This window comes from Callorhinus ursinus, unplaced genomic scaffold (assembly GCF_003265705.2).
Source record: "Callorhinus ursinus isolate GAN/ISIS: 27379988/994484 unplaced genomic scaffold, GSC_fseal_2.0 scaffold1, whole genome shotgun sequence".
Lineage (NCBI taxonomy): Eukaryota > Metazoa > Chordata > Mammalia > Carnivora > Otariidae > Callorhinus > Callorhinus ursinus.
Window position 1 is genome coordinate 61,751,307 of NW_027397063.1, and position 67,443 is coordinate 61,818,749.

The 67,443-nt window shown below is 51.6% G+C and overlaps 1 protein-coding gene and 1 long non-coding RNA gene across 19 annotated transcripts; both read right to left on the reverse strand.

Annotated features, from left to right (window-relative positions):
• Window positions 1-3,505: 3,505 nt before the first annotated feature.
• Window positions 3,506-7,515, reverse strand: LOC141373144 (uncharacterized). The gene is made up of 2 exons (XR_012378849.1): window positions 6,767-7,515; window positions 3,506-6,552 (listed from the first exon to the last, which is right to left on the reverse strand). It is a non-coding gene; the product is annotated as an uncharacterized lncRNA (long non-coding RNA).
• Window positions 7,516-9,424: 1,909 nt separating this feature from the next.
• TNK2 (tyrosine kinase non receptor 2) lies at window positions 9,425-55,638 on the reverse strand. 18 transcript variants are annotated; one of them, XM_073894833.1, is made up of 18 exons: window positions 54,989-55,638; window positions 54,844-54,864; window positions 27,911-28,091; window positions 26,768-26,838; window positions 24,597-24,818; window positions 23,447-23,599; window positions 22,672-22,949; window positions 21,086-21,212; window positions 20,526-20,672; window positions 20,347-20,441; window positions 15,358-15,552; window positions 13,852-13,943; window positions 13,447-13,569; window positions 13,262-13,306; window positions 11,197-12,551; window positions 10,999-11,094; window positions 10,698-10,825; window positions 9,425-10,256 (listed from the first exon to the last, which is right to left on the reverse strand). In XM_073894833.1, the coding sequence occupies exons 3-18, from the start codon at window positions 28,071-28,073 to the stop codon at window positions 10,250-10,252; spliced, it is 3,297 nt and encodes a 1,098-aa protein (XP_073750934.1). In that variant the 5' UTR covers window positions 28,074-28,091; window positions 54,844-54,864; window positions 54,989-55,638; the 3' UTR covers window positions 9,425-10,249. The 18 variants fall into 18 exon arrangements, with proteins under 18 accessions (XP_073750934.1, XP_073750933.1, XP_073750931.1 ...); XM_073894832.1 differs by having other exon boundaries at window positions 54,844-54,891; window positions 54,989-55,637; XM_073894830.1 differs by lacking the exons at window positions 54,844-54,864; window positions 54,989-55,638 and adding an exon at window positions 36,645-36,754.
• Window positions 55,639-67,443: the final 11,805 nt, after the last annotated feature.

Here is a 67,443-nt window from a genome sequence, read left to right on the forward strand (position 1 = left end):
GAGGCAGCAAGTGGAGAGCCCAAGTCTGTGGGTTCCAAAGCTCATGCCCTTTCCACGGCAGCATGCAGCCTGCTGAAAGCCCTCTGGGGATTGCCCGGGCCGGAGAAGAGGCTGAGGGAAGATTCAGGAAACATCTTCTGGTCCATGTGGAGGTTTACTTGGAGGGGCTAGTGCCTGTTCTGAGAACAAGGCTAAGCATATGGCCAGAGGCATGGCTAAGCATCCCCCATTGCAAAGGGAACTCTATTATAAACCACGGTCTGTACTGGGAGGCAGCTAGGTGGGTGCTAGAGTAACCCAGATCTGAATTTGGATTCTAAAACCATCTCTGTGATTTTGAAAAAAAAAAAAAAATCACCTAACCCTTCTGAGTCTCAGTTTCCTTGTCTGTAAAATGGGACCAATAACATCTAATTTGTGCGGTTATTGTATTAGATGAAATAAGGTCTGTGAAGGGCCTACTGCTTAGTAAATGCTCCATAAAGGTAGTGCTGGCCTCTGAGATGGAGTTTGTGGGTGGTAGGGCTGGGGTCCTCGGGGTGATGCTAATTAAGTAACAGGGCCAATGCAAGTTTTCTAGAGGGGGATAAATCCTTGATTGGCCCATGGCTTTCTCCTATTTGTACACCCTCAGGAGTGCGAATCTGAGAGGCAGATCCCCTGTTCTAGTCTGAGGCCTACTATTTGAGACCCTGAGAGGTAAAAGATGGCGGGTGGATCGGGGAAGGAACCCAGACCCCGAAGTAACAGCGAACCAGCAGCGACGCTTACTTTTTTTTTCTCCCTCTGGCATCTCCTGGCTTGGACTCAAAGACAGCTGAAAACTGGAATTGTGGTCTGGGGGAAGGCAGAAGGAGTTCCAAAGAAGCTCTCTATTTCTGGTCCAAGGAACAGAAAAAGGACTCATGGGTCTGAGCGAGGGGAGGAAATCTACACCCGGTCGTGTTCTGTCCCCGCTGCCCGGCAAACCCACACCAGCAGGGACGGCAGCGGCCGGAGAGACAGCCACAGCTCCAAGCGAGAGAACTCTGGTCCCTGACCAGACAGCCTGTGGTCCCAGAAGGACGGGGGAAACCTCATTGCTTTCCCCCCCTCTCTCCATTCCCTCTTTGCTTGGTCCCACGCAGGCGCAGTCGTGGGAAGTGATGATGGAGCAGACAAACTCAACTCAACTCCTGGCTGTCACACCAGAGAATCAGAAAGGGGGTTATGGGAAACAAAAAGGGCCAACAAGGGGCGCCTGGGTGGCTCAGTCAGTTAAGCGTCTGCCTTCAGCTCAGGTCGTGATCCCAGGGCCCTGGGATCGAGTCCCACATCGGGCTCCCCGCTCAGCGGGGAACCTGCTTCTGCCTCTCCCTCTGCAGCTCCCCCTGCTTGTGCTCTCTCTCTGTCAAATAAATAAATAAAACCTTAAAAAAAAAAAAAAAGAAAGAAAAGAATTACACCAGATTAAATGCTAAACGCTGAGAGAAGTTGATAAAATAGAAGAAAAATGGGATGTTAAATAGTGGTTGTATTCAAGTGTCAGACTACATCTGAGCTAAAAAGACTTTATTTTCTTATGTTCCAGAAATTCTAAAATGAGAGTGTTCTTTTGGCAAAGAAGGAAATGTTTTTGGGGGGAAGAACAAAAAGACCACTCTTTTCCTTTTGGTAGGGGGCATAGCTGGAACAATGGCTTGTCTGAGGTTAAGCAAACGTCATGCCTGCTAGCGCATTACCCGTTTTCTCCTGACCGTACCTCCAGCATCTAGATCAGTATTAGGTCTATAGTAGGAATGCAGTGTTGGCTGAATAAATGGATAGATGACATATTTGGAAATATTTGATACTTGACTTTTTAAAATACCTAGTAGAGACATAAAGGAGTTGAAAATAAGAATTATTCCAAATGGGAACTATGTAACTGAGACAAAGAAAAATAAATGCACGAGAGGAAGCTGTTAGCCTCCTCACCCGTGGGTTAGGCTGTAGGGAAACAGAGCGTAAGCATCAGACAAGACACAGCACTCATAACCCCAGGGCTTTGAGCAGCCAAACCACTTCTCCAAAATATAGGCCAGACATGGATTTTCTGCGGTTCTGCCATCCCTCTCTGATCAGCTCTCCCTTACCTCCACGGCCAGAACCTTCCTGAGGTTCTGAGGGGAAGCAGGTAAGTGAGAAATGTGGGCAGCTGACAGGCCAAGAAGAGGGAGGGTGGGGGGCTTCCCCTGAGGCTGAGTCCTTCTGGAGGTCTGCCCTTGACACAGGGGGCTCACTGCACCCAGGGACCTCCCTGGTGCTGGCAGGGGAGGAAGGGACTGGGGGGCCAGTGATTTCCCATGATAGACGGGATGTCTTACATTAATACAATTAATGCATTCTAAGTACCCGACAGTAGCCACTCACTCAGTTCCAACGGCAGGGTGGGGGGCGGAGAAAGGAGGGAAGGGCAGGGAGAAGAAGGGAGGGGGGAGGAAAGGAAGGGAGGAAGGGCTGGGAGGGAAGAAGGGAAGAGAAGGAGAGAGGGATGGAGGGAAGGGAGGGAGAAAGGGAAATGAAATCAAAATGCTAACCTGGACAACAACAAAAGCAAATAATTGACACACTTTCCTGGAGCACATGAAGAGGAATAAGATACAAGTCGGCTCTCTAGAACTTAAAACCTAATCATAGAGACAAAACCATCCCCCGAGGCCACCTTTCCAACTTTTTTCCTGGGCTCTCCCCTGCTTCCGGGCACCCCGGTCCAGCCACCATTTCCTACCACTCAAGTGCTTCTGTGATTTCAGATCTTTGCTCCTGCTAAGCTGCCCCTTCCTCTCATCACCTAGAGCCCAGAGAGCCTCGTCACTGCGCCAGAGGGCGGCTCGCGGCTACAGGGGACCGCTGGGGGACAAGCGCGGGGCCGCGGGCCGTGCGCACATGCACCGGGGCTGCCTGGCTCGGAGGGGCTGGGAGACCATCAGCAGGACTGCAAGCAGTCCCTGGACAGGTGTAGAGCCGGGCTAGATGGGGCTACCAAGAGACACGTGAACGGTGCTGCTCCTCCGAGAACAGGCTGATAATTCCCTCAAACAAGAAACAGCCGCGACAGAAGGCGCTAGTGTGTGTGGAGGAAGAGCCAAGCCCGCGTCCCATGCTTGGAGAGAAGAGAAAGGCCGAAAGCAGTATTCCCAGGGCCAGTGAAACCAGATGGTGAGAGATGAGGCCCAGGTCATGGTGTCTAGCAAAAGGGCAATTAGGACAACAAAACCTAAACAACCCAATTAAGAAATGGAAGACAGACAAGTGACCACAAGGACATGAAAGATGTTCCACATCACTAATCATAGGGAAATGCAAATCAAAACCACAAGATACCACCTCACGCTCATTAGGATGACTGCTATTAAAAAAAAAAAGCATAAGTTTGATGGTATGTGTATTTTACCACTATAAAAATTTGGGGGGAAAAAACCATAACAGGAAGCCATTTTACAGTAGAACAGGATACAGAAGTTAAAAAAAACACAATCTCATATCTCAGAAATAATCAATTTTAATGTTAATTGAATATTAGTCAAACACTCTTTTAAGGATTCTCTGATTTGCTGTGTTGATTCCCATTCTGTAGATGAAATAGTTATATTTAACCAATCCCTTATTATGGTACATTTTGATGGTTTCCGATTGTTTAATATTACAAACGCTTGGCAATTAAATTCCTTGCACATATTTTTAAGTGAATTATTTATTCAAAAAAGGGCAGTTAGGATGGGTAATGGGTCATGGGGGTGGGTGGGCGGGACAAGGCTGGGAGCACAGCCCTGGCCTAAGAGACCAGGGGCTCCTGGCAGCCAAGCAGGGCTACCCAAGGTCCACCAGCTCTTTGGGATTAGAGCAGAACTGCCTTTAGTTCAAGGCTTTACACACTTGATCATTTCCACGACCCCCCCTGGGAATCTTGGTAGAACGAAGATTCTAGTTCAGTAGGTCTGGGATGGGACTTGGGTTCTGCATGTCCAGCAGGTTTCCAGGTGATGCTGATATGGCTGGACCTCACGCTACCCTTTCAGTAGCAAGGCCTCAGGATAAAGGGTGAACACAGGGGATGGGGCCCATGACAAGGCTGGTGACAGGACTGAAGAGATCTCCCTCAGGATTTGGTTCTGTGGTTTGTAAAACTCCACCCTGACTCTACCTCACAGAGGCCAGCAAGAGAAGGGGGTTCTGAACACTCAGTGCCAGAGCCGCAAGGGCAGAAGTCATGCATCCTGGGGGCCATCCTGGTGGTGTCAGCAGGTACAGAGAAACCTGCAAGGGCAACGTCAGAGAAGACAGGGGGCGCAGTGGGAATGTCCCCAGCTGGAGAACGCATGCATTTTTGCTTCACTTTTTCTTGTGGAAAGGAACATCCACCATCTTGAGTACAATAACCCCTCATACCCCCTCATCACCTTCAACAATATCAACTCGTGGCCCATTTCTTCCAACCATCCGGACTATTCTCAACAGATCACTTCAAAAATATTTTAAAACATATCTCCAGAATATGAGTCCTCTCTTGACTAACATATATGCTTTGTTGTCATGTTGTTGTTTTTTTTAAGATTTTTATTTATTCATTTGAGACACAGAGATACAGAGAGAGAGAGAGAGCATGAGCAGGGGGAGATGCAGAGGGAGAGGGAGAAGCAGGCTCCCTGCTGAGCCAGGAGCCTGATGCGGGGCTCAATCCCAGGATGCTGGGATCATGACCTGAGCCGAAGGTAGACACTTAACCATCTGAGCCACGCAGGTGCCACTATGTTTGTTTTAATAAAGAAGAGAAAGCTTTCTGGAAAGCCATTTAGCAGTACTTGGTAAAATAATTTGTCACAAAATAGGGGCGCCTGGGTGGCTCAGTCGGTTGAGTGACTGACTCTTGATTTCGGCTCAGGTTGTGATCTCAGAGTCATGGGATCCAGCCCCACATCAGGATCCCTGCTCGGTGGGGAGTCTGCTTGAGATTTTTCTCCTTCTTCCCCTCTCCCAGCTCTCCTGAGCACGAGTGCACTCTCTCTCTCTTTCAAATAAGTAAATAAATCCTTAAAAAAATCATTTGCTACAAAACAAAAATGTTAACAAAACAATGTATTAAATAACAAAATTTCTGCATTTCATTTCAGCAGAATGAAAACCATGCAGTGTTTTAAAATTTGACATTTAATAACATTTGAGAAAATGTATTCAAGATATAAAAAACTGCCTGTGGTATGAAATATAAAGTAAAAAGGAGTTATAAAACAGTAGAAGCAGGATGACCTTAATTTCACAACACTATAACACACAACATGTACGTGCACAGGAAAGAAACCGGAAGAAAATAGATCAAAGTTCCAAGAGGCTTTCTGGGTAGTTTTAATTTTCTCATTGTGCTTTTCTGAATGTTCGACGAACAATGAGAATGTATGGCAATCATAAAAACATTAACAAAAGAATCAGTGGTGCCTGGCGCTTCCCAAAGGGCGCTGGTGTCATCCTAGGACTTGTCACTGGTGAGTGATTGCATGTTCTCCCTTCGCCCACAGCATCTGCCCAGGCAGGCCCTGGTTTCTTTCCTAGATTTAAGGGTGGTCTTCAGAGCCCCTACCCAGTCCCTTTTCCCCGGCATTAGATCCTAGCTGGCCCCCATCTGGCTCCAGATGGTGGGCGAACCGGTTCCGTCCCCTCCCAGCTCCCCTGGGATGAGTCCCCTTAAGCACCCATGGGTCTGGGCCAGCAGCTTTTGGATTTAATGGATTTACTGGGCAATGACTTTACACAATCTTCTCTCTCCGCGATCTGAAATTTAGCCTGACTGCAATGTCTCATTTGGCCAATAGGTGGTGCTGCGTAACCCAAAAGCACTAGTGCCCAGCGGTTCTGAAGATGGATTTCAGGGATCCTTATAATAATTGCTGGAGAGAGCGTGCTGACATAGCATAGCTACATAAGGGCATGCAAACCACCTGCCACTGTCACTACCATCATCACACAGGAATAGTCATTTCAATGTAAATGTAAGAAGACAGAAATCTCAGAATAAAGGCACTCCCTGAACTTGAATACATTTTAAGAAAAACTACATTGTATGTTCCTTATTCTTACCATTTCAACTCAGACTGATGAAAACTTGACCCTAGACCAGCACAAGCCTAGACCAGCACTGGCGCTGACCTGGCCTTTCGGAACCCTCTAGCCAAGGATTCCAGGGAGGTCCTTCCATTCCCCAAGGTCAAATTTCCATAAAAATCAATTTGCTTCAAATTAAGAATACCTTTGTGTTCCCAGTGTGCAGTGAAATACATCTGCTAGATCTTTCCTCCACTCATGGTTAAAGTGGAGCAGTGAGCCACTTTTAAGCAGAGCTATCTCTCTTAAAAAAACAGAGGTTGGGGGCACCTGGGTGGCTCAGCCAGTTCAGCGTCTGCCTTCAGGTCAGGTCATGATCCCAGGGTCCCGGGATCCAGCCCCACATCAGGCTCCTTGCTCAGCGGGGAGTCTGCTTCTCCCTCTGCCTGCAGCTCCCCCTGCTTGTGTGCTCTCTCTCTCTCTGACAAATAAAACCTTTAAAAACAAAAACAAAAAACACAGGTTGACGACATCATTCCTCTGCTTATTCTCCTCTGCTCTCTCCCTTTGCCTACAGTCAAAAGGACCCAAGATACCACACCAGCAGCTTCATGATCCAGGCCTGCCTCACTCATCAGGATCAGGATCGCATAAAAGCTACCTCCAACTCATCCCAAGAACACAACAAAAGGATGGCCTCCAGGCTTACCGAACTTCGGCACTTGAACGCAGTCTGTTCCCTCCGGCTGCAATGTTGGCATGCCCCTCACCTTCCTGACACATGCCTATTCTTCCCCAACAAGTCATCACAATGTCACCTACTCCAGGAAGCCACCTCCTCTGCTCCCAAGGCACCTGGCACATAATGATCTTCGAGTACTTATCACCCGGTTATAATGCCACCGTCCTCTGGGCAGACTGTTTGTTCAGCTTGGGTTCCCTCTTCAGGACTTGACTCAGTAAGGTACCCAGTGAATCCTTGCTGATTCATTGATTCTCCTTGTTGGCAAACAAGTCTGATCAGCTTTTTCAAAAGCCTCCCTTAAGATCTTTTCAATAAACCCAGGAGATGCTGGCTAAAGCTGGCAGGCTGGTTGGAGTAAGAAAAACAGCAGGAATCCCTGGGACTTAGGGAACTGGGGGTCTGGCAAAAGTACATTGCGTTTCCTGATACTCTGAGGAGCCCCTGATCCTTTGGTGTCACCCTTGCAAAGTGTCTTCCTGAAATGTACTAGCTCTGCCGTCGCTTACCAAGAAACAACATTTTAAGAAATGGAGTTGAAAATGTCCATGATCGGGGCGCCTGGGTGGTTCAGTTGTTAAGCGTCTGCCTTCGGCTCAGGTCATGATCCCGGGGTCCTGGGATCGAGCCCCGCATCAGGCTCCCTGCTCCGCGGGGGGCCTGCTTCTCCCTCTCCCACTCCCCCTGCTTGTGTTCCCTCTCTCGCTGTGTCTCTCTCTGTCAAATAAAAAAAAAAAAAATTAAAAAAAATCTTTAAAAAAAAGTCCATGATCTATAAAAAGGAATGAGTCTGTAGCCAAACTGAGCCACCCAGGCGCCCCAAAGAACAAGCTATTTAAAAAATAAAATGAAATTAAGGGAAATGGGAAGAGAAGACAAGTGTGCACAGAGTTGTGGTCAGTGAGTAATGTAAGCTACTGATAGAAACGGCAGGAACATGAAAAAATAAAATGTATAATGATTTCAGTTTATTGGGTACTTGTCATGGTCCACGCGCTAAGCAAAATACTCGATCTGTGCAACCTCATTTAATCCACACAACTGTTCTAAAAAGCAGGGATGACTGTCTCCCAGCTTATAGGCTCGGAAAATTTAACTTTTCCAAGATCAAGCGCAACTAGAATGGAATCCAGGTCTAACAGCAAAGCCCAAAATTAACTTAATATTACCTTCTCTTTGGTGATGTATTGTGACCAAATATTTTTTAGGGGCGCCTGGGTGGCTCATTCAGTTGAGCGTCTGCCTTTGGCTCAGCTCATGATCCCGGGGTCCTGGGATCGAGCCCCTGCCCCCCACCATCAGGCTCCCTGCTCAGCGGGGAGTCTGCTTCTCCCTCTCCCTCCGCCCACTCATGCTCACACATTTACACATTCTCTAATAAGATCTTTAAAAATAAATATTTTTTAATTGCACTTAAATATAATTGAATGAACTTTTGAATTAGTACACAGGGTACGCAGAACATTCTAGATCTGAAGACTCCAGACCTCCCAGGCCTCAGGGCTAGCTTGGAGCAGCAGACACACAGACAGCGCCGAAGCCCATCCGAAATGGTCTTTGTGTTATTTTTAACAAACCTAAACCATCAGCTTCCTCTCTCATGATTTAGCTCTCTTCCTGCTCAGAGGCATGGTGAAGCTCAAAGGGCTAATTCCCTTGATCCAGTCATTTTCTAAGAACCACTAACAGACTGGTCATTTTTTTAAACGGGCCAAGGGTATTAATAGGTGGCTCACAGAAGAGGAAATATAAATTACCCAAATCATTTTTTATGCGTATTCACTCATTGGAGAAATGCAAATTAAAGCTAGGGAGACCTGTCTCGCCGGTAAAAATCGGAAAGCCCCGCAACACATGGAAAGCTCTCCCGCACTGGTGTCTGTGGCTGCTGAACCCCCCGCCCCCCGCCCCCCAACCTGGTGGAGAGCCGTTCAGCAAGGCCCATCGTGAGAGCACATACTCTTTGACTGTGGAGCTCCACTCCTGGGAACACAGACTTCGGACTGACTTGCAAGTGAAAAATAGTCCACATGCACCATTTATTGCAAGAATGGTTGTAACTGTAAAGGACTGGAAACAACCCAAAGACCCTCCATCAAAAGGGGCCTGGTTAAATAGAACCAGGAACCCCAAATAAGAATGGCCAGGAACTTCAAAATACTGTAAGCGAAAAAAACAAACAAGACTCTGATGCTGAAGGCAGCCTCTGGGCAGGGGAGGGGGCAGCTGGGGTGGGAGACTTCACTATAGACGCCTCGATACCTTCTGAGTTTTGTACCACATGAAATATTCAGAAAAACAAAATTAAAGTACACACTGAAGCTTTCCTTGTTACGGATGCTTCTGGCTTAGCTCCAGCTCTCTCCTGCAGTACACCCTGCCTCCTGGGAACTCCGAGCGCAAGAATATGGGCACTGTAAATCCGTGACTGCATCGGGGAGACTCGGCTCCTCTACCAGCCCTGAAGGGGTTGGGGGGAGCCCTGAGGGTCACCCCGGCCGCACTTCCACCCTCTGCCCACAGGTGGCGCCCCAAGGCCTGCTGCCTGGACAGATGGTGGCCTGGGAAGCCCTGGGGCCTCAGGCTGCTGACCAAGAGGCAAAGAAACAGGCAGGCACAAGTAAGTAACATAAAATAGAAACGAGCTTTATTTCTCTGGAAGAAGCAGGGAGCCACAGCTGGGGCAGCAACTTTGGCGGCAGAGGCTGGCAGGAAAACACGGAACAGCACAGGGGAGGGGCTGGGTCAGAGAGGAAGCTCTGGTGTCCCTCCAGGGCAGCTGCCCCCCTTGGTCTCCTGCCAACCCTGGGGCCTTGGTTCCTGGTCCCTGCCACAGAACAATCTGGCACCCATGCTCTGCTTCCTGAGCCACTTAGGGCTATTTCCAGGCACAAGATCCTAAGACCAGCCAAGTCCCAGAACGAACGTATCCACAGTGAGGTCACAAGTCACATTCTCTCCGACACCCCAACGGCCCACCAGGGGATCCCTGGAGAAGGGCCCTCCCCTGGGCAGGGCCTGCCGGGTGCTGGTCCGCCTTTCTGTGCGGCCAACACAACCTCCCTGCACGGGTCAAGCCTGGCTTCCCTGCGGGCAGAGCCTGGGGACACGCTCCGGCCACAGGCCCCACACCAGGGGCTGGAGTCCGAGGCAGGCTGCGGTGCCTGCAGGGCCTGCTGGGGCCACCACCAGGCCTGCCTTCACAGGATTTCTTCCCGTCCCTTGGCTGAGGGCACCAAGGGCTGATCCAAAGCTGCAGGGACAGCACTGGGTGAGGGAGGGACGGCAAGGCAGGGCTCCCAGTCTCCTGCTGCCTTGGCCTTGCTCGGCCACTACGCACAGCGAGTGGCAGCAGGTCCTCCAGGCCCGGGTGGGGTGTCTCCCTGCCCTTGTCAGATGGACAGGCTCAAGTGATTCCTTCAAGGCAGACCCTCTGGCTCTCCAGACATCTCAGCACCTAAAGATGGGAAACAACCAGAGAGCCCCTCTATCAACAGAGTAGGGAGCGTCTAACGTGGGTGGGCACAAGAGGGCCTCTTGATGCTAGGCTAATCAGTTGAAAAGTCGGCAATAATTTTGGAATTTATCATCCTGGGATGCCTTTTATCTTTAATAATAATGAGAACAGTATTGCTTATCAGACTATCGGAGGGTGACAGGCATGGTAAACAACATCCCCACTCATTAGTTCGTTTGAACCAAGGGGCTAAAAAGTCTGAATGCACTTAGGAGAAAGCTTCCCCCAGAGCTGTCTGCATCCCGGCATCGGGGCTCTCTGCCCTCTTCCGGACTGGGGAGCCCCGCGTCCCCCGGCTGCGCATGGCCCGCGAGGTGCCGGGCTACCCCCTAGCGCAGTGTACTCCGGGACATAGCTCCTTGGGGCATGGGGCTCACTCACTTGTGGTGGGCAGGGCCGCAGGAGCCCAGGAGGTGGCAGCCAGCTTGCTCCAGGTTCCAGTCGCACATCTCCAGCACTTTGTGGCACTCACTTCTCGGCCGCAGACCCAACCCGAAGAGCTGCTCCACCTGAGGAGCAGAGGAGGGCGCCATGGGACACACTGGGGCCAAAGGGCACCAGCCGGGGGTGGGGGCAGAGGAGAGCCAGAGGCAGGCTGGCGGGGAGGGGCAAGGGAAGGTGAGCGCAGCAGAACCAGTCCTCAGGGTCCCTGAAAGCCAGAGCAGGCAGGAGGTGGCGGTACCTTCAGATACTGGGCAGCCCGCTGCACGCTCCAGCTGTGGCTCTGCAGGGCCGCCTGGCACTCCTCTGTGGTCACCCCATGCACCATGGCCTGCAGCTGGGCACACCCGCCCACCTACCCGTCAGCACCACTTGGGCCCGCTCCTCTGGGGCCCTGGGGGCCCTGCCCCTCCGCCCGGCAGCCAGGCCTGGTACTCACCATCTGGATCTTGTCTGCCGGCCGTCCAGCCTCTGGCCCGTCCCCAGGGCAGCCCCTCTGTGGCAGCCGCGCCGTGGCCCTCAGGGCTGGTGGCCGGGCCCCTGGGTTGCTGTTGTTGGCGGAGAAGTTGGCCTTGGGGTCTGGGGCGGCCTGGGGCATCGGTCGGACAGTGGCCGTGGGGGCGGCAGGGGCTGGGGTGCTGGGCGGGGGAAGCAGCAGGGGCACAGGTAGGGGGGCCGGCTCTTCAGGGCTCTGGGCCTCGCTCAGGAAGCGCTGATAGCGGTCCAGGTAGGGTGGGCGCTCGGGCAGCAGGTAGTAGTGGGTGTTGCTGACCTTCTTGCCGTCACGGACAATGGGTAGGATGCAGGGACCAGCCCGAGGGCCGGGCGCCTGGATCACTTGGGGCGTGGCATACTTGGGGTCGGAGGCGAAGCTCTGGGTGGTGGGCATGGTCTTCCCCGGTGAGCTGGAGAGCCGGGGTGGCAGTGGGGAGCTTCCGGGTGGTACCAGGGGGCTAGGGGTCCTTGAGCCTTGAGGGGACAGGGGCTCTCGGGGAGGCACCCGGGGAGGGGAGGCAGGTCCAGGCCACCGCCCTACCTCCTCCTCCCCTGAGGGGGCCGGAGACAGCTCGCCACGGGGGCGAGTGGGCCTCGGGGGGATGGGCACGCGGGGGGGCACCTGGGGCTTGTCCTCACCCGCCGGGGCCGGGCCAGGAGAAGGGCCCAGGGAGCCCGCCGGGACCTGCAGCTGCCGCATGCACTCCTGCTGCAGCGCCTGGAAGATCTCTGCGGTCTGGGCTGAGCTGGGCGGCTTGCCCCCACCCTGGGGTGGGAGGAACAGATTGTCCTCCAGGGGAGGGAGCAGCTGTGCCTGCTCAGGCACAAAGGCGTAATTGGTTTCACCCTGGCTGGGCCCAGCACAGACCCCTGCACCCACCAGGGTGCTGTTGATGGAGCAGACCTCAAAGTCCTCCTCATCCTGGGCCACATCGTCATAGGCAGGAGGCGGGGGCAGCGGGCGCGCATCCCAGTCCACCACAGGCGTGGGGTGCAGGGGCCGGGGCAGGGCCCGGGTGGGGCTCTGCGGCGGGGTCTTGTCCAGTAAGGAGCAGGCGTCCATGGCCAGCTGTGCCAGCGAGGGTGCGCAGGGCCGTGGGGCGGGCACGACGGGCTCCTCACCAAAGTCAATGAGCGTGACCTCGCCCCCGCCGCCACGACCCGCCTTGGTGCCTGGCACCCGAGCCGAGGGCTTTGCTAGCCACAGCCCACGGGTCAGGGCTGGTTTCCGGAGGCCCAGCCTCTTGAAGTCGCTGGACAAGGGGTCCTGGTCCTCACTCACGGGGTCATAGGTTGGCTCTAGGATAGAAAGGAAGACCCCGACAGGAAGGCAGTGTCAGGAACGGGGGACAGGGGAAGAAAGGCAAGGATCTTCCACCAACTCCCCACGCCCACTGCCCCCAGAGGTTAGCCCCCAGCTGCCAAAATTCTCAATGCACACCAACCCTATTCAAACAGGAGGACAGAACCTGCTCCCGACACTGTCAGCTCTCCACGGGGGCTGATAAGCCCCTGCCTCCATCTCAGCTAGAGCAAGCAACACCCCACAGCTGCTCGACACCCCGACACACAAGACCCCAAATAGCCCGGGCTCCTGGGCCCCGGTTAGTCATCGCTTATCCCCACCCCATTACAGCACACCATTAGTGCAGGCTGGGGGCCTTGGAGCAGCAGGCGCTGTCCTTGGAGAGCACAGAGCTCCCGACCAAGCACCACGAAGGCCCAGCCACAGCCTCCGCAGGACCCAAAGGGAGTGGGGCAGGGCCAGGTGATGGCGGAGAGGTGGGTGCCCGGACCACACCCTTGGTCCAGAAGCCCAGGCTTTTGGGGACCGGGGGAGAGGCAGGCATGCTGGGCCAGGTCAGCGGCAAAAGCTCACAGCACACACCCCGCGTCCCCTCCCACCCAGCCAGCCCACCGGGGCTCTGTACCTTCCAGAAGGAGAGGAGGAATGAGAGGAGAGAGGGGACGGGGGCAGGGGCCAAGGCACCGCGAGCAGCCCCACTTACTCTGAGCGAAGATGGCAGGCTGAGGCGGGCGAGGTGGAGGCTCCCCTGCAAGAAAGGCCATGCGGAGAGTAGAAGGGGCAGAGCGGGAGAGACAGACCAGGGGAGGGAAGACAGCCAGACGGGAGGGCAGAGTGTGGGGAGAGACAGAGAGAGGGCGGTGAATAGGGGTGCGTGAACGTACAAACCCAACAGCAAGGGGAAGCAGGAGGGCGGCAGGATGGGGGGAACCGTGTTCCGGAACGACAGGCACAGGATCCGGGAGATGGACGAGGCCCCTGGCCAGCGTGCAGCCCGTGGGGTGGTTTTGGCTCGGGAGAGAACAGCAGGATTAGGGGGAGTGAGGAAAGCCAGGATCTGAGCTCGGCGGGGAGGACGAGGGAAGCTGAGGCGGGCAGGCCGACAGAGGACCAGCCGAGGATGCCCACCTCAGCGGATACAGCTGCCTCTCATCTTCCACCCCACAGCCAGCCGGAGCTGGGGCACAGCTGTCCCCCTGCGGCCCTGAGCCAGAGCAGCCGGCTCGGCGCGCCCAGAGAGGACAGTGCCTCTTCCTGGGCAGCTGACGAACGCGGGGGGAGTGGGGCTCTTACTTTTCACCCTTCCTAGATGCTGGGTGGGTCGGGAGGTGCTCAGTTCCACGCTCAGCAGGTCAGGGGGGTCCATGGGGTTTCCCAGGTACAGTCTGTGGGGGAGACAACTGGGTCAGAGGGGCAGTCTGGGGGAAGGGTGTGCAGTGATGACAGCTGGGAAACCTCAGGAGGAGAGGCCCAGGACTAGGCAGAGAATAAAAACCCAAGTGCGTGCAGGGAATCATCTCATCCAAGCCCCACACAGAGCTGGGTCAGGAGCATAGGCCTTCCGACTCGCCGCAGCTCCCCAAAGTCCGTACCCAGGGGAGGTGTCACGGAGAGTGGACAGGGCAGACGTCCTGACTGCAGGCTGAAAGGCCCGGGCCGGAAGGGCTCCGAGAATACCCCCCAGGAGCAGAGCTGGCCGTCCGCAACTGCCAGGGCCCCCCACCCGCGCCTGCAGCCACCTGCCGGCACTCTCCTCGGCTGCACTCGGCCGCGCTACCCTGTCACGGTGGGCAGGAGGCACGCTCTTGCCCCACTGCCAGGTGGAAAGGGGCTGGGCCACCTGGCCTGCTCCCGATTTACCCTCTCCAGCCCTGTGCTGATTGTCAGGCCCTGGGACTTAGTCACTGGGCTGATTAAAGCCTGGAGGAATGGGGCTGGGCTGGCCACAGCACGCCAGGAGCAGGGCAGAGGGCGCCGGGCCTCCTCCTGGAGGGCGTCTACATACCTCGCCCCAATTCCCTCAGGCCCGTGCCTGGCTCTTGGGAGGTGAGAGACACCAGCTGCTCTCCCAAGGCTTTGCGTTCTGGTGTGTGAGGGCAAGGGGGAAGGCCTGCTTCACGGCGCCTCTCAGGGCAGAACCGAACGTCAGGAGAAGTCAGAGGAGAAAGGGCTGCCTGCAAGCCCCCTGGGGCCAGCAGAGAGGGGAGCTGCCAGGTGGCTCGCTGGGGCAGGGCACTCAGGAAGTGACTAATTCTTCGCCGTGTCCTCCCCCAGATGCCCCCCAGTGACCTCATCCTTTCGCTTAAAGGAGACTGAACCCCCCTGCCAGGTACAGAGTGAGCAGGCAGGTGGGGGTGCTGCCTAACCTCCCTTCTGGAGTCTCCCCGCAGGGAGCTCTCTCTCTGCGCCCCCGGCTCGGGGAACACCAGCTCCCATGGCCACTGGGCCAGGAGACTCAGTCTCCAGGATTCCAGCAGCCAAGCGGAGAAGCTACTACACGAACACCAGGGAGCATGACAGCTCTCCTGCTAAACTCCTTCCAGAAGCTGTTCCCAAGTCCGTTTTCCTAAGGCTGCTGTGCCGGGGGGGGGGGGGGGGCATTCCACCAAACAGAAGTGTGTCTCCATCCTCCGAAGCTCCTAACCCCAGTTCTGCCTGCAAGGAGCTTCTGGGCAGCAAAAGACCCTCTGCCCCACTGTTGTGACAAGGACGTTGGAAGCCAGCGAGAGCCTGTGTGCCCACAGAGGGGCTGCTGACTCTGGAGCCACAGGTGACCGTCCCACCCCCAATCGTACTCACTCGTCGATCTTGTCGGGGAAACCCCAGCAGTGGCGGGGGTCACTGTCGCCATGTCCCGTGTGGATGAAGCTATTCTGCAGGGGTTGACTGATGTCCTGGGCCGACAGGCCAGCCACAGAGGTCACCACGTTGCGCGGGAAAGGCCCCACACACAGCGTCCGCGTGTTCTGCCCACGCCACCAGTAATTCTCAGCCCTGCCCAACAGAGATGACATGGTGAACGCTAGGGCATGGTGGGGGAGCCCCAGGGAGCAGGACCCTTTCCATACCAAGCTCTCTAGCCACGATACGTGACCACCTTGGCAGAAGAGGGCCCAAGGGCTACGGCCCTGAGACCAAGGGGGTGTGCCATGAGCCCGCCTGCCCCGTGACTGGTCACTCCCCTGGTACAGGACCCAGCTGTTTGCACACACCTTACCCCAAGATACCTAGGTGGGTCAGACAGCTTTTCCTACAGTTTACAAATAAGGAAACAGGTTCAAACAAGTGACAGTACTTGCCTACAGTTCCCAGGCAAATCATAGCAGACCCAGGATTCAAATTCAGTTGTTACTCTGCAAGCCAGCACCCTTCCTATAAAGCTGCCTCACCTCCTTCCTCCTGGCAAGGCCTGGACCCCCACCCTCTGGCCACCGGACCTTGCTCTTCATCTTCAGCCCAGTTTCCTGGCATTCTGAGCTGCAGGGTCCAAAGGAGCATCACGGCCTCAGCACTGGACTTGGAGCCAAGCCCTCCAACCACACTATATCTCCTGCATGCAGCCCCTCATGCATTTGGAAGCACTCAAAGCAATCCACACCATCCCATCACCCCTTCTGTAACTCCAGTGCCTTCCACAACCTCTAGGCAGGGCTGTAGGACCACCAGCCCCTCACTCTGATCTCAGACAGGAAACCTCTGCTGGTGCAGCCTAAGCCCGGGCCTGGGTTGGGGGTCGGGGCAGGAGGGGGCCCTCCTGGACACCTCGAATGGCAAGCTGTGGCTTCCATCTGCCACTGGGATCACTCACACCTGACAACGTGGGCAGAATCTGAGCCAAGGCAGACGGAATGACAGCCTCATGCCGCTGTGGCAGACATGCGTGCATACCCAGTCAACCCCCATCTGTGCAGCCAGGAGCGTAAAGGTCTCCTCCAAACTGGAGTCAGATCGCAGGGGCCAAGGGGCTGAGCTCCTGGACCCTCCTCTGAAAGGTGACGTGGCCCACTGGGAGCAGCATCACCTCAAACCGCCTGCTCTGGAGATCACAAGTCGAACCCCACGAGTACAGCAGTGCTTGGGAAGCCGAGAGGTGGGGCAGGGAAGGGCTGGGAGCCCAGCCTCCCTATAAACAGGGCCGCTGACCAGCCCACCATCAGACACAGCAACCCTGTGATTACACCCTGCCCTGAGGTGGGAAGGGCAGGAGAGGAAGGAAGAAGAGAAGACAACACCCAAGAAGGGACAAAGCCCATCGGAAAACAGCAGGGCCATTCTGAGGAGAGAAACGCCCCCCAGCACCACAGCCCCTGGGGGCTGGTTGTGGTGGAAGTCCTCCCATGAAGCAGGGGACCTTGCTGCTGCTCTCCCCCTCCCCCCTGTACCCACTGGCTCCCCGGGGTCCACGTGCCTCTCCACGGACTTTCTCTGACACCCACCCCAGGCTGGACGTTGGACTCTGCTCTCCACCCATGTTCAGAGGCGCTCATTAACCTGGGTGAGAGAGGCAGCCGAGGTAGAGAGCTAGTTCAGCGGAGACTGGACTCATGTCCAAGGCCAGGTCCGCCCTGTGACCATGTCCTCCCTGTGGACCCTGAGCAAAGCCAGACTGCCAAGAGGTCACTCACTCCCTCCACCCCTTTCCTTTTGCCAGCACAGCCCAAGTCCTCACATAGTGGCTCCCTTGGACCGGCTTCAGAGAGCGAGAGACGCCAATCCCCCTCTCTTTATTACAGGGACGACCGAGGCAAGAGCCCCCATGCCTGCCGGGAGTCCTGATATCATTTCCCACAAACACTGTGCTCCCGGGGGAGGTGAGTTGGGAGTGCAGGGCACGTGTAAGAGAGAGAGACCTCCTCGGGAGTCACATCCCAAGCACACTCAGAAGCAGCGTCCTCCCAACGAGGCTCAAATGTAACTCCTGAGATGGCCGATGCCCTACTGCGCTGCCCCGCCTAACCCTCTTAGGTTTGGTGGGACCCAGGTGTCAGCGGCTCAGAAAGGGAGGCCACCCTTCCCCCCACCCCCGGCCTGCCCTGGCCGCACCCGCTCCCCCCACAAACAGACCAGAGTCTCCACGGCAAGGGAGGCCCCCCGTGGGCAGACACTGCGGCGCAGCAGAAGTCCCTGCGGGAAGAGAAAAGGGCCCAGCACCTCCAGCGTGAACTTCCTATTTCCTGCTGCCTGTCAGCGTCCTGGGACAGGCAAGGAGTGGAGTGGCACTTGGGAAACCAAGGCCTGAGCTGAGCATTGCCTAAGGCTGCCCCTGCTCTATTTGGGACCAGCTTCTGGAAATTGCAGCCCCCCTGTCCCAGTCCTGGCCCAAGGTAAGTCCAGTCCAGAAACGGCTGATAAATGTTGCTTAAACATTCCGCTCAAAACACGGCCCCACTCACTTCTCTCTGAGCAACCCAGGCAGCCCTGGTTTCGAGGGACAACCCGGGCCCCTGCTTCCCCCTCCCCTACCTGCCACTGGAAGTAGAGGCTCCGGGGACCAGGCCAGGCCAAGGCCCCAAGATGGATTTCAAAACCTGTCTCCCTTCTCTGGTTCTATAAAACTGGAACATGAAAGTGCTGCTGGCCATCCCAGCTTTCAAGCAAGGCCCCCCCGCAAAAGACCCATTCATCATTTGTCCCTCCATCTCGACAGCACCTCACAAGCTCGACAGAACATCTGGGTGTCCTCTCTCTGCCCACTGCCTGGCACCCCGAGAAGTACGGAGCCAGGGAAGGAGGGGATCCCAGACTCGACCTGGAAACGAACACCGGCACCGCTTCCACAAGGGGAATCCACGGTTGACGGAGGAGCAGACATAGAGCAGAGAGCCAGGCTGAGAGACAGGGAAGCAGAGACCCACACATACAAGCCCAGAACCCAAAAGACACAGGTGAACAGAGAGCCCCTCCACCCGAAGACATGCAGACAGTCAGCCAAACAAACACAAGAGACATTTGGGCACCAAGAAAACAAGGGGGCAGGGCAGAGCCCCCAGACAGGCCCGCCCCCAAAGCCTCCCCGGCTGTTGTGGCCTCCTGCCCCTCACCTCCCACCTCCTGAGCAGCTCCAGAAACCACGAGCAGGCACTGTGGTCCAAGTCGGCCTTGGCCCTGGAGGAGGAGCCCAGCGAGCCCACACTGGCAGGCAGAACGGGGGCCTGGGACGCAAGGGTGGGGCAGGGCACGGCCACGGTGCCTCCCAAGAGGAGTGGCTCCTCCAGGGCCCCACCTGCTGCCCGCCTAGCTCTGGTGGTAACCCAGGGCACCAGCTCCAGAGACACACACCCCAGAACACAAGCAGCAACTGAGTCACCCCCTGGGGAACACTGGGCCCCCACTGACAGCAAGGGATGGGGGGAAATAAAGACCTGAGGGCTATGGTGCACAAGAAGGGTCAGGTCCAAGGTCCTCGGGCTCCTGGGGGTGGGAATAGGTATAGGTCCAGACTTCTGACTTAAGGCCCTGCCATGCCCCGCCCCCCCAGATAGGCCCTCACCCTAATCTTTCTATTTCCAAGAATGTTCCCCAGAGAGCCATGCCTATAGTCCCGTCTGGCCCCCAGCCCCAAACTCACAGACTATCTTCCTTCCTGACGCCTGTGCCTCTCTCCTCCTAGAAGCTTTCTGCTTTTCTGCACTAACTCCCCAAACCTCCACCCCCACAACTCATTGCTATGTCCTTTGTATTCCCAGATACTGGGCCCAAAAGCTAGGGGAGTCCTTGTCTGGGGAAGAGGTGCTGGGGCCACAGTGAGGGAAGGTCATGTTCCTCCAGAACCACCCTGGGCTCCAAGGCCTACTCCATCACTCTGACTCAACCTAGAGCTCTCCTCTCTTACCAACCCCCATGAGGCACAGGATTTAACTAAAAGCCCCAGACCCCCAAACCTGAGGCCCGGATAGAAAGGGCTCTGTGGGAAGCGACCCCTGCCCCCATCCCTGCCCGGCTCTGAGTCACAGAAGCTGGGAGCACAGGGGATTTCCTCTGCCTTGCTCCTCTTCCTGGTCCTCCATGCTCACCCCCTAACCCAAAGGCACCTCAAGCCTGCCCTGCCCCAACCAGTTTCTCAGCCACCCTGGGGAATCAGATAACAGAGGGTGGGGTGAGTGGTGGGTAGGGCCTCCTGGGCAGAAGGGCTTCAACAGGGGCTGCAGGAAGGAGACATGACTCAGGGCCTGGAGGCAGAGACAAGCATCCCAGGTGTCTGGCAGGGGGAGGGGTCAGGAACAGATAGCCCTGGGAGGGGGACTGGGGGCGAAGGAGCCCAGGTGGGCAGCCCAGCAGAGAACGGAGGGGAGTCCCAAAGGGGCAGGGGGGCTCAGTGGGAGGACAGAGGCTGCTGGAAGATGGTGGGTTGCTTGGGGTACTTTCGCTGATAGGTACCAGGTGGGCAACCAAGAGTCCCTGTCCTGGGAGGAGGCGGGAAGGGAAGGGGGAGAAGAAGAGAGGACGGTTCAGGAGCTCCAGAGTCCCTAGTTGTGGCCCTGAGGCCAAGCTGAGCCACTTCCTACGCCTCACCATACGGCAGCTTGGCTCTGACCCACACAGCCAGGGCCGGAGCCGAGTGGGAAAAGGGTAAAGGAGGTGGTGCTGGGCAGGGAAATTCCCTTGGAGCAGCGGCATCTGGTACTTAACCCCAGGCGCTCAAGAGTGAAGCCAGGCCCGTCCTCCCCTTACTGCACGGCCTGCGACGTCATGGGAACCCTGGAGGCAGAAGAGTGCTCAGCCAGCAGGCCCCTCCATCCCCACCCTGCACCCTTCAAGGCAGTGCAGGCGTGGCCCCGCGCTCCCTACCTTCCCTCGATGACGGTGATGACGTCGTTCATCTGGATGTGCAGCTTGTCTGGTTCCTCAAAGTCCTGAAGGGCCCGCATGTCCGTGGGCTGGGCCTGGGGGCAGAGACAGGTCACTGCCCAGCCTGGGACTGACCCCTGCCTAGATACCCCAGCCCCAGGGCGCGGACGGGCCCTCACCTCCAGCAGGAAGTCCCGCAGGGCCACAAAGGTGGGCCTGTCCTCTGGCTTGTGGGCCCAGCACTGCACCATGACGTTGTAGACATCCTGGGGGCAGTCCTCCGGCCTCGGCAGACGCTCTCCCTCCTTGTCAATCTTATGCAGAATCTGGCGGTGGGGTGGTGCAGTGTGAGCACGAGCAGAGCACCCAGCTCTTCACTTCCCACCTTCCCTCCACCCCATGGAGCCACTGGAGCTGTGGGCCACCATGCCTGCACCCCAAAGAAAAGGTCTGTCTCCAGGACCCTATCCCCGGGCCTCTGACCCTTACCCCCTGGTTGGGGCCTCCGGGTAGGTGGCCATGGCAAGGAAAAGAATGAGAGCAAGCCCCAGTCTGTCCCTCTCCTCACCACTGGGGGCCCCTCTCTCTGGTCAGCTACCTGAGAGGTCACGTGCGGACGCAGGGCAAGGGGGACAGGGATCCTAGCAAGTAAGAGCCAGTTCTGACAGGGGCAGGATGGGAGCCAAGAATCCAATCAACCCCCACCCGTCCTGGAGGGAGCGCACCTCCAGCCCCTCACCTGACTGCCATTGAGGCCAATCCAGGGCTCCTGGCCATAGGTGAACATCTCCCACAGTGTGACCCCAAACATCCAGGTGTCACTGGCATGGGAGAAGGTGCGTGTCTTCAGGCTCTCAGGAGCACACCTGGCAGAGGCAGGGGTCAAACAGAAGGCCTCTCAGAGCATGCCCACCCACATCAGCCCAACGGACAGAAAACACTCATTCAACATGTTCTAAGCCTGTGGGCCAGGCTCAACAGTAGGTATTGGTGACACGTGTGAAGTGAACAGGAACAGGACTTACTGACTGTGGGATGCACAGACTTGGAGAAAATCATCTATGCTCATGTCTTTATTCCCATGGAGGCTGGGTGGGACGAGGGTGAAGTCTGGTAGGTCAGGGAAGCAGTGCGGGGAGAGGTCAGAGGCTCCAGGAGTTGGTTGGGTGAGGGAGAGGACAGGGGAGAAAATCTCGGGCTGTTTTCTAATCGTGGTGGGAGGATGACAATTTCCGGATTTGGGGCAGGATCCTGAGATTTGGGTCATTTCAGCAGGAAGGCGTGGGTGGGAAATTTGGATAGGGTCTGGGGAAGAACCGAAATGGCTGGAAACAGTTATACTGGCTTCACCCAAATATCCCACACTCCTTCTGGGACTCCCTTTTGGGTGAGACAGAGAAATGTCACTGCAGTGAAGCCAGCAGAGGGGTATTCCCGGGTGGGCTAAGGTGCAGAGTGATGGAGAAGCCGCCCTAACAGAGAACCAGAGACTCTCTCCTGGGACTGGAGAGCTGGCCCTGCCACTCAAAGGGGGTGGGACCCAGGGGCAGTCACTCAAGATCCCCAAGCCTCATGTTCCTCATCTGTGAAATGCAAGTAACAATAATCTGCTCATCACACAGTGCTGTTGTAAGGGGACGTTATCATTTACCACTCAAACCAGGATGCTTGGGTATGAAGCGGGTGCTATTAATTACTCCAGAACAACAGGCATAATCCAGAATATGTGGTCACCTGACATATAAAATCAGTTATTAACTGGGGGGGGGGGTGCATCCTGGGTTAGGATTTTCTGGCAAGGAGAACTAGACCTATTTATTCCTCACACCCCAAAGCAAGGGACCACACTCCTTCCGGTACATCCAGAACCAATGGACCACAATGGTCTCAGCACAGGAGAAACTCACACAGGGGCCAGGGTGGGGCCAGGTACCCCCTTAGCATTCAGGTGACTGTCCCTGGTCAGCCTGCCAGGCCCAGCATGGTCTGGCCCTGCCAGTGGCTAGGTCTACATGGAACATACTTGCCAGCCAGTCTGCCTGGCTAACTGCTGATATTTCAGGAGGTTCCTATGGAGTCCTCTAGGAAGCCTTTCCAAGCCCCCACAGCACACATCTCTGTGCATTGCAGTATCCGGCACACAGGCCCAGAGAATTCCTAGATGGATGAGTGGATGAACTGCACACAAGGACACCCCAGGCCCAGAAAAGACAAAGGCTATGTGGTTGTAGAAGCCCTGGAGACTCTGAAGCCTGGGGCGTGCAGGGACTGGGATGGGGCAGGATGGGGTCCAGGCCCTATGAGCCAGCAGCACCTGTCCCTCACCAGGCAAAGGGCACCTTGCGATGCTCTTGCATGACATAGTGGTCGTCATTCTGGGGTAGCGCACGCATCAACCCGAAGTCCCCAATCTTGACCAGGTCACGGGTGGCCAACAGCAGATTTCGGGCAGCCAGATCACGGTGAATAAAGCGCTTGGACTCCAGGTAGCCCATGCCCTCAGCCACCTGCACAGCATAGCGGCTCAGAGTACCCAGGAGGAAGTGGCCCTGGTGCTTTCGCAGCCGATCCAACAGCGATCCAAGCGGCGCCAGCTCTGTCACCTGAGGCCACGGGGGAGGCAGGAGGAGTAAATGTGGCTGAGCCCTGCCCCTCCCTCAGTGCCCCATGCTGGGCTCCCAGTCCCTCTCCTGAAGGCCTGAGCCATGCTCCATGCTCCTTCCTGGCCTGTACTCTGGGACCTCTAGGACTTCTCCAGCTCCCCCAAGCCTCTCCCTCCAGGTAATATGGGAACTGAGGCCTAGAAAGAAGCAACCCACAGAGGCTCAGATTAGAAATTCTAAAAAATGAAACTCTAAGGCCAGCCCCTCCTATGAGTACAACTCTGCCAATGAGCACAAACAAAATCCAAAGATGGACCTGAGCTCCAGCGGCCACAGTACCAGGCTAGGCCCCTAGGAGCCACTCTGCCACATCAGTGAGGGACCAAAGCGTCCTTCATCAGAATGGAGGGACGAAGCACAGCGCAGGCAGGGGGATGGGCAGATCTGGGGGCCCAGAAACCCTGCCTGAGCACCCGTCTGCCACCCGCAGCACTCACCATCTTCATGGGCGGCGTGAGCACCACACCATAGAGGCGAATGAGGTTGCGATGGTCAAGCGAGTGCATGGCGTTAACTTCCCGGATGAAGTCGTCCATGGCCTCGGGCTGGCTCAGCACGTCAGGCTTCAGGCACTTCACAGCCACACTCACCTGGCCAGAGTGGGGATGGAAAGGAGTCAGGATAGGCTCCAGGCCCCAACACTCGGAGCCCACCTGCTCCTCCCTCCAACTCAGTCCAAACAGCCCTGCCTTGGGTCTGCTCATCTGGGTGGGTGAGCACGTCACAGGGGCCTGTGGCCCAGCTGGAGCAGGGCAGCTGACTGACCTCCCCTGGGCCTCCCCTTCCTGGGACAACGCCCAGGTTAAATAGCAAACCTACAATAACAGATGATCAGTGTGACGGCAGAATATTAAAATGTTGTCATAAAATGCAATACTAAAAATGTTTTTGGTGTGGAAGGAAAATGTTGTAAACATAATGCCAAAAGGGGGCACCTGGATAGCTGGCTCAGATGGTTAAGCATCTGCCCTCAGCTCAGGTCATGATCTCCAGGTCCTGGGATCGAGCCCCACATCTGCTTTTCCCTCTCCCCTCCCACCCCCACTTGTGCTATCTCTCAAATGAATAAAGTCTTAAAAAATATATATATATATATTACATACATATATATATATAGGCAAAAAATGAACCTATGGTGAGAGAAATCAGAAGAGTGCTTCCCTTGGAGGAAGAGATACTCAGTGGAAGGGGCAAGAGGGAGCCTTCTGGGGTGCTGGGACTGTTCTCTATCATGATCGGGGCAGTGGTTACATAGGTCCACGCATACGTAAAAATTCACTAAGCTGAAATGCTAACTCTGCTTCCTCTGAGTGGGGGGGGATTACAAACAATTGGTTTTTTCTTATTTTTAAAAAATTTCCAGTTTTATGATAAGTAAATTTTTTATAATTGAAAAAAAAGAAACAGACATGTCAAGTTAAAGCTGAGCGTGGAATCCAGAGCAAGCCCCTTTTCGACCTGTGCCCAGCCCCATTCACATCTCAGTAGAGGGGAAAGATCTGCCTCAGAGTCAGAGTGAGAGGGACTCTGCCAGAGTCTCTTCGAGGCCTGTCCCTCCACCACACCCCACAGGACCCAGAAGCTCACCGTCTTCCCCGAGGGGGCATCCCACTCGCCCCTGCGCACCACGCCAAAGGAGCCATCTCCTAGCTTCTCGAATAGATGCAGGTCCTTCTCCCCAATGAGGCAGGTGAGGCTCTGCAGGGGCCCCTCCCCGGCTGGGCCCCCTGGGGTGGGTGAGGTCTTCCGGAAGGTGCTCTGAGAGTGATGAGGGGGGAACTCAGCCTCCAATCGCTTTCCACTGAACACCTGTTTGAAAGCAGCCAGGGGCCAGATGGAAGCCTCAGGCCCCGGAGCCGGTCACTCAGACCTGCCCCATAGGCTCCTCGGCTAGGCCTCCACAGAGGTCCTGGCTTTGCCAAAGTGCCAGGGGGCAGCCTGGCTGGAGGCCCTCCCCTCCTCCAGACCACACCCTCAAATGGGAACCCACAGTCTCAGTGTGGCCTCAGGTATGCGCCAGAAATGGACTGACAGGCACGTGGCTTGTGACTGCTGTGGCCCCATACCCAGCTGTGGGGTCAGGGAGAGCCCAAAGCCACTCCAGACCCATCTTCACCACCTGTCCCTCCCTGTCCCCCTACCCAACACAGACTCCGGCCCCTAACCCGAGCAGATGGGCAGAAGCCCGAGGGGCCCTCCACAAACACCTCCCTTTCCATTTTTAGCCCTGGCCCCTTCTCTGGGTTGCCCATTTGGCGCTGTTTGTCTCCACCCTCCCTGGGGAGCTGACTGCCCTTCATCCTGCCAGGCGGAGAGGATAATTTGAGCCTGAGGTTGGACCGTGAATGTGTGTGTGTGGCGGGGCGGGGGGGGCGGTTAGTGCAGATGAAGCAAGGCCTTGCTGGAGAAGGGCCTGGGAAGACAGCTGGGCTTCCGGAGGGGCGCCTAGAGCTGAGAGATGAGAAAGGAAGACTGGAGGGGACTCTGCAGCCTGGGCTGTGTGGAGGGAAGGGGCCAAAGGTCAGGGGCCAGGACGAAGGAGGCCCTGAGTAGCAGAGTCAGCCCCATCGATCTGACTTGGCCACCACCACTGGGGCATCCAAAGCCTTGGCCTCAGGCCACAGACTCTGTCCATTTGAGCCCCTGTCCCCCAAAGGTTGGGAGGGTCTTATCTGTACAGGGTAGGGGGTGTCTCCACTCTGAGGACCTCTTCTAGCCACTGCTCTGTCCTTCCTCCCAGTAACTAAACTCCCTTACGTTTGCAAGCAGTACTCAGCTAACAAGGCCCTTCACAGCCTTTATCTCAAGGGACCTTCTCCACCACCCGGTGAGGTGAGCTGGACAAGTGCCACCAGCACTCTTGCTGAAGACAGACCTCAGGCCTGGAGAGGTTCACCGACCGACCTGAAGACCTCCTGTGTGGTGGGTCCACGACCCCCAAATCCCAGCATGCTGCATAGCTCTTCCCTCCTGCCTTCATCCGCCCAACAAACCCATCCTTCCCTAAAACCTGGGCAAGGAACCAGGACAGTGTCCCCAGAAAAGGCCACAGGCTCCCAAGAGACAGCCCCTTGGCCAGACCACAGCCAGGAAATATCTGCTGCCCAATCCTGGTCCAGCTGTTCTGCCCTGCCCACCCCCCCTCACCCCCCACCCAGCCCTGAGGCCAGAAGCAGGGAGGGAAGGCCCTGGCTGGTTCACTTCCTCTCGCATTGTCTTCCAGACAATGGGCAAAGTTCCACTGAGTCAGAACAGGGACTCACCACTCACAGACCCAAATTAGGGCAAAGGGAGAAGGGGGGCAGGCTGTGGGGAAGGAAGCTGTGAGCAGGGCCAGATGACCAGAGAAACCCCCTGCAGACTAGGGAGGGTGGGGGAGGAGGGGAGCAAGGCAAAGATGTCCCAGGTCCAGACAGTCCCCACCATTCTGCCCTGGACACTGGCCCCAACAGTCAGAGCAAGGGCTCAGGTTACGGTGCACTTGTTAAGGAGCGCCTGTTCCACGCCCAGCAACGAATGCACAGCAGGAGGGGATGGGAAGCCACCGCGGCGCACAGGCTACTCACGTGCCATCTCTGGTGGGGATGAGACACTTAGCCGGGCAGTTCTACAAGCACCCTGCCCAGGAAGACCCTGGAGGAGGGAGGTCTGGACGAGGCACAGATTACACCTGCCTGGGAATGGGGGAGTTTCCCAGGACTGACATCACAGGAAGGCCTGCGAGGCTGCCCACGCCATCTTGCACCTCGTCCACGCACCTTGCTCATCCAAGACTTGCGTTTGCACATGGCCTTTCTCCTCTTCACCGCCTCCCACAACCGCCGCTGGCCTGTGGGGAAGGACGGGGTTCGAATGTTAAGGTAGCTTACGTCCCCCAGAGAAGCTGCCCGCCTGCATGCTTCCTTGGTCACCCTGGGGTGGGTCCACCACGAGGTACTGCCCAGCACAATGACACCAAGGAAACAGACCATTCCAACCCACCAGGGGCCACAGTTAACCAGACGGCACTCCATGTCTAGGCAGTGGTTCTCGAACTAGATGGAGGTGTTTAACCACCAAAATTGAACAGCAGTGGTCTTTTTCCAACTCTCAAGGAAAAAAAAAAAAAAATCAAGGTAATGGGTAGAATTTGCCCAATTTTGAGTTTTTTTCTCCCATAAAATTTGTTTATGTTCCTGGCATCAGATACCAACTATCCAAGCCAAAACTAGCATATGTCAATGTCTAATTTAGCATGTTATTATTTAGCTATTTTAAGTTGAATGTACTAGTAAGTTTCTAATGCTCTACAAGGAATACCATGGCTTCTAGATGTTACAATCAGTACTTTTAGGATAAATACATAGAAAAAAACTGAGTTCAGCTGATACAGCAGATCTTGGTGCAGAGGAAAGAGACAAAAGGAGCTCAATTTACAGCAGATCTTTGTGAGACAGAGACAGATTAAGAGAAAATTAGCAAACCCTCTGAGGGTTTTTATCTTCTCGTGTTCATACGGGGCTCTCTGGACACTGACCCTGGCGTTCAGAATGGTGAACCGGGCCGACTCAATGCCACAATTACAGCGGAGGAGGAGATGGAGGAAACGCATCCTCCAAATGGCTGCACAAGCCAAAAGGGGTGTGTGTTTAATCCTGAGTATCCAGAGCTAGAAGACTTCATTCTCCTCCAACTCCAGGTCACCTTTCCAACTGCCAACTGTCCTCCTGCGCTCACGGTGTGTGGCATCTACTGATGCCCCCTACCCCACTTGGGGGCTCCTGGGCAGGCCGCGAGCGTTCCCAGCTACGCCACCCCATGGAATAAGGGGGAGGGCTCTTCCATGCAGTTGGCAGTTCTGACGACAGAGGAGGTAAATGGTCAGTGGGGAAGCAACCAGCAAGGCCAATGGCCCCACCTACCGGGCCGGCCCATGCCAATCTTCTCCAGGTCCTCATTCTTGACATACTCAAAGTGGGACAGGCGGGTCACGTTGAGGTCATCACGGAGCCGCAGGAAGTACTGTTGCAGCTGCACCTCGGACAGTAGCTCCAACAGCCAGCCCGTGCCCTCCTCCGGCTGCATGCTGCTGCCCCCCAGCCTCTGTGGGGAGGGAAGAACGGCTCAGGGACCAAGGGGTACAGGGAGGTAGCAGGCAAGCCCGCCCCGAGTGCCCTGGGCTCACCCACATCCTACTATGCTGCTTCAACGAAGGGCTCGAATCACCTTCTTGCTCCCCAAAACTGTACAGAATGCCCTGTACCCCTTGTGCCCCTCTTCCCACCAGCAACAAGGATAGAACTGGGGCAGTTGCAGTACAACCCGAGCTCTGGTGTTGGGGTCTTAAGCCCAAACTTTGTAGTGACCGGAGAACAACGTCTCTGTTCTCAGAGTCACAAACCCTTTGAGAACCACGAAAACCACTGATTGTGTCTCCAGGAAAAGAGACACATTCTTACTCATAAAGGTTTCATTAAAAAATTGGGGAGGAATAGCAGGCTGGCTCAGTCCGTAGAACATGCGACTACTGATCAGGGTTGTGAGTTGGCGCTCCACACTGGGTCTAAATATTACTTAAAAATAAAACATTTTTAGGAGCGCCGGGGTGGCTCAGTTGGTTAAGTGTCCAATTCTTGATCTCAGCTCAGGTCTTGATCTTAGGGTTGTGCGTTCAAGCCCCACACTGGGCTCCATTCTGGGTGTGGCACCTACTTAAAATATATATATATTTTTTATTGGGGGGGGTGGTGCAGGGTCCCTTGAGACCCATCCATAGGTTCCCCAGACCTGAGGGACCCCAGAGAAAGCACTGTGGACCAGATGAGCTCTAAGTTCCACCCAATGCCTGACATCACCAGAGCCTCTCCCCCCAGATCCAAAGACCATCCCACAGGAGCTCGAGTGCCATCAGGACCACACCAGTGAAAGACAAAAGGGGCGCAGAGGCTGGGGTGGGCTTTTATTTTTTTTTTAAGATTTTATTTATTTATTTGACTGAGAGAGCACGCACAAGCAGGCGGAGCGGCAGGCAGAGGGAGAGGGAGAAGCAGGCTTCCCGCTGAGCAAGGAGCCCAATGCGGGGCTCAATCCCAGGACCCTGAGATCATGACCTGAGCCCAAGACAGACACTTAGCGACTGAGCCAGCCAGGCGCCCCTGGGGTGGGCTTTTAGATGCTGGCTCTAAGAGACAGCCTTGCTTAGCTCCATCGACAGCTGTCACCGCAGACTCCTGCCCAGTGTTGTTAAAGCTTTCAATTTTTTCAAGAAATACTAGAAATCTGAATCTAGATGTGAAATCTCACCAGTAAAATTCTTTTCGAAAAGGTAATATATGCACATGGTAAAATATTCAAAAGGCACACAGGAGCCCTGAAGTCTCATTCCCTGCCCTATTGCAGAGCCCCCTAGCCCCCCCATCCACAGAGCCAGCTGCCATAAAGGACTTCTACGTATCCTTCCAGACTGTTTTTCCCCCACACAAACATTCACCCATCAAGCACACCATTTTGTTCCTTGTTTTCACTTAACATTACATCTTTCTCCTGACTTTTTTAATTATGTCAACCAATTCAAGTTTGAAATACACACACACACACACACACACACACGTTCTGTGTTGGCCAAGCAAAACACAAGTGCAGGCTATCATCAGCCAATGGGCCACCAGTGAGTGACCTCTGACCTACACTCTCTGTGGCCCAGAGAAAGAGGACAGAGGGGCACCCCTGAAACGAAGCAGCCTGACCCGCTGGACCTGAACCCATCCTTGTCCAAGTCAGACACCTCAGAGCTGACGGCTGACCTGCATTCAGTCCCCCACCAAAGAAGACCCACAAGAGGGAAGAGGCCAGCGACCCCTCAATGCCCCCCCAACAAGTCAGAGGTGGCCTCGGCCCCCAGCTCTGATCACAGGGCACACTCAGAGAAGCAGACTCTTGCGGCTCAAGCCTAGCATGCACCTCCTGACCCCACAACTCCCAGCGGCCAGTGCCAGGACTTCAGACCTTCTCTGGCAGCTCAGGACACTACAAAGAATGACACACGGGAGAGGCCCTCAGTTCAAACCCTGGCTCCTCCACCAAGGCAGCTGGGCTACAGGGGGAGGTTTCCAAATTTCAGGCTGTGACCCTTTACCCAGACAGTTCTCATGAGGGCTGTACGGCCCCCTAGGGGACATTCTTGGTTGTCATCATGTTGGGGGGCTGCGAGTAGCATTTAGTGAGTGGTTGGGGAGACAAGAACACAAGTTATCCTGTAACGTACAGAGCAACCTCACCCACTGTCCTAAATCCCACACAACTTAGTTCATGCAGGTGAAAATCTGGTTTACAATCACCTGACCCTAGAACTGAATTCCATCTTACATATGAACAAAAAAGTATTTTGCAGTCTAGATACATACTGAATCCTCCTAGAATGGAACTAATACATACACTGAGGGAAAACTGACCTTTGTTTTGTTCAGAACTTACCAAAAGTTGTTTGCTAATCTGAAAAACGTCACGGAAGGCAACCCACCTTTATGATTTCCAAGCTCCCCTGTCAGTCAGCATTTGCAGGCACTGCCTCCATGGTGGTTCTACTGGAGGGCTCCGCACTGACTACATGTCAGAACGTCCCGACATATCAGACTACCTGAAATGTTATCCTCACTTTCATTTCTCCTTCATACTATAGATGACATCATGTTGACTGACTATACACACACACTTACCGGTAAAAAGGACACATTTCTATTAATTTTATTTAAGAAGAATAACAATAAAAATAACTCTAACACTTGATACTGACTATACGCTAGGCATGGTTCTAAGCATCTAGCTGTATTAACTCACTTATCCTCAACAAAACTATCTGTTCCGCACAAGGGAGTGTGGACATAAGAGGGCAGAACACTGCTGTTTTCCAGAAGGCGGCCCCAAGGGCGCACTGTGAAAATCACCGACCCAGGCCGGAGCTCTCGGCAGCCTGGCCACGCAGGGCCGGCCAGGACTTCCATCATCACGGCCCTGTCCCTGGGGCAAAGAGACCGCACCCCCTGCGTGCCCTAAGATGTGCCCGCCAGCGGGGCAAACCAGTCCACAGACCCCCTCCTCTTCTTGCCCAGTCTCCAAGTCTCAGGGCTCCAGGCTCCCCACTCCCACCCTGCTCTGGAGGCAGCGGCTCCTCAGAGCAGCTCAAAGCCATGCCCCGGGTGGTCAGGACTGCGGGAGACACAGCCCTTCCCCTGAAGCTGCTCAGAAAGCACAGTCTGGCCTGTTTCTTTTCCCCGAAACAACAGCGAACAGATCTCCCTGCTCAGCTGGACACTCCCCTCCCCGCTCTCCAGCCCCAGGAACAGGCTTGCTCTGCGGAGGGTTGTGCGGGCAACTGGAAGAACACCGGGATCCCAGTGAGAAGCAAGCAATCAGGGTCTCAGTCTTGTCTCTACCGCCTGGCCCTGGGTGAGCCAGGACAAGCCCCCTCCCCTCCACTAACTGCCCCTTCCACAGCAAGTTTCTGTGTCTGTGGAGCACAGGGACCCCGGCTTCTCCCCCACCCCGCTCACACTCTCTGGTCGTGGGTGTGCCTGGCCCCCGACACACCCGCAGTCCCACACCTGTGTCTGATGCCTGGCGTGGCGCTCTCCTGGCGCGCACACTTCCTGCGTACATTCTCCTAACACACTCACCAACCAGAATGCAGCAGCCGAGGGGAGAGGCCCCGAGCCCAGAACCCCTATCAAGCCCTCAGCCATTGCCAGTCCTGTACTCTGCCCCAGTGAACTGCTGGCTCTGGGGGGGGGGGGGGGGGCGGTGCTGACCCAGCCCCTGGTCAGTCCTACCCACACCCCCAGCCCCCACTCACTGTGTACAGGCGTCGCCGTAGTCTGGCCAGGAGAGGGAAGGAGAGCTCTAGGCCAGGGAAGCGACGAGCCGCCGGCATCTCCACGGAGCTGGACCCCCTGACCAGGTCACTGGGGCTCTGGCCCAAGAAGTAGGGGGAGCAAGGGCTTTAGCTCCTGAATTCAAGGTTCTGCCCAGGATGGAAGCTGACCACAGGTCTGGCCCAGGAGTCCCCCAAATCCCACACCAGGGGTGGGAAATGGGGCATTAGAACAGGGTGGGCTCCCTTTCTCGGCTGCACAGCTGTTTCCACAGCTGGCTAGTTTGGCAGGAGCAGGTTAGCTCTTTTCCCGGCTGCAGCCCATGTCCTCTGTCCTGTTTCTCTGACTTCTCTTCAGTGCAGTGGTCACAGCTCAGCCCTACTCCCGGGCTCCCCCGCCTGACCGCCCTCCCTCCCTCCTCCCTCCCTCCCCAGCTGAGCAGCTCTGACACTGGCTGAAAAAGGACCTTTCTGAATCACTGCCAAGAGGGTGGCGGGAATGGGGGGACTCTTCCTCCCAGCCACCCGCGCTGGCCCCCCTGCCTCCCCACACACAAGGCCCCCTGTCTCTGGCTTCCACCCCAGCCCCCATAGTTGCAGACAACTCCTGGGATTTTAGGGTGGGGGCTATGTGAATCAAGCAGCAATGCACAAAGAGGGGCTACAGGCTTCCACATGGGCTTGTCTGGGGCTGTGGGGGCTAGAACACTGCCTGAGTTGGGGGCTTGGGCCCCAGACAGTCATTCCTGGGGCCTGTAGGCAGACCCTTCAGAGACCCTCCCCCATCGCCAAGTCCAAGCCTTGGCTGGGCGTCTCCTGGCTCAGGCCCTAATGTGGCCCTGTTACCCTGGTGCCCGACGGAAATAGGAGGCCGGCAGCCTGCCAGAGTGGGGCAGTCCAGCCAAGAGCAAGGGGGGGGCTGTGGGGGTGAGGAATCTCCACCCCCTCCCCTGGGGTTGCCTTGCACTGCCCACAACATCCAGGGTGCCTCCTCCCCCAGACCAGCTGGCTAAGATCCAAAACCCCCTCAAAATAAACAAATATGCCCCTAGACCCTGCTGCGATGCCCCCACCCCAGAGCAAGGATTCCAGACTATAGGATGTTTCTTGTATAGCACCCCCACGCACAGACAATAGCCTCAGCTAAAAGGAACTGGAGACACTCCACCAAGCCCCCATAGGCCCCCCATGTTCCTGCAGCTGACAAATGATCCCCCTGCCCCCCCTCAAGAGTGCCAGCTGCCCTTACACCCCCCTCACTACAGCCCCCAGACACACCTGACAGCTGCAGGAAGTCCTCGCAGTCTCCCTCACCAACAGCCCCCCCAGCAGCCATGCCCAGGGAGCCCGCTTCTTGTACACTGCTCTCTTGTCCCTATCCAGCTGGCTACTGGCTCTGGGAACCCCAGCTGGCTGATGGGGCAGGCAGCTGGGTGACAGTTTTGGGGAGTTAGCATCTTAGGCTCTCTTTCCAGGACCTCTCTTAGTACTCGATCTTCCTCACAGGAAGGTTATCTGAAAGGTCAGCCATTTCCTGCTCTGACCCCATGGCGGGGGGGGGGGGGGGGCAAGAAGGTAGGTAGAGGGTGGGTATTGGTGGACACTCCCAGCACTCAGTCCCTCTTACCCAGCACTGTGTCACACACCACCCAAAGCATGTGGAGCCAGCCAGGTAAAGCGTCCCCTTGGTCCAGTGAATCACCAGTCTGAGGCTGGGGTCAGAGCTAATGGACAAGATGAAGTCAGGATGAGGTCACACTGGAAATGACTTTTCCTCAAACCCTGGCAGACAATGCCCATGGCTCAGAGAAGCCTACTGCCTACTTCCCACCAGGCACCACTCTGAAGGAGCCCCGGGGACCTGACTTTAGGGAACAATTTAAGCAAAATTACTCCCTCTACTGTAAGATAGGGGCTGCTGGATCAGAATGGCCAAATTAAAAATTCTAGTTGCCCCCAAAAGATGTGCCCCAAATCTATCAGAACCCCACGCCTAACTCTTCCCTTAGATGTCGGGTAAGAACAAGCCTCAGCAGCTTGCTCAGCAATCCAGCTGGAAAAGGCTGTGCAGAAAAGCAAAGCATGGTCAGAGGTCAGAGCTCAGGCCAGTTCTTGGACCCCTTCTCCTAGCCCTGGAAAACACCCTCCACCTTTTCTGTCCCCCTTTGTCCTGTCAGCTACCGCCCTCTGCCGACCAAGAGAGAAAATGTTTGATCTCCAAGAAGGGAAGCGGCCCCATGAATACAGTGATCATCTTTTCTAAAGCTAGCAAGGACATTTAGCTTGATATGCATATTCGGAAAGTAAGCAGGAATGTCCAGGGAACAACGACTCAGTGCCCGTAAAAGACTGCACCCAAAACCTGGCAGGCACTGCTCCTGGGGGCTCCCATGAGTTGAAGAAAAGCCCAAAAGGCCATTTAATTGGGTCCCAGAGAACCCACAGACACTGAGGCAGGTGGCAGCATCAGTAATTCACCACCACTGACTTGCCCCTCACCCATCGCATACACACACAAATACCTCTTCACCCAGCCTCTCAGCCCCCCAGGATCTGTCGTGGGGCCCAGAAACACAGACACCCCTCACTCCTGAGAGGCTGCTGCGGAGCAGGGCTGTGCCCTCAGCTCATTGGCAGATGATGGGGTCTAGGACCCGGGTACCTGGCTATCCCCCAGGCTTCTCCCATTACCTGCTGTCCCTCCTCACCCCCAGCCAGGCGCTGATATGCAGATCTCTCCCCCATGGCACCCAAACTCCCGGCGTTCAGGCCAGGGAAGGGAGCAGAGCCCTCCCGCAGCCCCCGCCCCTCCGGCGGCACCGGCAACGGCAGCGTCACTGCCCTGCGTCCTGAGGGGCCGGGCCTCCAGCATCCTCCAGAAGGAGGGGCGCCTCAGCGGGGGAGGCCGGTCCATGCCCCCCCCACCCCGCACACCCGCCCACAGCCTCTCATCCGCCACTGGCTGGCCGGCCAGAGCCCCAGCCCAGCCCAGATGGTCGCGGTCTCCTGCGGTCTCCTGAGCCGGGCCCGCGGCCGGCCTCTCCCCCAACCCGGTCCCCAGCCTCCATTCCAAGGAGCCGCCGCTTCGTCGCCGCCTCTCCGCAGCACCACCACCAACCACCGGCTGATGCCCGGAGACAGCCAGGTGCCGCGGCGCGGCCCCACCTCCAATGACCGCAGGGCCACAGCTCCCCTCAGCCCCTGGGCCACCTCCAGGACCCCAGAGCTCCACCGCCACCAATTAGGTCCTGGGGATTCATAAAGGAGTCCCCTATTCCATAAGGACGTCCATCCAAGAAGCTCACGTAAGAGGAGCCCCATCCTGACTTGACCTGAGACCCCTCTCCTCCTTGGGGCCTGATGCCTGGTCCCTCCACCTGCCCGGCTTCCACACCACCAGGCTCCAAGCATGCGCCCACCTGCCGGGCTCCCTGCCGCTCCACTCCGCACTCCACTCCCTCAGCGCCCGCGAACCTGCCCAGCCGCGGAAGCCACGCCTCCAGCACAGGGAGCGAGACCACAGCCCACCCCAGCCCTACGCCTCCTCCCAGCCTGGCCTTGACATCTCCCTGCCTGCCCTCCCTGCCCCCCCCCCCCAAGACTGCACAGGCTGTGTGCCTGGGAGCTCAGGGCAGGGCACAGGGCTAGGGCTGACCTCTGGTCTCAGAAGAGTGCCTCGAGTGCCCACACTCCCCGCGGGAGAAGGTGCTCCAACACGTGCCCACGCAGGGCTCTGCCACCCAGCACTGGGGTGAGGTCAGTGCTAGCAGAGGAAGTCCCACTGCAGAGGCTCCTCCTCTCCCGCCAGCCCTGAGGGCCCCAAGGTGCCCCACGCACACCCTCTCATTCTGCCGGCATCTGAAGCATCCACTGACTCCTTAGTACCAGGTATTTAGGGCTGAGCTCAGGGAACCCTCCCCTTCCGGGGTTGGGGCAGAGGAAGAGGGAGATGCTGAGATACCTGCCCCCCCCTTCCGCCCACCCCCAACAAACTCAACCTCAAGACTGAGGAAAGAGCCCCCAGGAGGATACTAGGATGAGTTCCTACAAGGCTCACCTCCTCACAAGCTCCTTCTCTACCTTGAAGCATACTGGGGTGGGGGATGACCCTGCCAGGCAGGGGATCTATTCCAGGCAGAAGTTCCTGGGCATCTTACCACAGCTCTAACAGAAACTAGTTTTGTGGGAGGCTGTAATAACCCAAAGTCAGGAGGCTGTACTGACCCAAAGTTAGAGAAAAAAAGGCTGAAAATGACAGGCCCGTTGCTGGATGAAGGGTCTGATCGAAATCATTCCTCCTTCCTGCTTTCTCCTTACCTCCTCCACCCATAACTCCCCTGCTTCCTAATGCCATTCTGCTATAAGATATCCGCATGATCCAAACTGCCTCTAGGATTTGGGGAATCCACCCTACATGTATACCCCTCTGGTCTGTAACCTGCCCCCTTATCTCTAAAGGGAGCTGGGAGTGGCCAGGAACCAGCTTGCTTCTGCTGTCCACTCCCTTCCCCCAGCCTCTCCAGCAGCATCAGTGAAGTGACAAATCCACACTGAGGAGCAGACATGACATGTAATTTCCGGCCAAGAGATTTTTCCAAAACAATCTACCGTATTCCTGGGAATATATGCCAACCTCACCTCCAAGCCAGCCCTCTCCCACCCCTACCCTCCCTCTTCTCTAAGTCCTAGAGGGAAAACAATATATTGGGGAAGAGGAGGGGGACTTATAGTTCCTCTCCCAGAGGATTATCTTGCTTCAGCCCCACCAAGCCCAGTCAGCCTCAACTCACCCCTCTGTACGTAGGCCCCAAGCTTCTGGACCAAAGCCAGGCTGGCTCCCCGTAGGACTTCATCCCAGAGGGAACTGCACCAGGCAACCCCACACCTTCAGGTCAGCCCAGGTCTGACATCACACTGGTCTGGGGAGGAGGCTGGCCTGGGGCCAAGAGAGAGAGGGGGTGGTTCAGACACACACCATGGCTGTCCACACCCTCTCCATCTCCAGGACGCGGGGGCCCAGCCCGTCCCAGGAGAGCTTGGCAAGCTGCAGTTCTGAGGAGAGGCAAAGCTGAGGCATACTGGCTTAGTGGTGCTGGGCCCCCAGGCCCCAAGTCCAGCCCTGGAGCCTCTTCACCCTTCTCCTTAACTGCTGAGATCTCCCAAAGACTTCTGAACTCGCCCTTCCTTCTCTCAGTGGATGCTCTGCTCTCTGGGTGTCACTTCCTCTCCTCCCCCAGGGCTGCAATTACCACGTGCTCTGTCTCCATTTCTAACCCCCTGAAGCTCTAGGCCCACGTTTCCAGACAGTTCCAGGGCAGTTCCACCAGGAGGATGCATACGTACCACAAATTCTGTATATCCAAACTCAGCTCATGAGCACCCCTTTAAAGCTAGCTAACACATGTCCCTATACCCTGACTGAAAATATCACAAGCCAACACTGGCCACCCAGGCTAGAAACCTCACCCCCACCCCAACCATAACTTCCTACCTTCCCCACTAGGCAGGCCACAAAATCTTGTTTCTGCCTCCTTTTTATTCCTCTGATCAATACCAATGGGATTAAGAATCAGACAGACCTGAGCTGAAATCTTGGCTCTGTCACTTTCTAGTTGGGCAACTTTTGAGCAAATGACTTAACCTCTAAGACTCAGTTTCCTCATCTGTGAAATGGGAGTAAATAGCACCTCCTTCGTAGAGTGCAGATTCAATGAGATAATGAATAGCACACTTAGCACAGCACCTGGCACATAGCTGCCTATTGCTATTACTGTCATCTGAAGTCCCTCCCCTGCTTATATCCTTCTGTAACTCCTCAATAAGCCAAATACAAGGCCCTTCAGGATCTATTTCTTGCCTCTTTGTCCACCTCCATACCTTATCATTTTCTTCAAATGTCTCCATGTTCCAACCAAATCAGATACATGCCCTTCCTGATATAAAATCCATGCACAGAAATGAGTTGCATTTCTATACACTAACTATGAGACAGAAGAAAGAAATTAAAGAGTCAATCCCATTTACAACTGCACCCAAAAATATAAGATACCTAGGAATAAACCGAACCAGGTTTAGGCAAAGGATCTGTACTCAGAAAACTATAGAACACTCATGAAAGAAATTGAGGACGACACAAAGAACTGGAAAAACGCTCCATGCTCATGGATTGGAAGAATAAATATTGTTAAAATGTCTATACTACCTAGAGCAATCTACACATTCAATGCAATCCTTATCAAAATACCATCAACTTTTTTCACAGAGCTAGAACAAATAATTCTAAGATTTGTATGGAACCAAAAAAGACCCCAAATAGCCAAAGGAATGTTAAAAAAGAAAACCAAAGCTAGTGGCATCACAGTTGCAGACTTCCAGCTCTATTACAAAGCTGTCATCATCAAGACAGTATGGTACTGGCACAAAAACAGACACATAGATCAATGGAACAGAAGACAAAACCCGGAAATGGACCCTCCACTCTATGGTCAACTCATCTTTGACAAAGCAGGAAAGAATAACCAATGGAAAAAAGTCTCTTCAACAAATGGTGTTGGGAAAATTGGACAGCCACATGCAGAAGAATGAAACTGGACCATTTCCTTACACCACACACAAAAATAGACTCCAAATGGTTGAAAGACCTAAATGTGAGACAGGAATCCATCAAAATCCTAGAGGAGAACACAGGCAGCAATCTTTGTGACCTCGGCCGCAGCAACTTCTTCCTAGACACGTCTCCAAGGGCACAGGAAGCCAGGGCAAAAATGAACTATTGAGACTTCATCAGGATAAAGCTTTTGCACAGCAAAGGAAACAGTCCACAAAACCAAGAGACAACCTACTGAGTGGGGGGAAGATATCTGCAAATGACGTATCAGATGAAGGGCTAGTATCCAAAATCTATAAAGAACTTATCAAACTCAACACCCAAAGAACAAATAATCCAATCAAGAAATGGGCAGAAGACATGAACAGACATTTTTCCAAAGAAGACATCCAAATGGCCAACAGGCACATGAAAAAGTGTTCAGCATCACTCGGAATCAGGGAAATCCAAATCAAAACCTCAATGAGATATCACCTCACACCTGTCAGAATGGCTAAAATTAACAAGTCAGGGAACGACAGATGTTGGCGGGGATGTGGAGAAAGGGGAACCCTCCTACACTGTTGGTGGGAATGCAAGCTGGTGCGGCCACTCTGGAAAACAGTATGGAGGTTCCTCAAAAACTTGAAAACAGAGCTATGACCCAGCAACTGCACTACTAGGTATCTACACTAAAGATACAAATGTAGGGATCCGAAGGGGCATCTGCACCCCAATGTTTATAGCAGCAATGTCCACAATAATCAAACTATGGAAAGAGCCCACATGTTCATCGAAAGATGAATGAATAAAGAAGATGTGGAATGGGCGCCTGGGTGGCTCAGTCGTTAAGCATCTGCATTCGGCTCAGGTCATGATCCCAGGGTCCTGGGATCGAGTCCCACATCGGGCTCCCTGCTCAGCAGAAAGCCTGCTTCTCCCTCTCCTGCTCCCCCGGCTTGTGTTCCTGCTCTCGCTGTCTCTCTGTCAAATAAATAAATAAAATCTTTAAAAAAAAAAAAAAAGATGTAGACTATTACTCATACATCAAAAAAAATAGAATCTTGCCATTTGCAACGATGTGGATGGAACTAGAGGGTATCATGCTAAGCAAAGTAAGTCAATCCGAGAAAGACAATTATCCTATGATCTCACTGATTTGTGGAATTTAAGAAAGAAAACAGAGGATCATAGGGGAAGAGAGGAAAAAATAAAACAAGATGAAATCAGAGAGGGAGACAAACCGTAAGACTTTTTAAAAATTATTTTAAAGATTTTACTTATTTATTTGACAGAGAGAGAGAGATAGTGAGAACAGGAACACAGCAGGGGGAGTGGGAGAGGGAGAAGCAGGCTTCCCGCCAAGCAGGGAGCCTGATGTGGGACTCGATCCCAGGACCCTGGGATCATGACCTGAGCCGAAGGCAGACGCTTAACGACTGAGCCACCCAGGCACCCCAAAAGACTGTTAATCATGGGAAACAAACAGGGATGCTGGAGGGGAGGGAGGTGGAGGGGTAACTAGGTGATGGACATTAAGGAGGGCACATGATATAATGAGCACTGGGTGTTATATAGGACTGATGAATCACTGACCTCTACCTCTGAAACTAATAATACACTACATGTTAATTGAATTTAAATTTTAAAAAAAGATACTTGCCCTTCCCTAGACACACTCCCTTCATTTAAATGTCTCTGAGCTATTCTCTTTGTGATGGTCGTTCTCTTTGTCTACATGATGAACTCCTACACATCCCTCAAGACCCATGTCATCTCCTCTGTAAACTGTTATTTCCTATCCCCAAATGGTTATTTTTACCATTCCTTCCATGTTATTTTTAAAATAATATTTGAAAACAGGAATGGTATAAACACATAATATAGTTAACCCTTGGACAACATGGGTTTGAATAGTGCAGGTCCACTTATATGTGGATTTTTTTCGATAAATACAGTACGGTACTGGAAATGCTATTTTCTCTTATGATTTTTAATAACATTTTCTTTTCTCCAGCTTACTTTGTTGTAAGAATACAGTATATAATACACATAACATATAAAATATGTACTGACTGCTGATGTTATTGGTTAAGTTTTCCAGTCAACAGTAGGCTATCAGTAGTTAAGTTTTTGGGGAGTCAAAAGTTATGTGCAGATTTTCAACTGTGCGAGAGAGGTCAGCAGCCCTAACCCCAACGTTGTGTAAGAGTCAATTATAGTATAGTACATGTGGAAAATAGTCAAATGAATTTAAAAATTTTTAATTATCCATCATGCTCTGATCCTTAATGGGTTACTGTTCTTATAACAATCTGCAATCTATATCAGTACATAATTCTACTGAGAGAGTTCTATACACAAACCTCTACTGTGGTTTCTACCTTGTAAAGTAACCATCTGTTTTTATTTGTCAACCTGAATGCAGAAGCTGGCAAGGTACCTGGTCAAGAGAGTTTGCCGAAAGAGACTTCAAACCCGTAAGATGGACCCTGAAGAAAGGAGGGCTGCCTAACTTCCAGCAGATACCAGGACTAAGCCTCACTGCCTCCCCGCCTCCGCCCGCCCTGGCTTTGCTCCCTCCCAGTATTTCTAATCCAGAAAAGCAAGCACCTTTGTGGAGAGAGGGGCTGCCAATCTCATTACAGCCACTCCTGTCCCAGACCCATAAGCTACTTTGCTCCCACAAAGCCGGTTCAGCACCGGGGACGACACGGCCAGTATCTCAGGCAGAGAGAGAGCCCGTGACGGGCCTGCTGCAGAAGGTGGCATTCTCACTAGACTCTGCAGGGAGAGCTGGAGTACACGACACCGCAGCGTTGATGGGAAGGAAGTCCAATGTGTCAGGCATCCCAGCCTCACCAAGGCGAGTGGGGGGCGGCTCGAGGGAGTGACAGGCTGGGAAGGCAGGGCACAAAAGCAGGGACCCAGATCAGATACAGGGACCTGCCATGCCTCATCTTCGACTGCAGCAGAGAGGGAGGTGTGACTTTCAGAGAACAAAGGAAAGAATCTGACTAAACCCCACTGCACAGACCACACTGAACTCAACTCCTCCCCAAATGTACCAACTTGGTGTTGAAGTATTCTGCGGCTGTTTCGTGCTCCAGCAGCTCAAGAATGGCCCGCCAACCCTGACATCCAGAGACAGGACCCTGAGAACCCTACATATTCCTGGAGCTTTCCTCCCACCAACAGAACGACACTCGTGTGCGGCAAAGGATAAATTCCAGCAGCTGTCCGGGCTTTGTGCACATGCACACCAGGCACGTCCTGGTGCCAGGGCTGGGATGCAGGGTTCTGCAGAAAGCTGCCTCTTGCCAATCCTCTGGCCCAGGCATCATCATCACAGCACCCACTGATGCAGTGACTCCCAGGAAGGGAGGAAGGAGGCAGTCCAGCTGCCGGCAGCCAGCCACTCCCAGAGCTCTTTCAGGGCTGGGCAGGGGCTGCCGGGCTGGTCCTCTGCCTGCTGGCTCAGGCCCCGCCCCACCCCCACCCCTTCAGCAAGAGCCTTGAGCTGAAGGGGCCTATTGTTGAGCCCTGGAGGTGGGGTGGGGAAAGAAGCCAGAGCTGTGACTGGTAGAGTCACATTCATTCTGCAAGAGGGACTGCTCATCCCCTCTGGACCACGTCCAGAACCAGAACCCCAGGAGCTAGCAACATCCAGTGCAGGACAGGCTGCAGGGCCCAGGAGAGGAAGGGTCTGAACCTGGGACTACTTCCCACCCACTATATCCTGCCTCTCCATTTTAGCAATAAGGAAACCCAGACCCTGAAAGGGGAAGGGACTTGCCTGGTCCAACGCACTTACAGACTATCATCCGGACCTGGGGGAGATCAACAGTTCAGAGCGGTGGTGATTCTTTTCTAGCCACAGACGGGCAGCCACACCAAGGTCAGGGACGAGTAGAGTAAAGGTAAGGGGCCAGGAGAGGAGACCCTGCCTTATCAAGAGACACAGCAATTAGGAGACAGGCAGAGACAGGAAAGACCCGGTGTTCTCACACCTAGCTGAGGCCCTTGGCTCCAGGTCTCCCAGGACGCACCGCTGCTGAAGGAAGAGACCAGGCCAAAACTCTGGCCCCAATCCTCTCCTCAGTCACCTCACTATGTACCTACGGTGTGCTCACCCTGTGCTAGGGTTTTCAGGAAATAGGAAGAAGTTACGGTCTGGGTCTTCAAGAAGACATTATGTGCAGGTTCTTTTTTTGTTTGTTTTTTTTTAATGGAAAGCAATGGGGTTTTTAATTAATTGTTTATTTTTAGTAATCTCTATGCCGAATATGGGGCTCAAACTCAAGACCCTGAGATCAAGAGTCACAGGCTCGACTGACTGAGCCAGCCAGGTGCCCCTATGTGCAGGTTCTTTAAAAGCTTTATCTAGGGGCGCCTGGGTGGCTCAGTGGGTTAAGCACCTGACTCTTGATCTCAGCTCAGGTCTTGATCTAATTAATTAATTTAAAAACAAAAAAAGCTTTATCTTTTTTTTTTTTGGTGGGCAAGAAAGCAGTTTATTGATAGTAAAGTTTATTGAGTGATAGAATACAAAGCTCCCAAAGAGGGAGGGGACCTGAGAGGGTCACCCAAGCTTTATCTTCATTGACTGATTACAAACCTCCCCTTACTACCCTGCATTATCCCTGTTTTACAGATGAGAAAACGGAGGTCTGAAGAGGTGACCAGCGTAACGCAGAGAGTAAGAGAGGAAGCCAGGACTCAGCCCATATACAACTGCACACTGAATTTCTTGGCTCAGAGATGCGGGCCCATGGAGGGCAGAGCAGGAGTCCTATCATTAAATATATACTGAATGAATTCAGGGATTCTCTGAGGAAGTTTAAAGAGAGGATAGAGGTTCCAGGAAAAGACAGCAGACTGCATACATACACATAATTCCACTCCTTCCTGAAACCTGACCAAAACTACAATTTTAAAAAGAGAAAAAAAAAATGTAAGAGAAATTTTTTGAATGGCAGAAGTCCCTAAGGATGGGAAGAACAGCAGAGGAAATGACCACAGCAAAGCTGTGGAAGCTGGAAAGCAGCTGGGCCAGTGACAAGGGGTAGCAGAGCTGAGAAAAATCACAACCCCCAAGGTGAGAAGCACCTAAATGACCCCACGGAATCCTCAAACAGCCTGGGAAATGGAAGTCCCAAAAACCTCTACGAGAAGAAGAGGTGGCAGAGGGAAATGCTAAAAATATAGAGTATTACTTAAAAGCTATTTAAGAAACAGTAAGACCACCTATACCCCTTCCCCCATACAAAGCCACTGGGTGACTGTCCTTCTAACACCCTGCAAAAGGCAGGGATTTCCCTACAAGGGATAATGGAACGTCTGGACTGGCACAGTGGGCCTGGTGGAGAATGAGGGGCGGGGGCGGGAGGGAGGGGTATGTGTGTGCTACATCCCAAACAAGGAAAGTGCGCATAGATGGTGAGATCCCGGTCCCCTTCTCCACTTGCTCCTGGAACATGGAGCCAGGCTTCCACCTCTTGGTAGGAGACAAGAGTGTCTCTTCTGGTGACTCTGACCAGGCCAAGGAAGGCAGAAAGATACCAACACCAGGAGTTCCCAACAAATGGCCCATCCAGGTCACCACACAAAGACGCTCCATCACCAAGACCATCCAGTGTTGTAGCTTCCCACCCTTAGCTGAGAGCAGACAACACAAAACTACCAGACACCAAGGCAAGCCTCTAACATGGAAGAGAGAGAGAAAAATACACAAGAAAAAGTGACCAAGAGGAAACAGACTATGCAGGGGAAGAAAATTTCAGACTTCAAACTTTAATGCAGATTCAGATTCATGGATATGGGGTAGGATCTAAGATTCTCCATTTCTAACAAGCTCCTAAGGGACACATGTTTTGGTCCAGCAGACCACAGTCTGGGAAGCAAGGGTCTTCTGGAGGTATTCTTTGCACTGGCTAGGCATTAAAATCACTTGGAGCTAGCAGAGTGTCCACGTGGAAGCCCCACCCGCTGAGCTTCTAATCAACTTGGCCTAGGTGAGACTGAGGCATCCTATCTTAAAGCCTCTTCAGATGAATCCAGACTGGAGTTGAGAGCCACTGCTCTGGAGAAAGCCTGTAATCGTGCCAATCATTTGACTTAGCCAGAACAGTCCTGTTCTCACATATTCTCTCCCATTGTTGACACTGACCACTCTTTCTGAAAGCCCTTTACACCATGGCCATGAGCATCAGTTTATAGGATGACTTATTATACCAATGATGCTTCTCAATTCTGTGTAAGTCCCGTTAATGTCAGTGGATGGAGAAATCATTCTATTGAATTCCCAAGAAATTCATTCTGAGAATGTTCTCCTTATTAGATTCTCACACTTCTCCTAACCTTCCTAATATCTTTCTTACTTTGGACCTTAAAATTTCAGGTTAAGCCCTTTTAGGGAGGAGTTTTTTGTTTGTTTTAGTGAAATGTAGATATTTCCCTAATCAAAAATCCTACTCCATTCTCCCAATGTTCCTATTACTAAAGTTGAATTTAGTAGTTTTGTGTCTATCTCATGCATGCCACACATGGGATAAAATATCAATAGACATTTACTGCTACCAAAATAGCTAAAATTACAATAGAAGGGATAGAGGATAAAGTTCAGGTCTTCCACATAAAGATGGCAAACAGGAGAGAAAGAAATAAGAAAACCAGATGATCAGTATAGGAAGGTCCAACATCTAAACAAGAGGAGTACAGGGGAGAGCAAGGAGGGAGGGAAATGACCTAAATAAAACAAGAAAACTTCCAGACCTGAAGTACAAGTTTCCAAATTAAAAGGGTTCACTGAACATACAGTGCAAGATGAAAACAGACCCACAATGAGCTACATAATTAGGAAATCATTAAGAAACAGAATACTGGAGATAAAGAGTATCTCCAGTATCCAGTATCCAGAATATTGGAGATAAGAGAAGATCCTACACACTCCTGGGCAAGGCAGAGGGTACCACACAGGTCCCACACAGGATGTAGAGTGACTTTAGACTTCAGCGTTAACTCTAGAACCTAAACGCAATGTACTCAAGATGCCAAAGGAAGGCAATTTCCAACGTAGATCTTTGTATTCAGTCGATTGAGTATCAGGCTGGCGAGGTCTCCAAATAAGCTCCTGCCCATATACCCTCCTCTCAGGAAGGTACTAAAGGACAGGCTCTGCCAAAACCAGACAGTAAACCAACAAAGAGGAAGACGTGGACACAGGTGATCCAACACAGAAAAGCAGTGAAGGAGATGCCCAGGATGCTGAAAGGAGGTCCCAGGAGGATAGCTAAGCATCTGTGATAGACAGCAACCAGACCACGCTGCTGTAGGGCACAAGGCTCTGACGGAGACTTCTTCAGAAAGATCCATTCAATAGAACACCTAATGGAACCGACATCTTGAGGAATTCAGACAGCTACTGGAATTTGGCTAATTGAAAGGTGCATAGAAGCCTAAACAAACAAACAAAAGCAACTCCGGGGAGAACAAAAAGGTGTGCAGGAAAGGAAAAGTCATCACAATTTACTACACCGTAACAATATGAACACAGACAGGAGACGGAAGGAAAAATGAGATACTGCTAGGGTGGACAGACTGAAAAATGGGGAGGGTGGAAGGGTGGCAGTGAGGGAAATAAACTCAAATTCTCATCTTTGGCCAAGATGGAATAACAAGGTTCAGATTCACCCTCCTGACTGCAAGAAAAAAATGGACAAAATATACAAAATGGTTTTGAAGACACCAGATATCAGGAAACAAAAGAAAGTGATACCTATAACAAAAGAGGTCAGCCCTGTGGTTGAGTTTTCAGGCTCCAGCACAGAGAAGGGAACCAGTCAGATCCCAAAAGACTCCATGAGTTGAGGAGATGGAGCTGAGAGCCTGGGGAGTCTCAAGGGGCCAGAGTTCACAGAGCAGAGCATCAGAGAACAGAGAGTAGCAGCGAAGGCTGTGAAGGGACCCCCTTACGTATTTAGCTAAATACTAATCGTCACGTAAATGTGCAGAAATTACCCAAGGCTGGGGAAAATAACTATCTGAAACGACTATAAGTAACAATGCCTGGTACTCACCAGGCTGGGAAAAGTGCCTGTTTCCACCAGCCAAACTGGAAAAGCTAGGCATTGGGTAGAATTTACAGATGGGTCTTGCCTCAGCAGGAGAATCAGCAGTCCGAGATTGAGCCTAGCTCTGGTCCTACCTAACAAGTCTTAAAAACAAGACATAAGATAATGAAACTATTTCCAAGTCACTGCATCCTAGAATAAAGCTCAAGAATAATTACAGGAATACAAAAGCACCCAGCCACAAATCAGGTAAAATTTACATTGTCTGGCATCCAACAAAAAATTATTAGGCAGGCAAAAAAGCCAGGAACTATGACCCATAATGAGGAGATAAAGCAGTTAAACAAAACCAAAACCAGAACTGACACAGATGTTAGAATTAGCAGACAAGGAAATTAAAATAATTAAACATTTAGAAATTATTACTATAAAACTATATTACTACTAAATATTAAAATATTTATTTATATTTATATTATATTTATTTATTTAATTTTTTTTTCCTTTAAGTAGGCTCCATCAAGAGTCCAATGCTTAACTGACTGAGCTAACCAGGCACTCCTAAAAATATATTTCTAAAGAGAGTATAATTGAACTTCTAGAACAAAAACTACTACATTGTGTGAGGGGCACCTGGTGGCTCAATTGGTTAAGCGTCTGCCTTTGGCTCAGGTCATGATCCCAGGGTCCTGGGATTGAGCCCCATGTCAGGCTCTCTACTCAGCAGGGAGTCTGCTTCTCCCTCTTATTCTCCCTCTGTGCTCTCCCTCTCTCTCTCTCAAATAAATAAATAAATAACTACATTGCATGAGATGAAAAAATAAACTGAATGGAATTAAAGGCAGATTGGACACTGCAGATGAAAAACCTGGTGAATTTGAAGACACAGTAACAAACTGTGGAGAGGAAAAATAAAATTCTTTTTTAAATAAACAAAGCATCAGTGAGCAGTGGGACAATTTCAAGTGGCCTAACATTTGTATCGTTGGAGTTCCCTGAGGAAAGGAGAGAAAGTTGCAAATAGAAACATATTTGAAGAATTAATAGCCAAAATATTTCCACATTTGACAAAGACTATAAGCCTGCAGACTCAAAAAAGTTCAATGAACTCCAAGCACAAGACACAAGAAGAAAACTATACCAACACACCTCATAATCAAATTGTTCAAAATCAGTTATAAAGAGAAAATCTTAAAGTGTAGCTAGGGAGGGCAAAGGAGATAGGTTATAGACAGAGAGAAAAGATAACAATGACAGCAGAAGGGGCGCCTGGCTGGCTCAGTCAGGGGAGCATGTGACTCTTGATCTCAGGGTTGTGAGTTCAAGCCCCACACTGGGCACAGAGCTTACTTAAAAAAAAAAGGGGGGGGGGTGCCTGGGTGGCTCAGTTGGCTAAGCAACTGCCTTCAGCTCAGGTCATGACCTCAGGGTCCTGGGATCGAGCCCCGCATTGGGCTCCCTGCTCGGCAGGGGGGCCTGCTTCTTCCTCTCCCACTCCCCCTGCTTGTGTTCCCTCTCTCGCTCTTTGTCAAATAAATAAAATCTTAAAAAAAAAAAAAAAAAAGATGACAGCAAATTTCATACAGAAATGGAAATGAGAAGACAGTGGCACAACATTATTTACTTACTGAAAGAATAAACTAATGACCTAGAATTCTAGTCCAATGGAAATATCTTAAAAAAAAAAAAAAAAAAAGACTGGGGGGACCTGGGAGGCTCAGTTGGTTAGGCGTCTGCCTTTGGCTCAGGTCATGATCCCAGGGTCCTGGGATCAAGCCCCATATCAGGGTCTCTGCTCAGCAGGGAGTCTGCTTCTCTCTCTGCCCTTCACCCTGCTCATGTTCACTCTCTCTCAAATAAATAAAATCTTTAAAAAAAAAAGTAAAATAAAGACTAAATAAACTTTTTAAACATACAAAAGCTGAAAGAATTAACACCAGCAGACCTGCACTACCATAAAAGATGTTCTTAAAACAGAAGGAAAATAATACCATATAAAAATATGGATCTATGCAAAGAAATTAAGCACTGGAGGGGCGCCTGGGCGGCTCAGTCAGTTGAGCATCCAACTCTTAGTTTCCATTCAGGTCATGATCTCAGGGTTGTGAGATCGAGTCCCAGGTCAGGCGCCACACTCAGCACAGAGTCGGCTTGAGATTCTTTCCCCCTCCCTTGTCCTGTCCCCCAACTCCTCCCCTTGCTCATGCTTTCTCTAAGTAAATAAAATAAAAAAGAAAAGGGGGAGGCTGGGTGACTCAGTTGGTTAAGCATCTCCCTCTGGCTCAGGTCATGATCTCAGGGTCCTGGGATCAAGCCCACTCAGCGGGTACTCTGTTCCTCCCTCTCCCTCTGCCCCACCTCCCCTCCTCCCACTTGTGCACCCTCTCTAATAAATAAAATCCTAAAAAAAAAAAAAAAAAAAAAAAAGACGGGCACCTAGGTGGCTCAGTCAGTTAAGTGCCTGCCTTCAACTCAGGTCATGATCTCAAGATCTTGGGATTGAGCCCCACAACAGGCTCCCTGCTCAGCAGGGAGTCTGCTTCTCCCTCTCCCTCTGCTCTCCCCCCCACTCATTCTCTCTCTCTCAAATAAATAATAAATAAATCTTTTAAAAAAAATGAAGCACTGGAAATAGCAACTACATGGGTAAATAGTTAAGATGTTTTTATTATTTAATTACTTTAAAAGATAAATTGACTGTTTAAACAAAAATAAGACCAGTATAGTGTGGGTTTACAACGTGTATAAGAGTAATTTTTGACAATAATAGCATAAACAGAGGAAATAAAAATATAGGTTTTTATACTATTATCTATTTACACTATTACTAATAAAAATGTAGATATTTATAAAGACAGACTATAAGATAAAGATGTATGAGTCCCATAGACAGTACAAGAAAACTGTCCTCATAAACATAAATATCCTCTTAACTCTAGGAAACAAACTGAGGGCTGCTGGAGGGAAGGTAGGAGGGGGATGGGGTACCTGGGTGATGGGCATTAAAGAGGGCATGTGATGTAATGAGCACTGGGTGTTATATGCAACTGAAGAATTACTGAACTTTACATCTGAAACTAATGATACATTCTATGTTAGCTACTTGCATTTAAATAAGATTTAAAAAAAGATACAAAATTCTTAACAAATTCTTTAGCAAACAGAATCCAACAATACAGCTAAAGAATAATATACTATGACCAAGTGGAGTTTGTCCTCGGAATGCAAGGTTGGTTTAACATTTGAAAATCAGTTTTAACAAATCAGTTAATTCAACATATTAACTAAAAAAGAAAATCCTACAGTCACAGGAAAAAAACCTCTGACAAAAGCAAAATAGGAAAAGAGGGAGCACAACCTGATAAAGACCATATATGAAAAACCTACAGCTAACATCATGCATAATGGTGAGAGACTGAATGTCTTTCCCTGAAGATCAGGAAAAAGTAATCTCATCTTCTATTCAACCTTACACCAGAGGACATAGCCAGTGCAATCAGACAAGAAAAAGAAATAATTGTCAGGCATAAGGATCAGAAAGGAAGAAGTAAAACTGTCTTTATTACAAATGACATGGTAGTCTATGTATAAAATCCAATGGAAGCTAAAAAAAAAAGCTACTAGAATACATTTTTTTTAAAGATTTTATTTATTTATCTGACAGAGACGTAGCGAGAGAGGGAACACAAGCAGGGGGAGTGGGAGAGGGAGAAGCAGGCCTCCCGCAGAGCGGAGAGCCCGATGCGGGGCTTGATCTCAGGACCCTGGGATCATGACCTGAGCCGAAAGCAGACGCTTAATGACTGAGCCACCCAGGCACCCCTAGAATACATTTAACAGGTGGTAGGATTCAAGGTCAATATACAAAAATCAGTTGTGTTTATATATACACTATAGGAACAGGAAATTGAAATTTAAAAACAACACCATTTTATAGCAGCATTAGTGACAACAGCCAAAAGGTGAAAGCAACCACCAGTGGATGAGTAGAGAAACAAAATGTGGTATATTCTTACAATGGATTATTATTCAGCCTTAAAAGAGAAGGAAATTCTAACACATGGCACAACACGGATGAACCTTGAGTACATTGAGCATGGTAAGTGAAAAAAGCCAGTCACCAAAGGACAATACTGTATGATTCTATTCCTATGAGGTATTTAGAATAGTCAAATTCATAAAGTGCAACGTGGCTTCAAGGGCTGGGGTGGAGGGGGAATGGAGAGCTATTGTTTAATAGGTACAGAGTTTCAATTTTGCAAGATGAAAAAGTTCTGGAGATAGATGGTGGTGATAGTTGCACAACAATGTGAATGTACCTGACACTACTGAACTATACCCTGAAAGATGCTTAAAATGGTATATTTTATGTTATATATATTTTACCACAATTAAGATAAACAAAAAAGCCAAACACCATGTAAAAACACCATTTACAATAGCATAAAAAATACATAATACTTAAGTATATCTGACAAAAAATGTGAAAGATCTGTATACCTAAACTACAAAACATTGGTGAAATTCTTAAAAATCCAGATAAATACAGACACAAACATTGTTTATGGGTCCAAAGGTCCAATATTGCTAAGATAATGGACATCTCCCCAAATTCATCTACAGATCCAATGTAATCCTAACCAAAATCCTGGTGAGCTTTCTTGTAGAAATTAACAAACTGATTCTAAAACTCATATGAAAGTGCAAAGAACGTGGAGTAACTAAAACAATTTTGAAAAGGAAGAACAAAGTTCAAGATCTTATCCTAATTTCAAGATTTCCCATAATCTACAGTGATCAAGATAGTGTGGTACTAGGATAAAGACAGACAAATTGATCAATGGAACAAAAGAGAGTCCAGAATTACTTTTACACATATACAGACAATTGATTTTTGACAAAAGGTGCAAAGGCAATTCCATGTAAAGACAAGTCTTTTCAACAAATGGTGCTGGAATAGTTGGATCTCAACAGGCAAAAAGCTGAAATTCAATTCATACCTTGCACCATATACAAGAATTAACCCTGAACGGTTCACAGACCTGAATGTAAAACCCATAACCATAAACCTTCTAGAAGTGGGCACCTGGGTGGCTCAGCCAGTACAGCATGAGACTCTTGATCTTGGGACTGTGAATTCAAGCCGCTACACTGGGTATAGAGATTACTTAAAAACAAAATCTTAAAAAATAATAATAAATAAAACTTCTAGAAGAAAAACAGGAGAAAACCATTGGCTGTGGCTTAGGCAAAGATTTCTTGGACATGACACCAAAAGCACAAACCATAAAAGAACTAGTTGTTAAACTGGAGTTCATTAAAATTTAAAATTCTGCTTGTCAAAAGACACTGTTAAAAGAATTAAAATGCAAGCCAAAGACTGGAAGGAAATATGTGCAATCAAACATATCCAATCCCAACATATTCAATAAAGGGTTTGTATGCAGAATATATAAAGAACTTGCAAAACTGAATACGAAAAAAACCCCAAGAATGAAAAATGGGTAAAGGATTTTTTTCTTGTTTCGTTTTATTTTTAAAAGATTTTTATTTATTTATTTATTTGACCGAGAGAGAGAGAGAGAGAGAGAGAGAGAGAGAGCGCGCACAAGCAGGGGAAGGGGCAGAGGGAGAGGGACAAGCAGGGAGCCCCTTGTGCGGCTCAATCCCAGGGTCCTGGGATCATGACCTGAGCTGACTGCCGATGCTTAATGACTCGGCCATCCAGGCGCCCCTGGGTAAACCATCTGAACAGACACAGCACCAGATATACAAATGGCAAATTAGCACCTGAAAAGATGCTCAGTAATACTAGTCATTAGGGAAATGCAAATTAAAATCACAATGAGATAACCACTGCAGACCTATTAGAATGTCTAAAATTAAAGAGACTGATCACACCAAGTGTTGGCAAAAAAGTGGACAAACTGGAACTTTCATCCACAATTGGCAGGTATGTAAAATAGTACAACCACTCTGGAAAACAGTCTGGCAATTTCCTTAAAAGTTAAATGTATCCCTACTGTATGACTCACAATTCCAGTCCTAAGGATTTACCCAAGAGAAATAAAATAAGATGGCCACAGAAACACTTACACATATGTTCACAGTTGTATTTGTAATAACCAAAAACTAAAAACAACCCATCAACAGGAGAATGGATATACTGTGGTATATACATAAAAGGGACTGCTACTCAGCAATCAAAATGAAGGAGTTACTGAAATACACAACAGGAATGAATCTCAAAATAATTATGCTGAGTGAAAAAAGCCAGGCAAAAAAAGAGCACACTCTGTCTGATTCCATTGACATAAAATTCTAGGTAATGTGGACTAACGTACAGTGACAGAAAGCAGACCAGTCTATTGCCTGGGGAAAAAGGATAGCAAAGGAGGGGCAGGACGAAGGAATTAGGAAGGGGCACAAAAAACTCTGGGAGGTTTGGGAGTAATAGGAATGTTCATTATCTTGACCGGGGTGGTGGTTTCACGGATATACACATACGTTGAAACTTACTGTTTTAAATATGTTCCATTCACTGTATATCATTATACCTCAATAAAGCTGTCATTAAAAACAAAAAGAATAAAACTTCATTTTCCAGAATAAAGCACAGGGCAGGGGATAATCTTGGATTTAGGGACCAGAGGACAAGATCTGGGAGCACAGACACCTGCTCCCTGACATCTGCCAGCCAGGGCTCCCGAGAAAGCGGGCACCAGACAGCCGAAGAGGGGTCTGAGCCCTCCACACTCAGGACAGAGTAGGGAAAATCACGGCCCACGGCACAGAAACCGAAGCCCAGAGACAGTGTCTTGCCCCAGGAGGTTACACAGCTAGGAAGTGGTCTAAATCCGGATCTGTCCAAGTTCTTCTCCTCATCTACCACAAATTCAAACAAGTTGACCTGAACTAGGATACAGATATATGTGTGTACATGTTTAGAACAGACAATTCTCTCCATTGAAGCCAGAGAGCCAGAACCAGTTTGGCCATCCCAGAAGGGCCAGGTACCATGGACACAGCAGCTGAACTTCCGGTGCATGAGTGTTTGGGGTGGCAGTGTGACAGGCAGGCGTGGGACGAAGCTGACAGTCGGTTTGGGGTTTGCATCAGGAGCAGACTAACCGGCTCCTCCAGCACAGTCCCAGCAGCTGCTTGCCTAAGGCTTTGCTGGGCAGCCACCACCACCACTACTCCCCCTGCCCGGACAAGAGAGAACTATCTGCAACCACACAGGTTCAGACAAGGGTCTAGGGGCCATTTGACTCAGAGACCACGCCTTTAGTTGGGTCAAAGATGGGACCCAGCTGAGGCCGGCAGCAACCCTGCACCCACCCCAACCTGAGGGCTAGAGAAGCAGGAACTCATACGGTGCCAGGTAAGAGGTGAACAACCCTAGGAGGATGAGGCCCAAACACTGGCCAACCAAGCCCCTCTGGGCCAGGAATGAGTAGGCCTGGTACCCAGACCATGGGGCAGTCCACAAGAAGCCAAATATAGTCCCCACCCCTGCAAGCCCCACCTCTAGGCTGGGCTAGGAGCTGGCCCTGGCCAGTACAGAACCCATGATGCCACAGCTGCCCCTCTGTCCATCTCCATGGGTGGGGCTGAGCTCTGGGCCACAGAGGATGCCCAGAGTCCAGCAGTACAGACACCCCCTCTTCAACCACCCCTTTCAGGTTGGGGTCCTGAGAGCCCACCCCGAGAAGGCCTCACCAGCAGTTCTCTGCCCTTCTGCCCCTATTCATCCTTGGCCCTGGGCCCTATGTTATTAATCAGCTGTGACAAGAAGGTGTGATGGGAGCAGGTCAGGTTCGAGCTCAAGTCGCCAGCAGCCACACGCACATCTCAGATCACGCGGCAAACGGTTACTAGATAAGATCCTGTTAATGCAATGCTGCCCCTTCCCTTTTATGGAATGTGTTTTGAGGACCTGAGGAAACCTGTGCTGATTGCACCATCCCAGCCCTGGCATGGAGGCACCCCATCAACAGGGGTAGACAGCTAGAGGGGTGGCTACCTCCTCTGCAACCTCAGCCTGGGGCTACCCCTCTCCTCCTTCTGCCCAGGCCTGGCAGCCGCCCAGATAGTCTCATCTCCAGTCTAGACGCTAAGGAAATGCCCCATCACTTCAGTTGGCATTTTTAGTAGTTGGGGGAGGGATCCTGTCTCGCTCTTGAAAACTGCACTGCTTCCTCCCTCCCCACGTTTAAACACAGGAGGGTGAACACGAGCAGTTTGGAGACCACCCTCTCCTGAAACAGCTGCAGCCCCCTGCTTCAAAACACACCAACTCCCGCTGCGAAGAGAATTCCGTTTCCTTACCTGCTGCCTTCTGCTGCCTCCCTGCAGACAGTTTCCACGAGGTCCAGGCTGAGGTGGCAGAAGAGGATCCAACAGGACACACTGCCTGCTCTCGGGCAGTGGCTTCCAACGCTCCAATCCCCAAACCCCTACATCCTGCGCTCACCTCGGCCCTGGAGCGATCCTCGTGCCGGGCAGCCGGCCTGCCGGTTACCACCTCCTCCTCCGCCGGCGCCTCCGGATCCTGTGCCCCTCAGGGGGCCCCTCTGCCTCCTGGGACCCCTTCTCGTCCAGGTATGTCTCCTGGACAGCCCGCACCACCTGTCCTTCCTGCACCCCAGGAAGCCAATTTGCTTCCTGCACCCCCAGGCGCCCCTCCCCCTCAGGCCCCTGGGGCCCCACAGGCCGGGCCCTCCCCGCTAGCTCGAGTCTCTCCCGGCGTGCTGGGGCCGCTCCCAGGACCACCGCCTCCCGCCTGAAGTGCCCACAGCTCTCCCAGTACTGCCCCCCCTGCTCCCCGGAACTTTCAAGCCCCTCCCCGCGCTCCCCGAACTCGGAGAGCGGCTCGGACTGCTGCAGCAGCCTGCGTGGGCTCCCCTCCCCCTGCTCCTGCACCCCGGCGCGGGCCTCCCCACGCTCCTGCACTGCGGGGCTGCCTCCCCCCTTCTCCTGGTGCTGCTTGCGGGGCCCCAGCCCCTCCTCCTGCACCACAGGCCAGCCCGCCGAGCCCGTCCACCGCGGTGGGCGCCTCCAGTCCGCGCCGTCCGGCAGACCCCACACCACCCCCAGGCTGGGCTCGTGGCCACGGCCGCCCCGCTCCTGCACCCCCGGGCCCACCCCGCCCTCCTCCTGCACGGCCGGACCCACGCCCCCCTGCTCCTCCACGCCGAGCTTCAGCCCGCGGAGCTGCTGCGGGCCCCAGCTGAGAACCCCGACCCGCTGTGGCTGCTGCTCCGGCAGCGCCGGGCTCAGCCCACCGCGCTCCTCTTGCGCCCCCCGCCCGGGGCCCCCAGCCCGCACTGCCCAGCGCACTCGCCTGCCCCCAAGAGGCCGCGCGGTCCCACCCCTCCAGATGGTGCTGCCCTCGGCGCCCGCTCACACCGCCCCCCCCGCCCAGCTCCTTCCGCCCCGTCCCCCTGGGAAGGGGGCTGCGGGCTGGCGTCCCCTCCGGTTCCGCGGCCACCCCCACGTCGCGGGCCCGCCCTAGCCTCCCGGCGTCAACGTCCGCCCGCCGGGCGCCGCGCCCAGCGCCGGCCCCCGCAGGTGCTGCGGCCCCGCGCGCCGGCCCGCGAGCCAAGAGCGCCCGCCCTCCCGCCTGAGTTCCTGGAGCCCGCCTGCGCGTGCGCCGCCCCAGGGGGCGGGGTCCGGTGGGGTTGGCCCTCCCTCTTAAGGGGCCAGGTCTCGCTTGCTCCTCCCCTCTCCCCTTTCTTCGGTCCCACCACCAATCCCCCTTCTTCACCCGACCGGAATCTCCCCACCCTAGACCCACCTTGCGCCTTATGTGCCTACAGGAGGACAGCCTGAAGCCGAAGGTAGGGCGTTCACACTGAGATTGTGCAGTCAACCGGGCCCAATGGAGGAGCACTGAAACAGGAGTCTCCAATTCTCAGTAGCAGCAGTTCAGCTCCTGCTGACTTACCTTGTGACAGTGTGAAAAGTCACTTCCATCTGGTCTCAGTTGCTTTGTTTCTAAAATGGGGAGGCTGGATTGGAAAGTTTCCAAGGCCACAATCCAATGAGTATTTGCAGAGAGGGACTAATCTCTCAGCAGGAGCCATGAGGCCTGGGAACCTGGGACACCCCCATCCTTTCCCTGGGGCCAAAGGAGGACATTTCAACAAGGGAGAGGTGGTTTCAGGCCTGTGACACTTCCTTCTGGGAACACAGGCAGAAAAAGTCCCTGGCAAAGGAACCTTCCTCCCTCCTGCACTGCTCCCTCTTGGGTGCTCTCCTCCGGGCTCCCACAAAGAAGGAGAAAATTCAGAGCTCCTCCTCCCAGTGATAGTGCAGCCCTCAGACCCAGACCCTAGCTAGCTGAAGGCAGCCTTGAGCCATGGTGCCTAGAACCCAAAGGCTTAAGGCCACTTGGCCCTGTTACTGACTACCTCATCTATAAAATGGGTACAATAATAAAACAAGTCCAGAGAGAACTGTCCCAAGGATCAGACATCAAAGAACCATGTAATATGGCTCTTTCAGCACCCCTATGGTCTGGCGTTGGGCCCAAGGGCCCTGGCCAGAGGGCAGTAGGGCAATGAAAAAGGAATGGGTTCCAGACACATATGGGGGGGCTGGACTGGGTGGATTTGCGTCATGGTGTCTTGTCCTGTGAGGTAGGCAGGGCAACTTTCCACTAAGTCATTTTTTTTTTTAAAGATTTATTTGTTTTTGAGAGAGAGAGAGCTGAGCATGAGCAGGGGGAGGGGCTAAGAAAGAGGGAGAGAATCTCAAGCAGACTCCCACTGAGCGCAGAGCCCAACGCAAGGCTTGATCCCATGCTGAGATCATGATCTGAGCCAAAATCAAGAGTCAAGAGTCAGACACTTAACGATCTGAGCCACCAGGTGCCCCTCCACTAAATCATTTGATAATGTTGTAGCAGCTTCCCTTAATCAGGAAGCCAAGCCCAGGCAGAGGGTGAATGCACACTAGCTGATCCAAGAGAGGGTCTAGAGCATGCAGGACTGACAACCTCTGGGTATGGCCAAATTCCCCCTGTTGCCTGATCTCAGAGGGGAAAGCCAGAGGGGAAGGAATCTGAGAGGAGTCCCCTCCCAAGCTCCTTTACACTACCTCAATAATGACCATTGCTAAGGTTTATGGGACCTTCCCATGGGTAAGCCCTGCTTGGCATGTATTCTCATCTAACTGCCACCACAACCAAATAAGGTACACATTACCATCCTCATTTTAAAGATTGTTAAGTTACTTGCTCAGGGTCATACAGCTGGTAGTATTAAAGCCAGAATTCAGATCCAGTTTTTGACTCCAAAGTCCACTCGGAACCACGAACACACAAGAAAGCAATGCCGAACCCAGAAGCCTCGCCTTGGGATGCGTTGGGGCTGACTGGATTTGGGGGGTCAAGAGATGCAAACAACTAATTTGGAGCAAGTTTTCTGCCTATAAATCAAGCTCCAAACCAAACAAAGCAAGAGGTCGAGGTACTTGTATCCCACTAGGTGTTTTTCTTAAGGAGGTCAGCTCCCCATTCTTCCACCCCCTCTCCAGTTGCCCATGAGCCAGATTCATGCCTCTTACACCCTTAGTGCAAGGTTATCTGGAGCTTTAGTTTTACAGAAGAGAGGGCTCCTGCTCCCTTCCCCCATCCTGCCTAGTCCCAACTCCTGGATGTCTCCGCCACCACCACTGAGCACTGGGGGCTGTATGGAGAGGTCTCTGAGGCTGTCTGTCTCCTTCTCTGCATTGTTCTGCAAGCCCAGGACTGGTAGCCTGTAGACACCTAAGGAGACTGCTCTGCCCCCAGGGAGCTGACAGCTTATGGGAGGAAATGAGACACAGCCTAGAAGCATAAAGCTCTGGACCTTCAGGAGGTGGCTGTGGGGATAAACCCCAACCTTATAACGTGCCTGTACCAGTCTCTTCCAGATCTGGAACTTGAGGAGAGTTGCCCACAGCAGAGTGACTGCAGGGAGAAGGGCTTGTCGGGGCTCGTTCTAAGTGGAGGCGGACCAAGCTGCCTGAGGGAGGCTTGTGGGGGTGTCCTTAAGAATCTCCACCGTGAGGGGCGCCTGGGTGGCTCAGTCGTTAAGTGTCTGCCTTCGGCTCAGCTCATGATCCCAGGGTCCTGGGATCAAGCCCCGCATCGGGCTCCCTGCTCGGCGGGAAGCCTGCTTCTCCCTCTCTCACTCCCCCTGCTTGTGTTCCTGCTCTCGCTGTGTCTCTCTCTGCCAAACAAATAAATACAATCTTTAAAAAAAAAGAATCTCCACCGTGAGGGCGCCTGGGTGGCTCAGTAGGTTGGGCAACTGCCTGCGGCTCAGGTCGTGATCCTGGAATCCCGGGATCGAGTCCCACATCAGGCTCCCTGCTCCTCCCTCTGACCCTACCCCCTCTTGTGCTCTCTCTCTCACTCTCTCTCTCATTCTCTCTCTCAAATAAATAAAAATTAAAAATTAAAAAAATAACTAAAAAAAAAAAAGAATCTCCACCGTGGGATGGCTGCACTGGGGGGTATACAGAAGGGCAAGGAAGGCAACCGTGGGGTGGTGACCGGCAGCCTGGCCCATACCTGCAAACAGGTGCTCAGCCAAGATGGTGGATGCTGCTGAGTGATTGGGCTGAAGGTTTTTTTTCTTTTTTTTTTTAATAGAGCAATGATGTTTTAAAGTACTATTGCAGCCTATGAATGGGAGGTGAACTGAATTCAATGGGTTCAGTGGGTTTTGACTGGATTTTTTTTTTAGTGCAAGAGGACAATAATGTAATATAAAATATCAGAATAATTTTTTGAACTTTTTATTAAAGTATGACATACATCCAGAGAAGTGCAAAAACTTGCACATTTTACAAAGTGAATATACCCAGCACCCAGATCAAGAAACAGGACATATATAACCAGCATCCAGATGTACCTCCAAATTTAATTTTAGAGTAAATGTTATTATATTAATCTAACATGCCCTTCGTACTCAGGATTTATTTTTAACTCTCTGACAACCCTCCTCCCTCCCCAAATGCGCAATGACAGAGAGTTTTGTCTTCGAATAGACTGGTCCGGGCGCCCGGGATAATGCCTACCATGCAGTGGGTGCCAACAATATTAGATGAATTGCATTTATAGGTAGTAAAGGTTTTGTTTTTTTGTGACATTTTTGTTTCATTATATATACACATGCGCTCTACTTCTTGATATAAAAATCTATTTCTGTAGGTCATAGTCAAAAACTTGTGCTCCAAAAAGCCACTGCTCCAGCTTGAGAAAGTTGTGGAGGCTGTGATTCAGGCCTGGTGAGAGCATGGGGGAAGCAGAACAATGTACTAATTATATCAGCGCTTCTCAAACTTCAGTGTCATTCAGCAACTGAAGGACCTGGGGAATCTTGTTGAAATGCATATTCCGATTCAGCAAGTAGGGAAAGGGATGCTGAGATCCTACATTTCTATCAAGCTTCTACACTTTGAGTAGCAAGGCTTTGGACCCAGAGATGCTGCACATAAGAATCACATGAGAAGCTTTTAAAAAACACTGATGCCCACGGGCGCCTGGCTGGCTTGGTCGGTCGGTAGAGCATGTGACTCTTGATTTCAGGGTCGTGAGTTCAAGCCTCACACTGGGTGTGGAGACTACTTAAAATAAGCGAAAATTAAACACAGATGCCCAGGCTCCACTCCAGAATAATTAAATTGGAATCTCTGGGGTGAGACTCAGCATCCATAGTTTTTATTTTATTTTTTATTTTTTTTTATTTTTTTTTAAAGATTTTATTTATTTAATTGACACAGAGAGAGACAGAGAGAGACAGAGAGGGAACACAAGCAGGGGAAGTGGGAGAGGGAGAAGCAGGCTTCCCGCCGAGCAGGGAGCCCGATGCGGGGCTCGATCCCAGGACCCTGGGATCATGACCTGAGCCGAAGGCAGTTGCCTAACCAACTGAGCCACCCAGGCGCCCCAACATCCATAGTTTTTAAACGCTCCCCAGTTGATTCCGGGACGCAATCAGAAATGGCAGCTCCTTGGTCCCCTGCGCAGCCCCAGTGCCTAGAATAAAGCTCGAGCTGAGGGGAGAGGGGAGAGGGGAGTGAGGTGTGGGTCATGTCTGGTATCTGAGCCAACAATCCAGTTTGATAAAGGGCAGAAGATTTCTTAGTCAGGAGGGGACCATCTGTCTCTTAGTGGAGGTGAGGGGAGGGATTTCTGAAGGAATTCTTAGGCATGGGGCTATCTGCCAACCCAGGCCATGTCCTCCCAGGACTAAGAACAGACCGTGCCTTTACCCTATCAAGCAAGCCAGAGCTCCCTGGAACTGCTCAGATGGGCGGGGCTCACGTGCCCCCAAGCAATTCAGACAGTTTCAAAACCTTACTCGGGCACTGGGAGGGGGTGCTGCCGGTTGTTCCCCCCGCGCCTGCCCCTTCTGCCCAGCCACTGAAGAGGGCAAATGAGCCAGCAGATTACAAACCCTCCATCAACAGTGACTATTCACAACGGAGCACCACGGACCTGGGTTCTGACGCCCCCTGGTGGACACCTAGAATTGAAGTTTAGTAACCAACAAACGGACCCGTGGGGACAGGTACTCATGATTTATCATGTGTCCAGCCAGTGTCCAGCGCAGTCGCGTAAGACAGGGCCCAATGTGCACAATGAAGAAACTGCTACTGACTAAACATATGAAAGACGGGCTCCTCTTATGCTCTACCTACTCCTTTACGCCCCCGCAATCTGAACTCTGGCTTCCCCTGGAATTTACTGTACTAAGTTTAGAAATGAGCTGTCAGGGCTTACCCTTAAATGGCGAGATATTTTATCACTTTTGTACCTCTCTCCTTCTTTGTTTAAATCTCCCCGTTGGTAGTGTAGACACAGCACAGTCCTTTGCTGCCTCTTCTCTCTCCTTCTGCTCCAATGAAGACCCTCCCCGAGAAGCCCCTCCCAGCTGCTTTTTGAGACACCCCTTCAGCTCGGTAAGCTCGTGTCCACTAACACACACACATCTGAGTTAATGAGGCCTGCATGGATAGAGCCTCCCGCATCTGTGGCTGCCTCTGGAGGGACGAGTGGCCGTGTTCATTGACTCCCAGACACTTGGATTGGGTCACACCAATCTGAGGAAGCGGCAACAGAATCCAAACTCTCAAATCCAGCTCTGTCTCCCTTACTACCCTAGCTCTCTCATTGGCCCAGAAACCAGACTCAGGTCTTTGGCAGCCTCTTTACCCATCTCCGTCAGCACTCTCTGCAGACCCCAAACATTGTAGGGTTCCACCCTTCCGCCTGCCTCCTCTCCTAGTTTCCTCTCAGCCACCACCTCAGTGCAGTTAGGGAGAACCTGGGCCCAGGGCCCAACTTCAGCACATCATTTGACCTCCACACCTACCTATACATTTATTTCCCTGTGAGGTGGGACAAATCCTTTCATCAGAGGGCCTCTGTTTCTCCCTTCCCTGGGAGATTGTAAGGATTTGACAAGATGACACTGTGACACGTGTATCCCCTTGAATGGCGTTTTACCATAAATGTCCTTTCATGACCTTATGGACTTCAGTCTCTGTGCCTCCATGTTAATTCTCTATTAATAAACTTTTCTAAAACACCTGTTAATCACATTGCTCCCTTACTCAAGAACTTTTAATCCCTCCCCAGGTCCCCCTAAGTAGTCTGCAACTCACAGCAGGTGATTCTTCCTGGTAACAGTGGGAAATTGGGTCCTGATGGGCCAACGGGCTGAAACTAGAGGTCAAGACAGGTCTGTGGGTTAGAACCCAAGAAAACTCTGTTTCCAGAAGACAAGGCAGTCAGTATGTTGGAAATCAGAGAAGCAACTAGAACAGCAGATACAAATCACCAATGAGCAAGGATACGAACCTATAACTCCTGCAACGGTGGGCTTGCCCATAGTAAAAGGGCAAGTTCCTAGAACATTAGTTTTAGTTGTCCAAGACACCTCAATGTCAACAGCCCCAAAGGAGGTGATGAGATGGTGAGACCAAGGAGAACCCCCAGGGCACCTGAACAAGTGCCTGACGACTGCCTACAAGATAAGTTCAGGTTAACACAGTCACATAGATAGCGCAGTTGTAGTCTTGGGAAGGGGAAGAAAGGATTATAATGGTACCCTTAATGGAGAGAATTGAATCTGGGGTTGAAAGAGCAAATGCACATTCTCAGTGGGAGAGGGATTTTCTGTGAGAGCTAGAAAGGCTATCAGAGACCATCAGACCTCGCCCTCTCATGTAGATGCGAGAGAACTGAGGGGTATAGCAGGTCACCCAAGGACACCCAACAATTTAAAAGTGGTGACTGAACTTGGATTAGAATCTCCATGACCCAGATACAAACTGTACTAATTTTCTTTCACCTAACTACCTAACCTCTCTCGCACATGCATGTATACCCTGCCAAAGCTGAGCTGCAAAAACAAACCCAGGAGAGTGGAAATATTTTAGTGGAGGGGAACCTGGGTGGCTCCGTCGGTTAAGCATCCAACCCTTAAAAAAAAAAAAAGGGCGCCTGGGTGGCTCAGTTGGTTAAGCGACTGCCTTCGGCTCAGGTCATGATCCTGGAGTCCCTGGATCGAGTCCCGTATATCGGGCTCCCTGCTCAGCGGGGAGTCTGCTTCTCCCTCTGACCCTCCCCCCTCTCATGTGCTTTCTCTCTCATTCTCTCTCTCTCAAATAAAGGAATAAAATCTTAAAAAAAAAAAAAAGCATCCAACCCTTGCTCTCAGCTCAGGTCATGATCTCGGGGTCATGAGATCGAGCCCTGCGTCAGGCTCCACACTTATGATTCCCTCCCTCTCCCTCTGCCCTCCCCAACCCCCGCCCCCGCTGGCTTGTGCACACTCTCTCTCCCTCTCTCTCTCAAAAAATAAATAAAATAAATAAAAATATTTTAATGGAGCTGAGGACTTACATATAAGGATTATATATGGTGGCCCAGTCTCTATACAATTGGTTGGGAGTGTTGAGAAAGCACCTTAAGGGATTTGTTGAGGGGACCAGCTGGATATCAGGAAAGGCTGGGACTGGATTCTAGGGAGAGGTTAGACTGTTAGGGCCTCCCTGTCACCCTCCAACTTGCACATACATGAACATACCCACATACACTTTCTTCTTGAATACCAGTAACCGACATAGATAATGGTCACAACTTGAGCTGCTGAGGTTCCTGGTCCTCGGTGTGGGCACTTATGTAGGACAAACTTTTCAGCAGGGAGAGGAACAGGAAACAGGGCACCAAGTACAAAGGAAAGGAGGAGCCAGGGGAATGATGTTGTATCAAAAGGTATTACAGAGCCTCTTTAGGTATTAAGGAAGTTATGTGTGGAGAAAATACTTTTTATTAGTTTGTCAATTGACTTATGATTGGTTTATGCTATTTCTTCACCATGCAATCATGATTTGTATAAAATTGGTTTGGGGCACCTGGGTGGCTCAGTCGGTTAAGTGGCTGCCTTCGGCTCAGGTCATGATTCCCAGGGTCCTGGGATCGAGCCCCATGTTGGGCTCCCTGCTCAGTGGGGAGCCTGTTTCTCCCTTCCCCCCCCACCTTCCCCCCCCCGCCGCTTGTGCTCTCTCTGTCAAATAAATAAATAAATAAATAAATAAAATCTTCAAAAAAAATAAAATTGGTTTACCCATCTTTGTCCACATGGCACCTATTTTGTTTTTGTTTTTTATTTCAAGTCCATCTTGTCTGATAATAATATAGCCACCCAGCTATCTTTTGGTTACTATTTACATAGCATATTTTTTCCCATTCTTTTACTTTCAACTTTTTTGTGTTCTTAATCTAAAGTGAGTCTTTTGTGGATGGCATATCGATGGATCCTATTTTTTACTCCAATCTGCCAATCCTGCCTTTTGATGAGAGTTTAATCCATTTACATTTCATGTGATTACTGATAAAAGAGGATTTTCTTCTGCCATGTATCATGTATTTGGTTTCTATATGTCCTTTATGGTTTTTTATTCCTCAATTCCCCTATTTCTGCCTTTTTTTGTATTTACTTTTTGTACTGTGACATTTCAATTCCCTTCTTTCGTTTTCTGTATATTTTTAAATTATTTTTTTAAGATGTTATTTATTTATTTGAGAGAGAGAGTGCGCACAAGTGGGGGTAGCGGCACAGGGAGAGGGACAAGCAGACTCCCCACTGAGCAGGGAGCCTGACATGAGATCCCAGGACCCTGAGTTCATGACCTGAGCCAAAGGCAGATGCTTAACCAACTGAGCCACCCAGGCACCCTTAAAATTATTTTCTTAATGGTTATCTTGGGGATTACTAACATCTTAAATTTAGAACAACCTAGTTTAAACATCAATTTAGTTTCAATAGGATACAAACACTCTGCTCCTATACATTTCCATCCTTCCGTCTTTATGCTGTTATTGTCACAGATTACACCTTTATATATTGTATGCCCATTAACATAGATGTATAATTATTGTTTTATGCATTTGCATATTAAATTATATAGGAAGAAGAGAGCAGTTACATACCATTCCAGAAGCACAATAATACTGGCTTTTATGTTCACCTAGTTACCTTTACCAGTGTCCTTTATTTTTCCTCATGTCTCTCTGTTACCGTCTGGTGTTCTGTCATTTCAGCCTAAATGTCTCCCTTTAGCATTTCTTGTACATCAGGTCTATTGATAATGAAGTCCCTCAGTTTTTAACTGCAGTGTCTTTTTTTTTTTTAAGATTTTATTTATTTATCAGAGAGAGAGAGATCATGAGCAAGGGGAAGGGGTGGAGGGAGAAGCAGACTCCCTGCTGAGCAGGGACCCCCCCCTCCCCAGTGCAGGGCTTGATCCCAGGACCCGGGGATCACGACCTGAGCCAAAGGCAGACACTTAACCGACTGAGCCACCCAGCTGCCTTACAGGCAATGTCTTAATTTCTCCTTCATTCTTGAAAAAAAGTCTTGCCAGACATAGAATTCTTGGTTGATAGTTCTTTCACAACTTTAAATATGCCATCCCATTCCCTTCTGGCCTTCATAGCTTCCGGAGGGTGATCAGCTGTTAATTTTATTGAGGTTTTTCTTGTATGAGATGGGTTACCCCTCTTGCTGCTTTCAAACTTCTCCCTTTTTCTTCTGGTTGTGAAAATTTAAATATAATATGTCCTCTTTTTGAGTTTATCTTCTTTGGAGGTCACTGAACTTGGATATGTAGATTTATGTCTTTCCTCAGATTTGGGAAGGGTTTTTTTGCTGTTTTTTAAAGATTTTTTGAACCCAGCATGGGGTTCAAACTTATAACCCAGAGATCAAGAGTTACATGCTCTACTAAGTCAGCCAGGCATCCCAGATTTGGGAAGTTTTAAACCATCATTTCTTCAAAAGTGTTTTCTGCCCCATATGTCTCTCTTCCCCTGAGACTCCTATAATGCCTGTGTTGGTATATTTGATGGTGTCCCATGGGTCCCTCAGGCTCTGTTCATTTTTCTTCATCTTTTTTTTCTTTCTGCTCCTCATACTGGATAATTTCAATTGTCTTGTCTTTAAGTTCACAGATCCTTTCTTCTACCTGCTCAAATTTGCCATTGAATACCTCTCATGAGTTTTTCATTTCAGTTATTTTATGTCTCAGCTCCAGAATGTTTGGCTCCTTTTTATAATTTCTATCTCTTTACTGATATTCTCATTTGTTCTACAGTTTTCCTGATTTCCTTTAGTTCTTTGCCCATGGTTTCTTTAGCTCATTCTACATATTTAAAGCAGTTGTTTTTAACATCTTTAATGAGTAATTCCAGTATCTGGGCTTCCTCAGAGGTGGTTTCTGTCAATTTTGTTTCCCCCAGTGTGGGCTCTACTTTCTTGTTTCTGTTTCCTGTAATTTTTTTTTTTAATTGAGAACTGGACATACTGAGCTCATGATGTTGTGGTAATTCTGAAAATCTAATTCTCCTCAGGGATTGTTAAATCTTGCTTGTTGAGGACTGGAGCCATGTGTTTGTGACGTTTCCAAATTATTTTTGCAAAGTGAGTATCACTTGTTGTGTCATTCAAGTTTCTGTTGTTACCTCTGCAGTCAGCCAGTGACCTGACAAAGATTTCCTTAAATGTCTGGTTCCCAAAGAGAAATATTGTCTTTTTAAATCCCTTCTAAGTCACTTCAGCCCATAGGGACTCAAACAATCGAAAGTGATTAAGAGCAGAGGTGCCTGGGTGGTTCAGTCAGTTAAGTGACTGACTCTTGGTTATGGCTCAGGTCATGATCTCATGGGTCATGGGATCGAGCCCATGTTGTGCTCCATGTTCAGCGGGGAGTCTGCTTGAGTTTCTCTCCCTCTGCCCCCGCCATGCACCTGCTCTAAAATAAATAAATAAGTCTTTAAAAAAAAAGTGATCAATGGGACACCTGGGTGGTTCAGTCAGTTAAGCGTCTGCCTTTGGCTCAGGTCATGATCCCAGGGTCCTGGGATAGAGCCCTGCATTAGGCTCCTTGGTCAGCGAGGAACCTGCTTCTCCCTCTGCCTGCTGTTCCTCCTGCTTGTGCTCTCTCTCTCTGACAAATAAAGTCTTAAAAAAAAAGTGATCAAGTGCAGTGTCAATCAAAACACACAACTCTTGATATTTAGAGGACAAAATCCTTATTGCCTACTCTGGCTCCAGGAAGCTGCGCCAGGAATGTGGGCCACTGTCCTTCCTCCCAGCTGCCTGCTGAGGCTGGGAAGTGGGGGATGGTAGCCACTATGTGAAAGGCCAAAACTGACTAGAATTTACTGAAATTTACTAGCCTCTTCATCAAGCTCTACCTTGGACATTGCAAGTGTTCAACTAGACTCGAATTCCAAAATAGTTAGACAGTTCTTGCCAGCTCAATAGCTACTGAGGTGAGGGAATGGCTTCCTACTCTGCCATCTTCCATATTACTTCATTCCTTTTCTTTTTATTGCCAAATAATATTCCATTGTATGCTTATACC

Coding starts and splice junctions, on each gene's coding strand:
- TNK2 (XM_073894828.1), bottom strand. CDS start 31,914: ATGCCGGCGGCTCGTCGCTTCCCTGGCCTAGAGCTCTCCTTCCCTCTC. Junction 28,092..31,836: donor TACGGCGACGCCTGTACACA/GTGAGTGGGGGC, acceptor CCCTCCCCACAG/AGGCTGGGGGGCAGCAGCAT. Junction 20,442..20,525: donor TGCGGGACTTCCTGCTGGAG/GTGAGGGCCCGT, acceptor CTCTGCCCCCAG/GCCCAGCCCACGGACATGCG.